Raw genomic sequence first — 68172 nt, 5'->3', positions numbered from 1 at the left:
GACGAGACCCCCGGGACCACGCTGCGTCTGGAATAATCAGAATGTCATGCTACAAGGAGTGACTTTAAAATCATTACGTTTTTGTTGTAGTTGGCCCAATCGTAACAGCATCACATCCCAATACCAATTGTAGCTGTAATTTCAGCAAGATGATCCCTGCTTTTGACAGTTCATGTTAACGTTGCTTGACGTGAATGTGAAAAATGTGAATGTGACTTCCAAGAAATTTTGGCTCTGTTCCGTGTTACGAGCGATACCCTGTTGATACAGACTTACAGCACAAGCCCGGGCGGACATCGTGTGCAGTACAGCAAAGGCAGAACCAATGTCCCGGAACAGTGCCTGATAGCTGTATTACATTGCGAGCCGCATCGCGTCGATTGTTCCGGGCAGCTTGATTTAAACAATTCTCCAGCCTTAGCTGCAATGTTCAACAACTATAGCGTGTCACCGGTTCGCTTTCCTGCCGTTTCGTCTGACGCTTTTATTCACGTCATGTTAAACTGGGAATCCAAAACTAACAGTAGGGTGAAATTAGGTAGGGTTGCTTCATACCAGCATCCACCGACCGGGGTTGTGTCAACGTTATCAAATGATGAGCAAACTAACAGTTCCTTTCAGCGTCCATGTACGAGCGTGAAACATCCAGCCAGTGTCAATTACACTGGCCGTGCCTTGTACCGACCGAAAGGACCTTCGGCTAAATTTGAAAACGGTCCACTGTCAGTCAGCTTCAGCGAACGTTTTGCTGTCAGCACCAACGTGTGCTATTCTTTTGCACGTCATCGCCACTTCCGGTTCGTTCGCTTCGGGATGTGAGGGAATTCACGGTTCTGTTCATTTTGTACCAAAGGCAGGGTGTGACCGAATGTAAAACGACGCACCATCGTAAATGAGGTCAGCGATGGTTGGCGTCACACAACTGCACGAAATCAGGTCAATCACAAAAGAAGGCGTCCGATAGTCGAACATACCATCCATCTTTGAATACTTTACAGTCAACCGTAGCCAAGTTGTATCAGCATCCTGTAACACATTATGTATATGCTTGCTGATCAGGAAAAGCTCCACCCAATCTAATGTCAGAAATTAATTTCACCTATTTTTTGCAGTACAAGAATTAGTAATATTAAACCGCACAGCATGTTAAAAACAATAAAACAAAAGTTAAGCACATACTGCATGTAAGAGTTAGAACAAAACATATTTTGTCAGTGCTTATATTAAAAGTACTTAAGCTTACATTAAATAAGCTTTACATTAAAAGTACATAAGCTTAAATGCTTACATAAAACCGTACGAATAGTTTCATGTATGCGTTATTCTTTGCCTTAAGCGCATAAACCCTGCGGGCCGTAATCATGCTACAACATAGCCATTATGACCACTAAAGAACAAAGCGCAATTATGGCGTTTTGCACACAGCACTCATCTATCTTCTCTTGACATTTGAAAAAAAAACGAGGGAACATACAACGAATATAGTTGTGGTCTTTGCTTACAGGTGGCTCGGTTAACCCATTACATCCCAGGGTTTGAAATTCCATACGCAGAAATAATCTTTCTCGAAAAAACTGTAATTATTAAACTAAAGAGTCCAGTTTGGTTTAAATGATACTAGATAATAATTTGAATGTTCCTTTAGTGTCAGTGATACTTTGTAATTCATTTGTAGTGATTTATATTGTGGTTTGAAGTGTGCAAAGTTCGGATGAAATCGAATAAAAAATTTATTAACTATTTTTGAATTTAAAAAAATTAAAAACAACATTTTTAAAATTTCGATATTGTTTTAAATTGCGCTAAAATGGTAAAAGATAGCCTTAAACGCTTGATTTTGCACATAAATCGACAAAAAAGAATGTCCTAGCCTCCTATTTTGAGTCATTTAAAGATGGATTACAAAGTTTCATACCAATTTGAAGAAAATGACGTATGGGATGTAATGGATTAATACAAATGACTAATTAATCTTAAACTGTCGCTTTAACTTATTCTACATTTGAACAAATGAACAAATTTGACTGAAGGTAATAAATCTGTATAGAATAATCAATTCCTACTCGTAGCATTTTTTAAAAAGAGATTTTTTACTAATCTTTGACAACAGAGTAATCAAATATTTTATGTGCTACAGTGCTTTATAATAAATCTCATATTGTAGCTGGGTTCAGAAGAATGCAAACAAATTAAATGAACTTCGCTTCAAAGCGCTACTCTAGACCATTATTGCATGGTGCTACCTGGAGTCCCGCAACTTCTGTACTAGCGTACATATTTAGTGCGACGGTTATTTTAAAACAAGTCGATTATGAAATAATGGATGCAAAATGTCAACGATATTATGCAACTTAAGTGCTTCCCTTTGCAGCATACAAAGGCACGGCACGCTGCAGGCTGCCGTTCCAACCAGTTTAACGAAGCTGCAAACGAGCCATCGTCAACCGCCGATGCATTCATTGGCACCGGAAACGGAGGAAATTTAATCAACTCCCAACGAAACTTCTACTCCCGGTGCTATTTTTCACTCCCTTATCGTTCATACCGCCGACGGCAAACGTGTCGAGGTGAGACGACCGTTGGCGGCCAGCAGATGAAATTATTCCACTTGCATGCATAAACCCGCTCCCCACCGGCTATCATATTCCATCCCTGTTTGCCGGGCCCCCAGGGTACTTACCGCTGACTTCACGTCCTTCTTGGTAGACAATTTCCGGTGGAATATTTTGGCCGGTTCTGTTTCATTCTCACTCTCCGACGATTCGTCGCCCGTACGCGGACTTCCCTGAACGGCGGCAGCCATACCGGCAGTTTCCGATTTTCCCGGATCCGCCCCGGCGGGTGATGGGTGGAAGGGAGGGAGGTGAGAGGGAGGGGAGCTGTGTTGGAATGTGCTCGGACTAATTTTGTTTACACAGGCTCCGCTCGTCGAAATCGCACCACCGTTTCCAACGTCACCGCGTCTACGATTAAACCCCTTTAATCGCAGCTATGGAACAAAAACAATGATGGCACAGCCATTACACGAACCGACCATTTCACAATAACCACCCACACACACACTCACACGCATATACACACGCACACACACTGCGAGAAAATTTTGGGAACGATCAGGATACACCACTTTTCGACGCCAACTGCGATTACCACCGAATTACTTCATCACTGTCATCGAATGTATCCCAGCAGCGGGAACTGTGAGCACACGGCCACTAAACGGTTTTTCGCTACCGGCTACTCGAATACTTTTGCATGGCACCACAGCACGTCCTGCACATTCGCGCGCTCGATGTTGTGTCCAAAAAGTTCCCGTCCACGTACGATTACTCTAGTGGATCTCTCTCTCTCTCTCTCACTCTCTCTCTCTCTCTCTTTGTTTTGACCTAGTTTTGGCTCTCGGCTCTTTGCCTTCTTAGTGTTACTGTTTTCTTCGTTCTATCGTAACGCGTCTTAGAAACACGCACACCACCAAATCCCTGCTCGTTCTCTGTCTATCTCCATCGCTCTTTGCTTCGCTCTCCTTCTTACACCAACACATTTTCCATACAAATAACTGCTGGCCAATTTTCCGCCGACCGTAGCGAACCGGACGTTTGCGATCGCTTGCAGGGGCGCTGGAAGTCGACTGGTCGCGAACCTTCAGCAATGCTAAGCACATTAAATTTTACTACTCTAACTATTTTGCTCAGCTATGTAAAGGAAATTACTTTTGTTACGAAAAAATGTCCACGCACACGATGTCGGGTAGAGTCCACCAACTTACCGCTGCCATTACTAAGGGGTGGAATTTCGTCGTGATACTTCCGGTTGCACACAGTGCACACTTTTCCCTGTACCAACACTTTGCAGCTCACACGTATATTTTTTTTACACAACTTCAAGAGGCAACAACTCGAGTAAGAGGGAATAAATGGCAGCGAAGTATCGCTAAAGAATCAGCACAATCAGTTTCTACTGCCGAATGATTCACACTTTGCCTGGTAATAGAACTGATGGTACGTTTCATTTCCTTTGTCCGGCACCTTGAAGACCGAAGCCCACCAAGTCCTGCTACAATTGGCAAATCCATTGTTCCATTTTCACAGCCACAAAGAACAGCGGTAACACCTTGCGGTCAGTAAACGCAGGACCTCAGTTTTTTTTCGTTGTATATTTTAATTTCGCTCACTGGTGCATGTCTAACAAGTAAGACGAGTCGTGATAATGCTCTGTTGTGCGCTGTTCAGATGCACGATTAAATATTACTTACAGCGTCGTAAAATATAGTCCGGGTCGCGGATACTACCACGAGTTCTAGCAACTAAGCTATCGCGTAACAAGATGACTCCAGGGATGCCTTAATTTGACTATTTTCGTTGACACTATCGACGTGCCACTTCACTCCCGTTACGCGAAAAAAGCACTCACAAGCGATTATTGACTGACGTTTCTCGCCGATAGAAAATTCGCCTACTGGGTGCAGCAAGGACCGGGTAACATTCCCACGGAATCGTTCAACCTCAACGTGAGCCGTGTTTGTACCGCTGGTGGAAGCGAAATTAGCGACGAATTTATAAAACTACAACCAAAACGGTTCACGAAACGGGCAGACTGGACCGTGGGGCTCCTTTTGGAGAAAGGACACTACACGCTGGCAATGTGTTGCTATCACGGTGCGACAGCGCCTACACTACTGACCCGAACTCACAAGCTTGCCATCGAAACCCGTGGTCTGCTGTCGTTGTTGTTCAGCAGCAGCAGCAGCAGTTTCAGCTAGAGCGGTCTCTGTTCCGACCCATGACCATACCGGGACGGGGACGATTGCTATGCCCGGTGGGGCTCGGTATTGTGACACGCATACCAACTCAAAACCACACACCGTACGACGCTCCGGACAGAAGCAACAGGATCCGTGTTTTACACCTTGTCCTTACCGTCACCAGGTGTGTGCCCGTGAAACCCGTGAACACATTATGGAAAGAAAAAGCACCTCCACGCCCTGCACCACCGTACGACTCTTTCGGTAGGCCCGCCGAAATCCCCCACCGGAACGCTACCAAACTAACACAACTGTACCGGGCTCAACCGATCACCCATCGCACGTCCAGAAAAACAAAAAAAACACACCACCATGTAAACCAAATAATTTCGCCCAAATGTCTCTAACCTAAGCCAAATGGGGTTAGTCGCGTTTGGGCTGCAGCCGCTGCTAATGCTAAAAATTAGGGGCGTCCTGGTTGGCGCTGCTTTGTTCTACCGTTGACTTGAGTGAGAAAGTCAATCGCTCGGTCGGTCGGACGGTGGTTGACAGACAAAATTGTATTCTAACATTTTTCCAAACTCGCACCACTAACTACACTATTCGGAGTGATACTCACTCACCCATACATACACCCAGTAGCATCATCATCCTCTCCTTCGACTTCTTATTTCTCTCTTCATCTCACGCTTTTGTGCATACAGCGTACTTACTCACCTATACACACTCAGCTCCTCTACTGAAGCAACATTTCATTGCCCGACCTGAATTACTACATGCAACGGAGGCTGCGACCATTGGTAGAACCTTTCTTCCATTTGTCACACCTACATACGCAAACATAACGCTCCATGTTGCGAGATAAGTGCTTCGTTCAAACCGCAAACGCTTTGCAGCACCATGCGTCTCCATTCGGCGGCAGGAAGCACACACATTCATTTTATGATGCTTTGTTTCTGCTCTCCGCGGTTTTACGCTCCCCCGGTTGCTCGATACACAGTTCGGCACACACTCTCCACAGCTATGCCGTATGATTTGAGCACGCTCCGAGGTGTGAAAGGGCTCCAACAAACAGGAGCGTAAAATCGAGTCATCCTTCGTCGCGCAACGGTGCCTTTTGTGCAAGTGGTGGTGCGTAAAGCTCGGTAGCGCTTTCCCTGCCAGCCTTACGGAGCTTATGGAGGGCAGAATGAGAGATGGAAATAAAAGTGGAAAAGCGTATCAGCTTTCCCACTAACCGACTGACGGCTGGATGGCAATAAACCGTAGCGTCGGACCGGAATTGTCGCCGGATTGCGTGCGTACTGGTGAAAGCAAAGCACGCTACTTGCTTTGGTTGGATGTGTATGTGTGTGTGTACAGTTCTCACACACTGTAGGGCTGTAGCTGTACTACAAATTTTACGTTTGTTTGGCGTTTCCTCCCACTGTCCGGCTCATTTCCGCCGTTTCGCTTTCTCCCACCCTGGCCGGACTTTCCACAACCATCCTGTAACTGGCAGTTTACGCATAGATGGTTTGTACTGTTTACTATTTTTCTTCTAGGAAAATTGTCCCAAGGTGTAAACAGCAGGTGATATCGATAATTGAACAAAACTGGTGATCGATTTCTTGTGCCTACTGGCTTCTACCGCAAATTGAACAAACGCTTGTAAACAAATTGTAAACTAATCCAAATTTGTTAGACTTACTTTGCCCTTTACTTTTGCCTTTTTACTTTGTCTAAAAAGTTGGTTTGAATCAGTTTTCAAACTTCTCAAACTTAAACTTGAACTTCTGTAAAATGAAATATAAGCTCCGGAATTATCACAAAAAAATTCGAAATTTATGCTACTACACGATGCATCAGCAAGAGCAACAACTGAGACGCAATGTTCAAGAATGAAATTAAGATTATCGTTAGAAGTTTAATATATGAATTCAGTATTGCGATTCTCATCCGTCGTCGGCCAATCCAATATTTCTGACGGACACGTCAACGCCCTCCTCTGTCCATGTGTATAACTTAAAAAGATTTTTCGGGCTGTATCGTCAGGTGTAATTCACATGACGTCACCAACCCACCAGAGCATTCTTTATAGTGGCTCATCATTATCATTGCCTTCATTGTCCTTCCATACATAAGAATCCAAACATTCTTCTTGCATCTTTCTCTCCAAGATCTAAAGAGCATATTTGTTAGAGGATCTTTGATTTAAAAATTCGTCTGACTCTGAGTCATTGAAACTGTAATTGTAGAATTATAGCTAATAATTATTTTATTTCTGTGCGAACGTGAGAATATCTGAGTTGAAACTTTTATACGATTGAAAGAAATATTATTAAAAATTAATCGAATCTATGTAAACATATGTAAAGATTAAACCATTGTCGCTATTTGCAAGAACGAGTCCTTTTAAATGAACCCAAGTACCGATATCCTTCCGGTGCAATAAACCTTTCATTGTGGGCCATTTTTCAAATGGCCATTTTGTCGATATTCCAAAGTGTGGGAATGATACGTGCTACACAATATAGTGCACGATTTGATGATTTTCTTTCTGCACTTCGTGCACACGGTTAGATTGGGTGATAAAAATACTCATCCCGTACAATCGATGCGAAATTGTACCACAGTGACAGAAACGTTTCCCACTCAACACCAACCCCTTTGGACGTATGCCAATGCATTGAATGAAAACAATTATGATGTATAAATGATGTGTTGGTTTGCATTTATGTAGCAATTCGTGTACCGATTGGCGTATACCTTCAGCTACTGTCCCAGGCAAGCTTAAAAGCTTCATGCATATAACAAGCGGTTTTAAAGTCCACATCGGACAAGGTTTTATTGTTGCCGTACGATTGTATTTATTCCATTGTTTGCTGCTACCTTTCTTTTGTAAACTATCACTGTGTCCGTGACAGAATCACATTCTCCTCCACTGGTCCATACCGTTCATGAACCACTGGTATGTTACGTCGTATCTACAAACTAACAAACGCATAATGACTGGTTTGAATGGCATCGAATGTTTTTTTCATAAATAGCTTCATATTTCTAGCCGTTGTCCGGAGCGCACTCGCCAACTCGCAGGACAACGAAACAATACTGATACATTCCATGGTGGCGTCGACGCTGTTGCTGATGCTGACTTATCCTGGCTGTTGTCTTGTTCAATACTTCACTTAAACATCCTCCCCCCCTCCGCTAACGCTTCTGATCGAACAGATTCGATAAACTACTGTGACGATTGCGTGCACTGTTCGCACCTGGTAGCCCGGCCGGTGCTGCCGATTGATCCGAATCGGAACGCATTAGGTTCGGTCTCCACCGGAACTGTCCCGGACCGTTCCCGGAAGCACCCATACCGCCGGAACTTGGCACTGCCGTCGGTACGGTTAAGTGGGATGATTGATTCGTAGCTAACGGGCTCGGTCGAGACGAGAGCCTTCGCTGCAGCGTTGTCGTAGGCAGATTGTGCAACGATTGGGACGAAGAGCTGATGTGCGATGCACCTTGCTGTTCGGCCGTACCCAGAAGCGGCCGAGGGCAGTGACCCGGTGGATAGGCGAGATTCGACGGACGCACGCTGAACCGCCGTCGGATGGGCTTCGGCGATGGGCTGATAACACTGAGCGTCGGACTACCGCCTCCACCGGGCGATCCAGATACCGTCGCCGAGTAGGACGGTGGGTTTGTTGGACGGAACGACGGTCGTCGATTGATCGGTGCAGAATCGGAACTTCCCGTACGTGCGAGCGGTGGTTTCATTGATCCACGCCGCGACCCAACCTCAATCGGTGGTGTGAACAGTGTTAACAGCGACGGTAAATTGCTCTGCCCCACAAACGACGACGGCAGATTGCGGCTTCGGTCAAGGGAATCGTTTTTCTCCGCAAAGCTTCCGCGATGATCCCCGGCCGTTACTGTGTCCGTGTGCATCCGCTCCAGGGCACGCAACAGATCGCCTATGGTAGTCGTTTCGAGCAGATGCTCATCCTGCGGTGGCATCGACAGAATACTACCCCGTCCTCGCGACGTTGCCATCAGGTAGGATGAGGTGGGCAGATTGAACATAGAACTGCGACCCTTGCTGGTAGCCGATAGGTACGAGTCGAGCGGGGGACCAGCTTCGAGGTCCGGAACGGGTGTCTTAGAACGCTTGCGGAATGGATTTAGCCGTTGCAGCATACCACGGTTTACGGCCGAAGCTTTAACTTCCGGACCGGTTGGAGGAACGTTGATCGTTAGGCTGGAGTCAAACGTTGCGTTGTTAGATAAAGCCGCCCGCAAGAGATTATCTTTCTGCTTCACTTTCTGCCGGATCTGCAATATCTGCTGTATCTGGGTGTTGTCTCCACCGCTCCAAGTCCACTCGTTTGCATCCTGGAGAATGAATTGGGTACCATTAGCACTTACGAGAATCGCAGTTACCATCCTCCTTACTCTCACTTACCTGCGATGTAACATGCGGCGGCAGTCCAATATCGGAGGCGGCCCGAGGACGCATCGGAGGTGCCGTCAAGTAGGCGCTCTTGTCCGATCCGCTCATCGACCAGCCGGACCAGGTTCGTTCGCTCGCTAAAATTTGCGAGTCCGAAAAACAGTTCACACCAGCATTGAGTGAGGCCCGCTCGAGGAAGCTCTGATTATCGTCGGGATTGGCCGTTATGTTGCCCAGTGCCGTTACAACACGGGCAAGCAGTTCGGCCGGTTGCACGAGCGCCTGCACACCGAACGTTTTCTCGCGATTGATACGGTGCAGATCGGTATCGGATAGGCGACGCACCAGCGAACCACCATCGATGGGTATCGGTTCCGACAGCACCAGAACACTTTCCGAGTTGGCACGCTTGCGTCGAGTGATGGGCAACTCTGTCGAGCGGTACATCGACAGCTCGGGACAGGAGCTCGATCTGCTTTTCGAGAGACTCAACCACCGGTCCGAAGGTTCCTCATACACGGGCTGAAATCGAGGTGAGATGAAAGATAAACACACACAGTGAACCACTAATGAACTGCAATGCCAAAAGTACACCCGAACGAGGATGTTAACTAATCGCACATGGGATGTCGCTTACCGTGAGTTTGCAATCCACTAACAAGCGATGCATTGGAAGAAAATATTTGTTTGAATTATATCTCCTATTACCGACAGTACGCTAAGTTAACGCTCCCTAGTAAAACGGCAACAAAGCGAACAAACAGTCGCACGTACGATAACATGCATACAAACAAAAAAGCAACTAGGTAGACAACAAAGAAAAACCCCGATCTGACAACAACCTGCCAGGCGGTGTGCGGAGGGCATAAGCGTTGGCTAGTGTCTCTTAAACTCACCTTAAACTTGAGCATGTACACCTCGTTCAGAATCTTGCGCAGGTAACTAATGTCTTTGGTAACTCCGTTCCACACACGATGCTGCGTTTCCTTCAGGTTGGAAGCAACCAGCTTTTCCAGGTCTTGAATCTTTTTGTGCGATATGCCTCTGTAATTATGCGCGACCGGAAGGTAATAAATTAGCTTTATTGCATGCTGCCATCCCCTGCTGCTTCACCTGTTGCGCGAAACCCTTACGGTGACCACCGCTCTGCGACATGCCGGCGGGCCATACTTACTTGGCAATAAACCCCAAAATCATAAAAATGTAACCGATTCCGGCGAAGAACCAAAATATGATGAATATCTTGTAGACGGTGAATAGCGACCCGAACTCGTGCTCCTGCGACGATTGAAACGAAGCCGCATAGTCACCGAATCCGATCGTCGTAAGCGTAACGAACGCATAGTACACCGACACGTCGTACGGCCACTTCTCGAAGTACGTAAATACGCAGGCCGGCGCGAAAATGAACACGATCACGCCGGGTATGAGGTACAGCACAATCTGTCCAATAAAGCTGATCCGACGTGGAGCGTACCGTGCGTTGGCAGATAATTTATACGCCTTGTAGCGTCGGTATAACCGGACAAACTGTACGACAAGGGGAGTGAATTCGCATTAGTGAAAAGGTTGCGTGCGTGCAAACGCAGTTTAAACTTACTCCACGTGCCCAAAACTCGCCAACGTACGCGAAAAAGAACCCGTTGACTGGCAGACCGATCAGTGCGTAAAAGATTAAAAATATTCTTCCGAACGTATTGTGCGGCGAGATGTTTCCGTAGCCTGCAACAAATAAAAGGTTTTCGATATTAATTAAACCAGGTGGTTAACTGAATCACTGCTACCACACTTACCAACCGTTGAACAGATAATGAAGGCAAAGTAGAACGAATGGTAAAAATCCCAAACGTAAGGTGGCTCATATTCGTCTTCGGTATAATTTGTCACCTTGCTTCCACAGTACTCGTCCAAACGGCCAATCAGCTTACGTTGCAATAACACATCTTCCGGTGACAAATATTTTACGAGCATTTCTGTTGAGTGAAAGAGAAAATTAAATGTTTTTATATTTCAAGCTCAATGCTGATCAGCACGGAACAGCGTGCTTACACACGGAAATAGTTTCCGTTTACATCTCCACTTTGTTGCAAATGTAATACACAATACGAGTGTTTCATTAGCACCATTACCATTGCTATGTTTGCTAACAATTGCTATCACAAGTGCGAGAAAACCTATATGGAGCAGTGTGACATTTTACGCCAATCCTGTGATACTTCCATGGGAGGCTGCAGTAACTAAGGAGTTATCGGCAGAGCGATAGGCTGTGGGATGCGTCACGCTAACGGGTGACGTCATTTACTTTGGTGACCTGTTTCGAAACGTGTCATAAATAATGCTAATAAAGAGATATAATGGGATAAGCATCGTACTGCTGCGTTTGCATTTTTTTTTTACCTTCACCAAACAGCACATGGTCAGCGTTTGTGAATGGGATCGTCATAAAACTTGAGCATTCCTGCCACATGCAATAAATGGAAGGGAATAAAAAATCGAACATCACAATCTACCCAATTTAATGGGTTGCAAATTATTCTCCCATTGCATGGGAGATGGGTCACCGGGCCCTATTTTCAAATAGATTGACAAACTGACACCTTTCTCCTAACTTGCATCAATTTTTGGGCACTGGATATTGCCATACTACAATCGCGAATGTATCGCAACACAGATTTCTCCAAACGATGACAACATCAGTTGAGCAGTCGATTTTAGGTGTAAGAAACCAGCATGATAATAATGCAAATCGAACCGAAGTTTAACCACCTTCAGGAAAATATTTTCTTCCTTCCGGCATTTAGAAGGTCTGTCTGGCTGGCGAACAAAAAATGTGAGAACGTAGGTGCTAACTGAATCACAAAATGGGCACCTAATGATCTATTTGCATGTATCATGGACACCCAGGGCGATTCGATTAGTACCGGGGACTGTTGCTCCAGTCATAACACCGGCCATTATTGTTCGGCTAACCGCGGATGGAGCCATCCTGACGGGACTATCGTGAAGATTCACCGGAATGTGCAAATTGGTGTGCCTATATAATGTACAATTATCGATTCCAGCCTCATCTAGATAGGGTACGAGATTTATGGCCAAATACCAAGTACCTACTTAGAAATGAATTTAAATATTCTTTGTTCATTCTTGTTTATCAAGATTTAAAATATCTGTCATGTACAATCTCAATGAAATTCCTGGCGTGCCAATAGTACTTCAAACCAATCTGGTAAGTTATTGCATCGCCTGTCATATACCACATTCCGTCCTGATTTATTGATTCAAATTGATCTACCAACGCAGCTTCGGAACGGTCACGCGCCAAACTAGTCATTAATTAAATGCCTACCAGTGCCAGCGCTGCCAGCAGCGTTAAAGTCTCTCGTTCGTTCGATTCACACTCGTCATGTTACTGGAACACGCCTGATGCAAAATTGTAGCAACTGCCACGCGTCCCTACATTAACAGACAACCGGCAACAAACCGGGCATTGTAATATTCAAATTAAGTAATCGCATGCATCTGGTAATGCGAACTGCTTCAATGAGCTCGATGCTAATCGTTGCACTTGACACGGACGCGAGTAAGCTTCCATGTCGGGTGAAAAGCTGGGCTTGATGATTTGTTTGATTGAAATCACTTCATTGCTGTCAACGCGGATCGTGCTGTAAACGATTCAGCAATGTGATAATGTTGGTCCGAGTTAAACTTTCTGCATCGGATCGTTGATCGTTAGATACATTGTTGATTTATAACCATCTTGTCGTCTTGATGGGACCCGTCGAATGCATTAACTGCTCTTTATGTTGACATTGTCAACTGTTTTTGGTATATTTGTAAACTGTATGTATTTCTAATTTATTGCTGCATCGAAAAAAAGGAGCTTAAATCGATGTTTTAAAAGCCTCAGATATTCATCATCATGTACTGGTTTTATTCTTAACATTTTTTCGACTTTAACGTAATCTCTGCAATGTTTAAACATATTACGAATTTACTCTGGAGAAATAAGACTTCTTCTGCTTGTACTTTTTCTTCTTAAAGTTGAGGAAATTCGTATAGTTGCTTGGATTTGTGTGTATTATCTGAATCCTCCCCATATTGTTGGAAAACTATTTCCTCATTCATCAATCTAATCCAAATCTATAGAATGTAAGTGTGTAATTCGAGGTATATTGTTTTTTTTTCTGAGCAAGAAATCTCTTCTGCAAAAGTCCATTAAAGTCAATAACCAATTCAGAAAGTTTAAAAAAGTCCTAAATTAAATTAAATCAAATTTTGACCGGTACGCTTCATTTTCATCACATTTGTTTTCGTGGTTAAACAATTCTACAGTAGTAGACTTTTACACATTTTTTGGTAAAAATTTAAAAACATTAAAACATGATCCAGTTCTTCGGAATTGTTTATAAAATGATCAAGAATAATAAAAACGCTTAAACAACTCGGTAGTTCTAGTGTAAAATATCAGTGGTCGTTCTCATGACTTTTAAAACATTAACTATTCTTATTAATTTCATCAATTACTTATTATAGAAGTTTCGTCCGTAAAAAGTAGATATTTATTCAACAATAACAAAATTGTTTATTAATTTATAGCATCTATTCGTATTAGAGCTGTGAAAACGTCATGTTCGCTTCAAATATTTGCTGAAATGAATGCAATGCTTTGCTTTAATCGTTACTTATTGATTTGCAACCACTCCAGAGGTATTTGTTTTTTAACCTCCGATAGCAAGCAAACAACTTAACAAACGACACTAAAACACGGTTTTGTCATTATTTTAATAGCTCCTCTGGCAAAGGAGCACACGCTGTGAGTGCGATCGTGAAGACGCACAAGTAGAGCGCATCAATTGCTAGTATGTCCTCATCCGCAGACACCGCGTCGGTCACAACACGTGCATGCAAAGCTGTCCCTTTACTCGTACACAGCTAGCCGGTTGATAAGCGTTGCAGTGGCTGTACGACAAATAATAACAACCAAACACCCACCCGTGGACCGGGCCCAGGCAACCTGATAATTTGCACTACCAACCGTGTGTACCAGCTCGTCACCACCGAAGCGTGGCGCGTCAAGTGCGCAAAGGTACGTGAGCCTCTAGCTCAAGTAGCCGGCCACATTAGGCGCACGGGCGATTCGATTTCATTCACTGGCGGAACGCCGATGGGAAGGTTAAAGGTTCATTAGAATTTAAATTGTACTCGAATAAACGAACCGATAGGCATCGAGCTGATCGTGTCGCGAACCGGCAATTTGATGATTTATGAGCAACAGGAAATTGGTCACCACCGGCCATTCGGCCGAATGGCGAGATGAATGGGTTTAGCCACGGCTGGAGGGTGCGATTGTATTTACATGATCGCGCACCCACAATCACAGCGAACGTGCTTTTGCAATAAGAGATTAGTGCAGCGATCTATGACTGCAAAACCATTCTAGAGGAATAGGAAGGATGTAACGTGCAATTGTTCGCAAGTTCCACGAGCTGCATTATCGAGTGATCTGATCGTGAGTCCTTTCTTTTCACGCTAAGCTTTAGCAGAATAATATAAACATTCTCACGATTTCGTTTACGTTGACTTGTTGGTGATCGATTGGATTGATATTGAATGATCAAAGAAGTCGTGGATGTAATCGAAGTTGAAACTTTGTTCTGTAGATTGTTACAAGTTTGGTTCACCATGCAAATATTTGTTTTCCTTGCTATACTAATGACATAAAAGGGCAATGCAAGTAAATTGAAAAAAAGGAAAACTTATAACGCGAAAGTATATTATTTTTTTAATTTAGTTAATGCAATGTTTATGCCGAAATAACGTCTAAGATTAATTAAAATTACGTTCAACATAGTAAACATACAACAAATAACTCATAATGGGATGCTTAACGAACGAATTATGCTTTTATGTTGATCAATGTTGATTGTGATTTGGCAAACGACGTTTGTCTTTATATAGTTTATATCAATTATCAACAAACTAGTTAATGCAAACAGAAAAATAGCAAATAGCAGATCTACTTTGTGACTTGGACCGCTGCCCTTTGCCAAATGGAGTTTGTACTATTGTTGCAGGTCGTGTTATTTCAATATTTCATCTGCGTTATGAAGACTCATTTAAAGCAAGAAAAAATATAAATTCACCAAACAATCTAAAGAATAGAACCGAAAATTTTATACATTTATCTACATTAGACTATGGCGGCTGTTCACCGTATAGTCGAAAATTGTATAGATCTGTTGCACATTATTTTGTAATAGAGCATGATTAGGTAAACTTCTAACCACGAACACCAGCAGCAGGACCATGAGCAATAAATTAAGTCATTAAAACTATACATACCATTAATTTCGATCCGTTCTGCTAGCTCTTCAGCCCGGCGCTCCGTCTCCAGGTCGTTTTCGACATGATAGAACACGCTGGCGCCCATGAACAGGTACGCGGCATAAAACAGGAGCAAAGCGAACCACTCTTTGGGCGTCATGGCTGTACATTGGTGCGTCTACTTTACCCCCAAAAGCTGCGATTAGTTAAACGAGTTTCCCTACACTACACTTATTCACCTTTGTCGAATCGAGTGCTACACTTACGAACTACGTCAGTTACGATGCACTTAAAACGAAGTTTCGGTTCACGCGCACTATTTTACTTCCAGCAAATTGTTTAAATGACACTGTACACTTGTTGGTGCATCACACCAACCTCACCTATCACAAAATCAGCACCGGCAATCGTGTGAAACACTCTGCACCTTGCACAGCAAAACATTGGCGCGTAGGAATCGAATACGATCGCATAAGCTACTACCACATCACTCCACCTGCACCGACGATGGAATAAACTTTGCGGAGGTCCACCGTGCGGGATCAACCTCCAGGCGGGACTAGAATTCCATCCTCCTGCCTGCGCGGCATTCATTCACATTCGCGTACTGGTTTTCTTTCCGATTCGCTCGTTTCAGTCACTACCGGCCGTAACTGCGTAAAGCTGGGCAAAAACTTCTCACCTTACGCCAGCAGCGAGATTCACTGAGATCTGCCCTTTTATCTCCTATGCCTGCGTACGCCACACACATCCTCCACTTGCGGGATCGGGATCGCAACACTCACTCGGACATACCTGTGTAAAACAGGTACGCATCAGTCGTACCAGTGCGGTGGCATACGATAAACTTTTCCACCCAGCCAAAGCCCGATCTATGCCTGATCGCACGCGTACGCCCCTGCACGATCAGATAGTTGACCAAAGGAACCACCTTCTCGTTGCACACCTCCTTTGCAAACACCGCACTCGTCCCGATCGTTACACACACACACACACACTTTAGCTTAATGCTTCGCAGCTTACAGCCGAAGATAATGTTTTTATACCCGCAATTATCACTTTGCAAAATTTTATGAATTCGGTGCGTGTTTGATTGACGATCTCGCGCCGCTTCCGACGAGCTATCGGTCGGCCCAATCCGATTGGGCAGCAGATTAGGTAGTGGCTGAGAAATTTTTCACCGGGCCAAACACTGTACGCAAACAATTGAACTACGCTAGTTTAGCTAATCGATGATAGGTCGCAGTTCATGGACGAGTTTTTATATATTTTTTTTGTTGCTTTGCTATTTCGGCGGAAATTGCTGTCATTCAACGGTGGGCAGCCTGCGATAGTGACTAGCCCTTTCCGGTAGATCCAATCGCAACAGCAGCAACAACAGTAAGCGCACGTAACACGGAACAGGGACGGAGTTGATCAAATTCTCAAAGTATGCCATAGTACATCTTCCACGTGTGCCACACGTCACAGGTCCGGCTGCCCTTTACATGTTCGGAACTGTACAGTGTGCCGCACGGTTTCGAGGCCACTGGGAGAGATTGTCTGAAATAGATCAAGAGGAAGACTCAATTGATTCAATGGGCAGCTAACTAACGATTTGTTTAATTGTATGCAAATGCAGCCATAATCTCTTCCACTGTGCATCCTGAAGTTATTATTCTAGTTGCTTCCAGGTAAGTGACTGAACTGAAAGTAGACGCTGCTAACAACTGCACCATTAGTATTGTGGCATCACGCGAGGCGTTAAACAGTGTATGATTTGTAAATCAAAAATTTAAATTTGTTCCATACTTGTTCGCTATTTACTTTCGGAAAATCTCGTTGATATTCATCAATGAATCGTTCATCTATGTAAATTTTCTAGCAATTTATTTCAAACGTTCACAAGTAAAATTAGCTCTTCTACTTCTACCGCATGATAGGTTTTGTTTGCACAAAGGAAGCCACAACGAATATTTCTCCTCCAAAAACTGTTCCACTATTCGCATGTGATCGCATTATTCAAAACCACGTTGCCATCTGCCACGTACGTGAGCAAAAGCGAGGTATTTAACGCCTACGGGCATCTCATAAAACAAATCGCTTCACTGAATAAATCTGCCGGCGAAGAGATTTGCAATCGGCAAAGGAAGAGTGCCGCACAATATAACACCAGTAAGGCTCCTCGACCTCTAAGCTGGGGCGGAACTGTGGACGAGGGTGAATTTCGATACGGTGAACAAACCACCTTGGTCAACTGGTAGCGCGGGTCCGCCCGCGGGATGATCATATGCTGATAATTTATGTCCGATTTCTATGCAAAATAGAAATTCGATCCTTTCACATGTGCGTTACTCCGCAGCCCGAGAATCGTTTTCGGACGACTTCATTTATGGGAGCCATTTAATCAAAATAGTTGTTAATTTATTTGGTTTTTGTAGTCCACACCATGCTGCAGGCATTGACACTAGAAATGTTTGTAGAACAATCTTCAGACGGGGTTAATCTCTCTGAGCACGTGTCTAACAATTCTCGTCCATCTCAACTTCATACAGACGCGCATCGTGAGGGATCGTTGGTGAACAACGGCGATCAGGCATGGTACAAATATATTACCAAAAAAAAAACACACACACACTCTATCGAAGGTTTCACAGCTTCCATCGAACAAAAAAGCTTTTGTTCCTCCCTCTACAGCCCACTTATGGATGCATCATTAGTTTCCTTTCGGCGTACGAAGAGTGTATCGTACAGCCATTAACGTATTTTATGGCCGGTACTGTAGCTCGGATCATTTTAATTGGGCTACAATTTGAGAAGACGATGTATCATTTGCTGCTCTCTCTCTTTCTCATTGCCATCCGCACATGTATCATTTTCTCTCTCTCTCTTTTTATAACGCACAATTCGTTGGTGAACAGAAAATAATTCCCATACTGACAAAAGACACCAACTCATCCACCGGGGCCGAATCAGCCGGAAGTCACCGGCACAAAGTAACGAATAAACCACCATAAATTACTTCGTAAAACTCGTCTAATTGCTATTATTTTAAATCTGACCCACGATTAAGGTGCTTCAGCAATGTGGTTTTCGGCAAGAAGCTAAAAAAAATCCCCCGACAAAGCACGTGTTTACATCCATTTCGCGATGTACGCGCGGAATAGTCGGCCGGCATTGGGAAACTATAATTTTGGGTGCGTTTTACCATCCGTCCAAAGCACATACCATCCATCCGGGGTTTGGGACGGGTGGATTAATTTATTGTTTAATGGTCCAGTGTGAATACATGTAAGGGTTGGCTTCGTGCCGACCAGTCAGTTCATGTTCTTTCGCGCAACCGAAAGGATCCGAATCGGATGTTCGATGAGGTTTGATCGCGTTAGGAAAGCAATCCTACATGGTGGGAAGTGTAGTGTGCACTTGCGATGTACTCTAAGCCGGTTGACGCACGGCAACGTGAGTGCATAGACTCGAAAGCGCCGTCTATGGCGCTATCCTGCCAGTTGTCCATAATCTCCAAATCCCATCAACCATTCGCCACTTGCGCATGGTACGGCACTCAGGAAGTTCTGGTGGCTTCAGACAGGGTAGAGTTATAGCTTTATTACCACGATTGCTACCATTCCATTGCCATCGGTTGATTGATTGACATTCAACGCTTTGCGGTGGAATTCACTACGAATGAAGTAGTCTTATCAGTTACCGATGCAGTGCTACGGTTGACGGTGTCAGTGAAGTACAGCGACCATTTCGCCTATTGCATCTGCTTGCAAAAATCCCACCGACAGCACAGTCAGCTGTCAGCTTGTCAGACTTTATGATCCTAATCGGCACTAACGTATTACACTCGCAGTAGGCCAGGATTATCGTACCGTTCCTTTTTACTGCGGTATCTTAATCTTATTGATTTGGTTTAGATTGCGACAATTTAATCGACAAATGTCAAGCGGTGTTATCAAGAGGCAAGGCTTGAAGATCTAGATAATGGTCATCGTTCATTGAAGAGGCTCTCTTAACCCAATAACTAGCTGACTTCTTACAACTACCTCTTTCACATCTACAAACTTATTTTCCTCTTTAAGTGATCAAATATTCCACCTCGTACGTTCATCGCTGGGGTTATTGAATCATAGCGTGGTTCCTTTTTTCTGTAAGCTTAGCTGCATCCCATTGCCGAACAGAGCCACCGAATCGCTCAAAAAGCGTAAAATGGTCAGTCATCCGTGAACAGTTGTTTGGAGCCGAGCTGGCACCTCCACCAGTAGATCCGCACGTAAGCGAAGGCAACAGCGATGGTCGTTGCTGACCACCAATAAGCTTCGCGCCGGTACCGAAAACTAATCGTGAAGTGGCATTCGGCACAAGGCTTCCACGAGGAGCCGTACCACTAGCAGCAAATGCGCGATTGTTGCCTCGCCAGAACTACATACGATTATCCGTCCAGTTTGCGTTCCGGTTCGGGATCGACGGCCGTTTGCCACTGGCACACGGCGACATTGAGGAACGAACGAACAAACAAACCGAGGCTTTCTTTCCGATTGTACAACTCGGTGTCTGATTTCGTGCTTGTAATGTAGGCCAAGGTCGTGATTCAAATGTGCCACCAGTAAGAAAAAAAAGGGTAATGTAGTGAACATTAATTGCAGAGCCTCTACCGGCCACTGCCAGAGCGCTGTCCGTATTATTGCCATACCTGCAAAAATCATCAACAGCACTCAGAATAAGAAAAAACAGTTGCCCCGTTTTTTTTTTGTCTTATTTGGTCTCGCGAGCAGCTTCCTAGCCACTGACATTGAACGTGAACTTTCTTAACCTGCCGATGAAATGGAATCGTCGAGCAGTTCTCTTCATCTCCGCTGCATCCGAAAAACCGCGCTCGTGAGCTGCGCCGCTGCTGCGTGAACCAATCAACTTAGTTCCCCCAGCCCGACCCACCACAAACGCCTACAGCCACAATGCGCACAAAAGAACTCGTAGCAAAGAGAGCAAAGCAAGGGGACGCTAAAAGTGATGCAAAAAATAGTAAGACATCACAACAAAACTTGAACTTGCCCACCAGCTGTGCGTACAAAGATTATGCCACGGCAAGTGCATTCGCTCGCCAACCAACGGTTTGTCCAAACGGTCATGCGAACGCTGTTGTATTGTTGCGAACGAACTTGCAGCGATGACGAGATGCGTGATGCCACGGCAAAGATGATGCGAATCGATGTAACGATAGCGTTGTGATGAGTACGATCGCGATCGCTCGCTGGTCGTTACACTCTCACCACTTCTGGCGTCGATGCAGTTTCGTGCCTGTGCCGTGACCCACGAATTATAGGTCCGCGGCACAGGGCATCGTTAATGTGCCCCCGTTTAGCAGCGCGAAAGAAACGATGTGCCCCTTCTTAGCACAACACGATCACTTGTGTGGGGCTCGTTAGTAGCGCTTCGCGCTTGGGAAGAGATGCTGCTAACCACACAAAAACGCCTCTGAAACGCTGCTAAATATGCTAATCGAAACTAGACCAAACGCGGGCAACCGGCAGCCAGCGATGGGGATTGAAGTTGCCTTTCAATCTTTCGATATTTGCAAAGATATCGATAAGCTCTCGTGGCACTTATTTACACTTGTGCTGCCGTGCTTTGGCTCGTTTGCCCCAAGTGTGTTTGCTGCGCGTTTTAGCAGCGGTTAACAGATGGACCTGTGCGCGAATGACAGTTTTACTTGCCTATTTCCGTTTAGGATTGTTCATAACAATGCAAACAATCCGAATAGCTGAAAAAAAATGGCTGCGGTGAGTTAAAATCATAAGACCACTATGAAACGCGATCGAATGCACACGGAAAAATGCGCCATAAAACAAGACGAAGCTAAAGCTATTGTTAGTCATTTTGCAGCTAAAAATGGGTGATTAGAACAACGTATTTTTTTTTCAAACAACACTACAACACTATCGCGGGCGCCAGTATGGAGCGATTAAAAGTTGATGATAGCGCCAAAACAAACTTGCTTGCCATTTTGTTACCAGAACGGCTCCCTAGCAAAACCGTCTAATTAAACCCGATCGAAAAAATGGTCCTTATCTTGCTAATTGCACAAAACCGTTTGTCCTTAGCGAATGTTGAGTGTTATGGCATTGCGTGAACGTCATTGCCCGCATCTTTACCGCGCACCGTAGAATTGACACCGAAATTCGGCTCAACCAGGGTCATGGCATTATCGGGCCGGCTGTAACGCACTGTAACTGCCAAAGACGGTAAAGGCTGTTATTAGTTATTAATCAGCTCACTGACGCAATCGTAAACGATCTCGGGGCGGACCAAACCCGTGAGCCATCACACCCAACGAGCCATTGCCGAAAAGTGTGATATTTTGTCGTGAAACGAGTTTCGACGAAATGTTGGAAACCTTTTGAGGGAAGTCCCGAACCGTCCCGAGCTGTCGTCATCGGAAGCACTTGGGCGAAATTTTATCGTTGGTTAGTTTTTAATCAAGCGATGCCTCGGTTAAGTTTGTTTGCACGACTGTTTTAACTTCGCTCACTCGGAACACCACTTGCGAGCGGTTAGTGAGCATTTCTTCACCGCCACTGAAAGTGTTCCGCAGCAAAGGAATCCAAACCAGGAAGATGGTGATTGACGTTAGAAAACCGACCGGAAAGAAACCGTGGCACCTTACAGATGGACATACATTTTTTTTGTAGTAATGCTTTAGGAAAGGCTCCCAGCAGCATCGCAATAATGTGTTTCAATAGTTTTACTCATTTATTGCTGGTCAGCAAAAAGGAACATTCCAACGCTTCATGCACACATGCGGCCACTAGATGCCGATAAGCGGCGACGGTTTACACGCGCCTCCGCTTTATTATCAGCGCCAAGGGTTAGCACACTAGCACACACGATCGCACCACAAGTTACAATAAGAATATTCACCGCGTTAACTTTCATCAGCGACTGCAAACGATTCTTCACACATTGTCACAGGAATGGTCAAATTCGTATCATTTTACCACTTTTTTATTTTACCTACCCACTATTGCATTAATAATTCACGGCAAACAAACTGCACGGTAAAGGCTCGGCCACGGAACGCGTACGGCAGCGTATAGTGCGGACTCGGCAACGTACCCGTGCGACCGGTACCGACTGATGGACAGCGACTGTTACACGGAATCCGATCGCAAGTTCGAGCTGAACGATCGCCCGTCGAAATCGTCAATGAGCGGTGCGCGGTCGAGCGCGACGAGACTTCTACGCGCGAAAAGCAATGAGCAGACCGGGCGAAGGTGCAAACCCGCTCGGCGAACAATTCGACAAGTGTGCGTGCGAAGGAACTGTCGCGCGTACCACAGTGCACGAGTGAATCGGTTTGTCAGCAGAAAACACTATCGACCAAGTGTATGGCGCTGGTTTTATTTTTCTCCCTTTTCTTCCAATGTGTCGCCTACAACTGCAACCCATGCCACACCATACCGAACCCTTCTAATTCCGCGAACGAACTGCAGACTGTCCTGTGACAGAGTGCATTGGACACGTCGCGGACGCTGCAGTGCCGGGCACGAGCCAGACTCGCTGCTGTTCGCCGTAGTTTCCCTTATCAATCAATGCTTGTTCGAAACGGAGGCGTTGTGGCATGGCATTATGCTACGGCAGATGCCTCGGTGTCTACGGTACACACACGACCGATTACCAGCTCAACGATCCGTCCGATAATGTCCGACGACCCATCGGGCCAAACGGCTTATCGGGCACCATTGGTGCAGTCACGAGCGGAGACGCATATGTGTCACAGCGCAGCATCGATACGCTCAACAGATTGCTGAACATTGCAATCAGCCACGGTTATTGATGTCTACGGTGCGGTTAAGAAGCCGCGGAACAAAGGCAAACGCGTCCATGCGCACCCTTTCCTGCTCACCGTCCAATCTTCCGGCAGATAACGGATGGATCACCAAGCTGAGCTGCTCGCGCGGTTCGTTTTATGCGTAATCTAAACAGAATCTTACCGATCGCGATCACAAAGGATGCGCACGATTTGTGAATAACCGATAGTAATTACGGATGACACTGAGTCCCTCTTGCCCCAATGCACTAAACGTTGGATGTTGCAATGATGTTGTCTTTCGCGACAAAGGATATTACAATGTAAACTTCCCGACGGTCTGAACGATGTGCAAGTGATTGACAATGCAAAACGCACAAACACGCTTGAACGGCGCCGGTCAACACGTGAGCCTACCGGCCAATGCTTTCGATTAGTTTACACAAAGAAACAATTACAATCGCCCGATGCACTTGTTTGCGCACTGTTTATTTGGCAGCATGTTACGATAAGCACTTTCTTACGCTGTGTCATCAACGTGAGAAGCCGTACTTGAATTAGTTTACAGAATCAATTTCCTTTTTACTGGGGAAGAGTTGGAATAATTCACCGGTGTAAATGTTAAACATATAGCAAAGGGAAGATGGCACAGTTGACATCATTATTACTAACTTATTCACGAAAAGTAATGCTTTATTACTATTACTAGATATTATTACCACTATTGCCATTAGGATTTATATTTTAATAGACTATGAATCGCTCAATTCAACTACATTTTTCTTGCTGATCTCAATGCCGTTTATGACTTACCTAACATATTTTAGTACTTAGTTTGATAATCAGTCTTGTTATTGAAGTGCGGTTCGGATGGGATTCGATACCGGTCCTATCGTGTGAATCGCCTGTGAATATTTCTAGTCCGGCATATGGTGGGTATAAACCAACCAAGATTTTAAAATCTCACAAGCAGTTGTATTGGTGAGGCTTGCATTACAGATTCTACTATTTTACCAACCATTAGTTGTATTGTTCTAGCGGTTTGGATTATAAATAAATTAATGCATGGGCAATGGTCATCTGCCTTCATATGCTCTCGATTGGCTTATCAAAACGACTTCTGCTATTGATATATCTAATGTTGCTACACACACGATTAACTAAAACCTCCATTCTTCGCCTAACTCGACAGCTATGCTTCTAGTGCACACTGCTCCCCTCGACACTGCCATCGTATGGTTCTATTGTAATTGCTTCAACCACCTCAACACACAAATATGATGGATCCGGATCCGGTATATACGTTTCCGATCAGTGAACCACCAAAGCACGCGATTGAATGTCAATGCTTCAGTAGATTCAAGTTTACCAGCTGAGAACACAATGGGTAACAAATGGTTCTTTTTTTTTCTCATTCGAGAAAAACGGCCAAACTATATTGTTAACAGGTAGTTTTGATGCACGTTCAATATTTTGCATGACCTTGACAAACCATTCAATATACGCCCGGGGTCTGTTGCTGATCGCTATTTTTTTTTGGCAGTATGCTCTTGCCGGTAGATGTTTGTACTATTTTGTTCACATTTAAACAATGCATCCAAATAAATGTTTGTTCCAAAATAAACGAGTTAAAAGTATTGGTAATAAAGGCTTAGCATTAAATTAAATTTTCTGGAAAGTGTGCCTCCTGTTTTGGAATTACTTGATTGTTACTTACAAAAGTGATAAATATGGTGTACTATTGTGACTTTCGAAAACAACTATTTAACCGAATTATATACTGAATCAATGTAATGCGAGTAATGTAGTCTTCTATAAACTCTCCCACCAAAAACATAACGCGTGACTTTATCCTATCTTTTTCGTGCATATTATCTCAAAAAAATATATTGAGTTTTTGGTGTGTTTTATATAACATTTTATTAAAAAAAAACTCCCGTGTATCGTATTGCCTTTGTATCATATAACTCTCCCACCGATAAAACTAAGAATCTCTTTATCTAACAGCGGTATCTCTCCAAAGCACACGAAGTATTTGAAATTTCATTTGGTGAATCGTCTAGTAAAGCACTTTACTCAAACAATTCAAACTGATTCAAAAGTAAACACATTAGGGACGTTTTCTATTGATGTTAGTAAATTGTCATAATTAGTTTACAAAATTGCGTAATATGCAACAAATTAAAATTATTCTCGAAATTCATTTTAACTTGCTCTAATCTGGTGCACCTATTGCGTACAATTTCATGGCATGGCATGATTGTAGCGGCGCCGGTCTTCACATGAACAGACCGGACCAAAATCCTATCTGGACCAATAATCCCCCGTACGTAGGACTAACTATCCGGCTACGTGGTTAAAATAAGTCGATACGGCCTGGCCGGGCTTAAGTTGAGTTAAGAAAACCAAAAAAAATTGTGTACAATTTTTCAAACGGCATGAGCAACGTTGCGTACAAGTTTTTTGAATGCGTGAAATTTTACCGCCTAATTTTAAAGAAAAGCTGCTGCTACAATTCGCAAAACTCCAAACAAGTATCATGTGGTAACTAAATTGGAATAACAAACAACGAATATGGGTCTAAATTTTGTTTACTCCGATGATATTGTCCATGTATAAAAAAAAAACGGGGATTTCTGTATTGGGTACACGTGTCCGTTTGTTTTCTTCCTGAACTATGGGCAAGCGGATGGCCAGAATTGGACGTTTGTCAAAACGAACATATCAATGGCGACTGTCAGCTGATGTGATACGTAAACATTGTGGTGTGTAAAAAATGGACGGGGAAAGCCAGCAGCTGATTGCGGATTGCTTTTTAAGAACAATTGTCGATCCAAGATCCACGTAAGCAGTCATAATTCAGCTAATAAAATGTATGCCTAAAACGTTATGCTATTTGCAGCAATGCTCCCCTTGAACCGCCAGCCACCAAGCAACCAGTCAAAGTGGAGCTGCAAGTTCTACGGCTTAAGGATGAATCACAAACGCTTATCATGGAAACGCTTAGGGCAATTCATGGGGAGTCCTTTCAACTGGGTGATATTTCGAAATACGAGGACAAAGGTGGTCGAATGAAGAAAGGGTTCTGGCAGGATCGGGGCAATCTGGTCATACAGGGTGGTGTTGATTTCTCCAACATTCCACGTACTGGAAATAGCAACGAGGATAAGTTTCGAATGTATGCAATAATGAAGCTGCACAGTTACGCCTTCCATCGTTCGCATTGTGAGGAAGCGCTCGATCACCACAACGGGGATGTTGACAATGCTTTGGCGTTACTGTTTTCCAAGTATTTTCCTCCACCAAACGATCTGTTATCGCCGACGGAGGATCACAACGAAGATGAGCTGTGTACTTTGCGTGCGGACGAACGGGAAGTGTTGGAATCGATTTACGATAAGTTGTTTGTGGAAAAGGAACATAATCGCGTGTGGCAGCTGAAATTTAAGATTGATCATCTGCTTACGCACAGCCCTTCAGAGATGAGAAAACAGGCGGAACGAGAAGCACAACAGGCAGAGGAAGAGAAGCGACGTATGCTGGAAGCGCTGGCAAAGAAGAAAAAGGCTAAGCGTGAAAAATGCTGGAATTTTGCGAAAGGCAAATGCCGCTACGGGAATCGTTGCCATTACTCACACGAGCCAGATGAATCGGATAGTGAGGAAAAGAAGGGCAGTAAAAAGACGGATAAATCCCCCGACGAGGATCCGAATTGGTTCTTTTTGGAAATTCGGTTTCCACCCGGGAATCGATATCCATTCGAACGGCCAATACTGCTGCTGAAAACCACCTGTTCGGATATCCCGGAACAGTTGTGCCTTAGAGTGAACCGTCGATTGGTTCAAGAGTGCATTGAGCTCACCAACGACGGTATGCCTTGCATCTATGCCGTTGCCGATTTGCTCCAGAATGACGCTGAAATAGCTCGATTTATTGAACAAGATCGATATCAATTTCCGGATAGTAGGAGATCTCTCTTCTACGAGCCGGAACAGGACGCAGTGGAAGGTGGCCTTGGAGATAATTTACCTACGCACCATCAGCGTGGCGTCACTGGACGACAAACCGGATCTAAGGTAAACCCAGAACAGCTGATGAAAGAGGATCGTAACATTGTGCGAAAGTTTATGGACAAACAAACGAACGAAGCCTACAAGGAGATGCTGAGGAACCGCCGGAAACTTCCAGCATGGACGAAGATGGCGGAAATCATCAATCTTATGGAAGCGCATCAAATTCTCGTCATCAGTGGAGAAACGGGTTGCGGAAAGTCAACACAAGTACCTCAATTCCTGCTCGACGATTGGCTATTACAATCATCCAAAATGCAATCGAAGGAACCACTTCGGCATGTAGAAATTATTTGCACCCAGCCACGGCGTCTGTCAGCCATAGGCGTTGCAGAACGTGTTGCTGAAGAGCGCAATGAAAAGATAGGCAATACGGTCGGTTATCAGATCAGATTGGAGAACAAGATTTCTTCCTCCACCCGGCTAACATTCTGCACCACTGGCATCCTTTTGCGAAGGTTACAATCCGATCCGACCCTCACGACCGTGACGCACATCATCGTCGACGAGGTGCACGAACGCAGCGAAGAGTCTGATTTTTTGCTGATGATACTGAAAGAGCTGCTGTCCAAGCGTTCAGATCTGAAGGTGATCCTCATGTCGGCAACGCTGAATTCTAACCTGTTTTCCAGCTACTTTGGCGATATTCCTGTGCTGGAGATACCGGGACGGACGTTTCCCGTGGAACAGTTGTTCCTGGAGGACATACTGGAGCGCACCGAATTTGTGCTAGAGCCCGATTCTCAGTTTTGCCGCAAGCTGCGCAAGGGAGAGTATGAACTATTGACGCAGGAACTGGAATATTCGGATGTGAAGGCAGCCAATGTGGCACCGGCAAAAACGATTCGGGATGAAAATTTAAAAATGGCCGACATATTTGCGCGATACGCAGGTAAGCAAAGATTTGCATCAACTACATGCAATTGGTGCGATTTAACGTGCGTTTATTACCTTTCCATTCACAGACTATTCGAAACAAACTTGCAAAGCACTGTATCTTATGGATCCTCTTCGTATCAATCCGGAACTTATCGAACATGTGCTAACGTACATTGTTGACGATGCTTCGCACAGTTGGCCTAGAGAAGGTTCAATATTGATCTTCCTGCCTGGTCTAGCCGAAATACAAACCGTTCATGAATCGCTTGCCGAAAGCAAACTGTTTGGTGCCCGGGGTGATCGGTTCGTGCTGATTCCGCTACACTCAATGCTCACGAACGAGGAACAAGCTCTCGTTTTTCGTAAACCTCCCAAAGGGAAGCGGAAAATAGTGCTCAGTACGAACATTGCCGAAACATCCGTTACCATCGATGACTGTGTGTTTGTGATTGACTGTGGCCAGATGAAGGAGAAGCGTTTTGACTCCAACCGTAACATGGAATCGCTCGAGATGGTATGGGTATCGCGTGCAAATGCTCTCCAGCGTAAAGGCCGTGCCGGTCGTGTAATGCCCGGTGTTTGCATCCATTTGTACACACGGCCACGATTTACACACCACATTCTTGGCCAACCCGTCCCAGAAATCCATCGTATACCGCTCGAACCGTTACTGCTGCGTGTCAAAACGCTTTTCACGTTCCAGGAACGCTCACTGAATGAGGTGCTTGGCGCACTTATTGAACCACCTAGCGTGGAAACCATTCAAGCGGCCAAGAAGCGTCTCATCGATGTCGGTGCATTGGATTTGGACGAACAGCTGACACCGCTAGGTCACCATTTGTCCGCGCTCCCGGTGGACGTGCGGATAGGGAAGTTGATGCTGTTCGGTGCGATCTTCCAGTGTCTGGACAGTGTGCTTACGATGGCCGCAATGCTCAGCTACAAGAGTCCCTTCGTATCTCCGTTCGGCAAGCGCGATGAAGCCGACAATCGGAAACGGCAGCTTGCGATCGCCAACAGCGACCATCTAACGATGCTCAATGCCTACCGCCGTTGGATGGAAGCAGCACAAAAAAGTCGCTACGCAGGGCAGTGCTTCGCGGAACAAAACTATCTTTCCGGCAAAACATTGGCCACGATCGGGGAAATGAAGTATCAGTTTCTAGAGCTGCTCGTTTCGATCGGATTCGTGCCGATCGATCTATCCGGTCGATCCCGTACCAAAAGGCAACAGCTGGACGATGTTCAAAAACTTACCGGAGCCGAAATCAATGTGAACGGGTCGAATAATCGTCTGCTTGCAGCCATCCTGTGTGCTGCGCTCTATCCAAACGTGGTGAAAATTCTTACACCGGAAAAAAGCTTCGTCACCGGTGCAGTAGGGGCCGTGCCGCGACTACCGCAGGCTTCCGATTTGCGCTTCAAAACCCAAGAGGATGGTTACGTCGCTTTACATCCATCGTCGGTAAACGCTACCGTAGGACACTTCGGCTCTCCGTTTCTAGTGTACCAGGAAAAGATGAAAACTTCTCGGATTTACATTCGCGAAACGACCATGGTACCGCTACTGCCGATGGTACTCTTCTCGGGTAGCGATCTGCAAATCGAGCTGCATGGTGGAGATTTTGTAATTTTGCTGGAGGGTGGCTGGTTGATGCTGCAGGCGGCCACGCATCAGATTGCGGAAATGATGAAGTTCCTGCGCCTGGAGCTGGCCAAAATGTTGGAGCTGAAAATTAGCGATCCACTGTTGAACTTGATGAACCATGAGCACGGCAAACGCGTCATCGATACGATCGTACACCTTATTAGCAAGGAGTAGTGTGGCGAGATCATTATACTATCAGAACTTGCAGTATAGGAAGTGTTTTATATATATACCTTTTTGTATTGTATAGCCCCAGTTACTCCATGTAAAAACAGGTTCCTTTTTGGATTTAACGGTGCTTATAAGTTATAGTAAATTCAATTTATGTGAACTAAATTTTCACACTGTCTGCAGTACACTTACGATTGTGAAAGTAACTATCCATTATTGTCATCTTGTAAATCAGCCGAAAATTGCTTCAAGTTTCACATGCTGCCCTATTGGTTCAGTATATTCGGCACAACTTTATTCGCTTCAACTCCGCTAAACTAAGTCGAACTGCTCGCATAATCCAATCGTCAGCAGCCCCGCGCTGTACAAACCGCTGTACGTGCAGGACACGGAAAAAACGATTCTACGAAATCAAATAATCAAGCGCTTTATGCTTATTGTTGCCAAACTTCAGAAGTGCATCTGAGATTTTCTCTCCCTCGAAGCCAAGATCTAGCAGCTCACTCAGCGGTATAAGATGTTCGATGATCTGTAATGTTTGCGAAGGAAAATTAGTACCTTCCCCTAACGTATCGATCGTAAACAGCTGTTTCGTTAGTGGATTACCTTTTTGTCATCGTTTCCAATGCGCTTCAAAACCCAAACCACCCGTTCCAGTGGGAATCCCATAGAACTGATCCGTTTCACAATGTTTTGATCCGACTGTGTTAGTTGATTGTAAATAGTGTAGTCGACAGTACTCCTTTCGGCGACGTTATTAGATACTGCAAAGATTTTACGAAACAAAAAGTAATGAATTATCCACCTAGCTCGTTCATACTACACCTAACATCTTGGAAGATGGTTACACGATGGTCTTTCCATCATTAAAATCTTACCAGCAGATTGATTACTTTCCGCCTGACGATCGGCAATGGTTTGACTATTGTTTCGTGTACGCCGAGTCGCGGAATCTTGCACCTCATCGTCCAACTGTCGCATAATATCCGGAACGCTTCTAGACTTTGATCGCAGTCCCGTTTGTGTGTCCGTCGTTCCCGCTTCTGGCGTCCCGGTCGCGGTGGTATAGATGGAAGGATATGCTGCTACATCACTCGACGAGGAAACGGACTGGTAGTTGGTATAGTATCCACCAGCATCCTTGTGAGCCGTTATGGAGTTGCTGTTGTAACCGTAATTCGGAGCATAGGTAGAGGTCCCGGTACCGCTCGCCATTGAACTGGACGGTGCAGTAACGTATGACTGCTGTTGCTGATATCCGTAAGCGTAGTTTGTGACGACCGGTGCGTAGGAGTTCCGGTGATTTTGGGTAACCGGCGGAACGTGATACGTTGAGCTGGCATAATTCGTTAAGGAATAGCGACTATCAACAGCATTAGCAGGCGAATAGCAAGAAGCAGCTAACGACGTGGTTTCGTACTGGGTGCCATAATTGTTGTACGGTTGGTACGCGTTGTAGGGTGACGGAAGATACTCATTTACACCGGACGAAGCAATCGTTGTTTGAGTAGGTTGCTGGTACTGCGCCGGATACATTGAATACTGCTGATTCGCGCCGTATGCTGTGCTGCTGTAAGGGTTAGTTGTTATAGGAGCAGGATTATGAAGCGCCTGCAGTTGTGGCTGCTCCTGTTGTTGCCGCTGTTCAGAGGTATGTACAGCCGAAGATACCGACACCGGTTGTGTCTGTTTCATTGTTTCGTTCGATTCCTGCGGTTCTGGCTTTTCGACCTCATTCACCGGGCTAGTGAGAGTAGTGTTTTGCTGCAACACTTGAGCTAAAATATCCAAATCATTGATCGTACGCAACTCCATGTTATCGAACGGACTCGACGTATCGTTTTCGAAGTCCGAGTAATTGATTTTATTATAATTATTGTTATTATTATTGTTGATGCTCCCAAATGTAGCGTTCGGCGGCATCGCCATATCGGACTTGGCCGTCTTTGGAATGATAGTTGCTTTAACGAGCACATTTGGGTAAGAAGCTGGTGCGTCCACAGCACTGGGTACTGTGTCCCGTATCACAGTCGGTACCAGTATCGAGCTCAGCTGGCTCATATGATCGAACGCTTTCGCATTGGTGCGCTCGTCCGACGAACCGGACGGGGCAGACTCATCATTCTCTTCCTCGTAATCATCCTCGGACCCGTTTATCGTCCGTGCCGTTGTGTGACCCTCACCATCGGGATCATTATCGTCGCTAGCGCTGGACAGCTCGTCCGTGTTAGGGTATGATATTTGATTTAGCTTGCGCTTCTGTTCCTGCTCGATCACTCGCATCCGTTCGTGTTCCTTGGCCTGTAAACGAGCCTTCCGTTCGTAGCGATCACGTTCTTTCACCGCTTTCCATTCCGTTATTCGTTTAAGTACCGTGTCTTCCAGTTCGCCATCGTAACATGAGTCATGCATTACCTGTCCCACATCGTATTGGTTCAATCGGTTCACAACCCCCTGCGGCAGCACAATCTTTGGCGGAGGTTTAAATCGCTCGGATATTTTCACCGGAACACCGTCCATGTAGTTGAGCGGACTGTGCGACATGTCGTGGACACACCAACAAGCAATGCACGTGTGGAAAAACACGAACTATTCTACCGTGCTTCCATCCAACAAATTAAATTATCACACCACATCCTTTGTCGACCGTCGACCATCGCTCGTGGCCTTCATCTTTGTGAAACGACTATATATTTGAGGCCACACAGATTTAATTCACTAACTTTTCTTTCTATCCAACGGAACGTTTTGGGGAACTAAATTAAGAAAAAGAAAGCCGTAAATCCTAACAAAAACCTGCAGAAACGGGTCTAAACTTTCACAAAAACTCAACACACAAATTTTACGTTGGAATGAAAATATTTTCTTTTCCTTTTTGCTGTTCCCAAAAAAAAACATCCAAATGTCACTCTATCCGACGTTTCATCCCAAGGTGCATAGAAGTGCGGTCTACTGTTGACATGAAAATAAAAAAAAATAGAATGACATTTGGAACAACGAGAGCCGGCCGTACACATGTGCGACGGAAGTTGTTTTGTAGCGGATTGGGATACTTTCGCATCTAAACTGCACAAGTGTTACGATGGAAGTGGACGATAATGAACCAACAACCCAAACGGTGCAAGCCCGGTTCGTGTCGGATGTGGGTGAGGAAGCGGGCCCACCATTAGCTCTGCCGATAAATGTGACCAAGGAACAGCTGGAACTGATTTGCAATGCGCTACTGAAGAACGTAAATATGCTTTCCTCGAAGAATGATTACTGCTTACTCCTTTGGACCTCATCGTTTATCTGATGCTTTTTCCTCCAGGACAAACCAACGCCGTATCTGTTTTTCGTAAACGATGAGGAGATTAAGCAATCGATCGACCAAACCGTTGACCAGAAGCGATTGAATGCGGAAGATGTACTGGATATCATATACCAACCGCAGGCCGTATTCCGAGTTCGGCCAGTATCCCGCTGTACCAGCACCATGCCAGGTCATGCCGAAGCCGTCGTATCGCTCGCTTTCAGCCCAAATAGCATTCATCTGGCGAGTGGATCGGGTGACAAAACATTACGGCTGTGGGATCTGAACACAGAGACACCGCACTACACGTGCACTGGCCATCGGCAATGGGTGATGTGTGTGGCCTGGGCACCCGATTCACTCAAAGTAGCGTCTGCGTGTAAAGCAGGTGAAATCCGCATTTGGTCCCCAGATACGGGCAAACAGCTTGGTCGACCACTGGTTGGGCACAAAAAGTGGATCAGCTGTCTGTCCTGGGAACCTTACCATCGGAATGCAGAATGTCGTTTTCTGGCAAGTGCAGGAAATGATAACGATGCACGCATATGGGATGTGGTGTTGGGAACGTGCGTAAAAGTGATCGCTGGTCATACGGCATCGGTTACAGCGGTACGCTGGGGTGGTGCCGGACTGCTGTACACTTCATCTCGCGATCGAACGATCAAGATGTGGCGTGCGGAGGACGGTGTCCTATGCAAAACGTTCACGGGGCATGCACACTGGGTGAACAATTTGGCACTCAACACAGATTACGTATTGCGTACGGGACCGTTTCATCCGGTGATGGACAAAAGCGTAATGCACGGAGATGGTACCAACAAGGACGAACTGAAGCGGATGGCATTAGAGCGTTACGAGAAAGTGTGCCCGGACGGAGTTGAATCGTTTGTATCGTGTTCAGATGACTTCACGCTGTACCTATGGAATTCAAACCAGAAACAATTCGTCACTCGTATGACGGGTCACCAGAACGTGGTAAACGATGTTAAATATTCGCCGGATGTGAAGTTCATTGCATCCGCATCGTTCGACAAATCGATCCGATTGTGGCGAGCTGGAGATGGTGCTTTTATTTGTGCGCTACGTGGGCACGTGCAAGCCGTTTATACGGTGGGTTGGTCGGCCGATTCACGATTAATACTAAGCGGCAGCAAAGATTCCACTCTGAAGGTATGGAGTGTGAAAGAGCGTAAGTTGGTACAGGATCTGCCAGGCCATGCGGACGAAGTGTACGGCGTAGACTGGGCTCCAGATGGTTCCCGAGTTGCTTCGGGTGGCAAGGATAAGGTGTTAAAGCTGTAAGTGTTTTGCTGCTGGGCCAACAACCTCCAGAATCGTTGTTCTTTATTCTAAACATTTTTTTTATTCTTTCAGCTGGGCATATTAAGGCACATCCATTCTACTGCTTCGCGGTGAAATTAAATAAGATCAAAATTAAACATTTTATTCCCACATTTGAACCATAGCTGCTTCACTTGTTGACTAATGTCACAGTATTCTTCCTCGTACACTCGCTCAAACACGGTGGTAATCGCAGGTAATTCCTTTCGCACTTCCGCTTCTCGATCGCCCAAGCACCATAGGATGCTCACGTGAAATGACCGATCCGTGTAGAACAGTGGCAGTTTGTACTCGGCCAAACACTCATCCACGCTGGTGACGAGTTCATTAATTGGACTGTAAGATTCCTTAGCCACACGTACTCCCACAAATGTTCGCGTGCGTTCCTCATTGACGTACACCTCCAAGCCGGAAAATTCAAGTCTGAATCGTCGATGACCGGCTAGCTGCTCTCGCAGGTTTTCCACAAACGGTGCAATGTTGTGGTGCCGAATGGTAAAGGTTTTCGTAAGACTCAAATGCATCTGTTCAATTGGGACGAAGTCGCGAGTAGCAGTAGTGTCCAGGAAGGTTTTGCATTCGTTCTGCAGTTCAATCCAACCATCAGCATCACTATCTGAAATACAGGAACCATGAAACTTAAGTTGCCCTTTACAGTTTCTGGTAAAACATGAACAAAGAAACTTTGGAATCCGACTTTGTGCGTACATGCGTACGTCGAGTTTACTCACAATCTATGAATACATAACTGGCCCAGATGCCGCGTTCATGTGCAAATGAACGCGTTCTCCCTTGGTGTTTACTAGTGTCCTCCATGTGTGTGGCCGTATTGTTTGCATTGTCGTGGAACTGTAGTACCGGAGACGGTAACATTACTGCCTTCGTCCCTTGATTGTTTTTATTATCCGTAGTTGGAGTATTCATGCTTTGTGCACTGGAAACTGTTGGGAAACACTTTGCTGAAACTGTTGTGGTCGTTGAACAACCGGCATCGTTAGTTGAATTATCAGCTGAGCCAGCCCCGTTGTAGACATCTGTCAAAATATTACTTCTTGTGCTGCGGCTGTCATGTTTTTCATGAAATTTAGAGAATAAGTAGTTATTATCTAGTAGTGAACACTAGCGTAATCCATTGCTTTTAAAACGAATATCTTTGTATCACCGGGTCGATGATACTTGCAACACAATCCTAATTTGCATCAAAATATAACAACGAACATGTTATTTTCAGTGTAATTTTTGTCCTTTTCAGTGGTTGTCCATAGTGCTTTTCATTTACGAAAATATTTCTAACAACCTTGTGGCCCACGAAGCAGTTTCGAAGTTGGCACCAAGCGAAAGATGATTTTGAGCCACATAACAGGCCGGATAGCAAGATTATCCGGCCCATCGAGGTGGTGTGAAAAGAACGAGGCAGAGGCCGTGCGGATGCCTGGCTCTCATTAATTTTTTTCAACATTTTTTTTATATTATTCATGCACATTTTCTAGTGAAATTGAGATTTTATTCCATGTATGATCCATGTATAAGAACACAATTGACATTGATTAGCGCATACACACACACTTTTCACGGCATTTTTTTCACTACTCCTCTAAGCGGCTGCTTGGATGCCAAACGCGAATGTATATTGCGATCCTCCTATGGCCACTCGTATAATTTCTACTCCTTGCTCTGGATCTTAATTAAGACGATGTCCTGGTAGTAGCTACATTTAACAACACTTTCCTATTTTAATAAAACAAACCACTATGCAAATCCTTACAACACTTCACTTCATGCACTCACACACATACACATCCAGCTCCGTTGCAGTCAAAGCACGCCGGTAGTATGCGGCTGCGATGAGTTTACTGCGAACTTTTGAATAGACAGTATAAATAAACGTTTCTCGATCGATTATATTTGGTTTACTTACCATTTTAAACAAATATCCTAAGTTAATCTAGAATAATCCTAGAATAACCCACACGCGCACTTCTCTTCGACGCCGGCTTTAACAATTGCGAACGTGTTCATTACAGCGAAAAAAAACAATCTCAGAAGAGCGAGAAGGTACAATAAGCAGCACAATGTACGAAAGGGATAGTTATAATATCTTACCAAGAGCCGCTCAGTATGTGGAGTCAGCCGGCATGTAACGCAGTGAAACGGATAGTTGCGGGGTAAAATTTGTTCCTTGGGAAGTTCAGTTCTTAACACGCCGACGCCATTTTCAATAAAAACGTAAAAAGTCGGAGACACTGTTCGGCCGTATGTAGAAGTTAATTTGCACCAAATTACACTTGCATTGGTGTATTAACGTTAAACAAAGGTAAGTGGTGTAGTGTAAAGTAAAACACGCGTGTGTAAAGCAACGTTACGCTGGGAGAAGTCTCACAAAACTGTGTCATAGCAAAGCAAGTCTCTACGGTGCAGATTCCGTGCACGGAAGATGCGATCCAACAGCATCATTATTGTCTTAATGAAATGCATAATAAGGCACTCCTAGTGGTGTGTCAGATGGAATGTTACTCAAAGTTTGCCACTGTTTGCCAGTTATTCGTAGTCGCGTAGTTCGCCATAAGTTTAGTGGTCAAGCTAAGTTAAGCTAACAAATTCTTCCCATCATCCATCCTAGGGCTCAATTTTAGATCAGCGAAGAGGAGCCCCAAACAGTGCACGGGCCGTAGAGAAAGAGAAAAACGCGCGTGTGCTAGAGTGAGGTGGATAGTGTTGGATAGAAGAGGAAAGAGCACAACGTCGAACGACGGGCGTTGTACTTCACCGTCGTCATCGTCATCATTGCCAATCATCAGCGCCATCATCAACGAGCAACCTGATCGCAGCCATCCTGCCTGGCCTGGCGGCTGGCAAAATAAAGGAAGAAAGAATAAAGGTTGGAAAATAATAACAACAATCTTCTGCATACTCATCCGCGAACAAACAGACGGCAACAGAAAGTGTGTGAGCATCGGATCGTTGCGTTGGTAGGGTGTGTGTACACGGTGCGAAAAAGTGCGAACCAACAGTGACGTGAGCCATTGAGTGCGCAGAGAAAATAAGGCAAGCAGGAATTTTACAAGTGTGTCATTAAGGTTAGTGATAAATACGGCAAACGTGAGAAAAATCGACCAGATCCTTTTCAGAAAGGATACCCAGTCACGTCAATACCAACGCTCGTCGAAAGCGACTGCGTTTTTGCCGAAATTCGAGTGTAGAACGAACGAACGAAGAAGCTATCCATCATCTGTTGCCTGCCGTAGCTGGGTGGGGATTACAGCGGCCGTATTTGTGCTTTGTTAAGAAAGAATTGCTGCCCCCTGTCTGCACCGCACCCGCCCGTTGAAAATCGAAATTGCATCCCAGTTCAGGCGGTACGATGACGGAGTATAAACTAGTAGTAGTAGGCGCTGGGGGTGTCGGCAAGTCGGCGCTTACCATACAACTTATTCAGAACCATTTCGTGGATGAGTACGATCCAACAATTGAAGATTCCTACCGGAAGCAAGTAGTTATAGGTAAGTTTGATTGTTATTTTTAGCGAATTATTTACATCATTCCGAAGGGGACAAAAAACTCTCCTCCGTGCGGTAGAGCCGTATTGCATCGTTGTACGAGAAAAAGGATGAAATTTTAACTGGTGTGAAGGGAGATCATTATGAGCCAGGAGATTATTGGCCAAACATGTTCACGATTCACTTATAGTTATTATGAACGGAAAATGGTTCAATTGATAAGGTTAACGTTTCACTTTTAAACAATTACGCTTAAAATTTACATCGATTTTAAATTTTGATTTGTTGAAGTATGTTAATTGTGCTTCTATTTATTTGTGTATATTTCCATTTCTCTCTCTACAAAATGCATCACAAATGTGCAAATTGAGTAGCTTGCACGAAAATGCGCTGAGATGTGAATCAGCAAATGAAGCGTCTGGCTTAGATGGAGTTTCTCACAATAATTGAATTCAATTAATGCATCCACATGAATGTTTGCTGCAAGATGTTCCTACTCATCGTTGCTCCTACGCGTCGGTTTACTGGCGAGTTGCAAAATGGTTACACGATCACTGCGCCAAGGTTGTGTATCTACGAGCTACTACTATCTAATCTTATCGCTAATCATATTCTAATTACTTTCTACCACCGTATCATTGCTGCTCGTACGTATCCAATAATTTGCTCGGTTTTTTATTCTCCCGCAGATGGTGAAACGTGTTTGCTCGATATTCTGGATACAGCCGGACAGGAGGAGTACTCGGCGATGCGTGATCAGTATATGCGAACGGGTGAAGGATTTCTTTTAGTATTTGCTGTTAACAGTGCCAAAAGTTTCGAAGATATAGGTATGTGCAGCATATGGGGTCCTTAGTATATGTACTGATGTGATTCTCTTCATCTCCCTACCATACAGGAACCTACCGAGAACAGATTAAGCGTGTTAAAGACGCAGAAGAAGTGCCAATGGTGTTAGTTGGCAACAAGTGCGATCTGCAAGCATGGGCAGTTGATATGAACCAGGCCAGAGACGTAAGTATCTGCATCCCCGATTTCGGTGATGGCCTGGGCACAGCTTTTGCATACGGCATTTCAGTATATGTAACAGGAATCTAATCCGGTTCCGTATGAAATTTATCAAGTTCTTTAGTGAAGATCACCCCGAAATACTCACCTGATACATTAAGCTCTTGTTTGTGGTTATTATTTTTATATTTAACATCTTTGTGAGTCCAGCATCTTTTCATTTTTTCTTGCATCACGGAATGGTTTTCTTAGTTCAGAACAATTTTGCACACATGTCCAAATTCAAATGATATGACAGATAGCAATGCAATTGGTGATACGTGAAAATTAAAATTAACATAAAATCGGCACTGCTTGCATGAATGGCAAATTCTATAGTAAAGCCTGCGGGAGATCTGTGACCTGGTCCTGACATCGACACAATAAATGCGTTTACTAATCGTTCTACCACACGTTCTGTACATTTCCTGTTCCCTAGGTGGCGAAACAGTACGGTGTTCCTTTTGTAGAAACTTCGGCCAAAACACGGATGGGCGTGGACGATGCATTCTATACGCTAGTGCGTGAAATTCGCAAAGACAAAGAGAGGGGGAAGAAGAACCGAAAGCACCACAAACTGGTGTCTAGCAGACGATTCAAGTGCCAGTTGCTATAAGGCTGCAATGGATTAAAAAGGGATCATCGCACGTTACCACCCTCTCTCCTATATGAACAGCCGCAGCAGCAATAGTAACACACAGTATGTCCGCGCCTCGTTTTCTAATATTCGACTTATTGACCTACACGTGGGGGAAAACAATGGGCTACAGCGGAAGCGTTCACTACCATGTACCATATGCAGCAGTAAAGCGGTTGAACGGCGAGCCATACCCTCAATGTGTCCAACTTTCCGTGTGCTGGCCGCTGGTATATACACACTCGCACACTCACACACACACACTCCCCGTTGTCTCCCGGAAAGACAACGGAATTTTTAATATTCAGCTCATGGAGGAGATTTCCTTTCTGCGCAAATTTTGAAGTTTTACACGCACATCTTCTAAATGCCAATCATTGCGTTCGCAGTAGCTAGATAACACGCTAAATCGTGGTAATATTGAGCAATTAGCGAGAGATTAGTTCGTTTCGCAAAACTAGTGGTTCCGGGTGAAACAATTCAGTTTGACAGTAAATCGCACAAAGCAAATCCATTAAACTGTTCTACTGGCCAATAGGTTGCAGAATAGCGTTTGCTGTGGAAGAAAGGTTAGCTTTTAACCAAATGGTAAAGGAATGGGTAGTGAAATCCGTTTAAGACGACCGGAACAGATCGCTTGACATCTTGCAAGGTACATACTATTGAACACTGTCCTTCCCGGAATTACTTGGTGAATAGTACCGATAACGCTATAAAACACAACGCGAAAACAGATAAGACGAGAAAACAAAACAGAAAAGAATAGAGGTTTGAGCGCGAATGTATAGGCAATGTTTGTATCTAATCTTTGTACCCAGAAAACGGGAACTAACGTTCTTCACTTGTCTGCCTGTAAAGACCTTACATAAAGGGTTAAATATTAATTACGAACCATTAGGTAATTTAGATATCTCTTTTGCTCTTAAATTCACATGTCTACTATCCATACGATGAGGGGCAGACAGAGCCGGCACTCGTGTGTATCGTGGTAGGTGTAATCAATCAAAGCAAATGTGTGGAAAAAACGCAGAAACGATTAATGATATGCTTTCCTCCCTTCTGGAAGATGGTTGTTTCATAAACGGTCGTCCGAATGGTGGTAGTATAGGCAAACGAAAACGGTGTGTGGTGTGCTACTTTAGCGGCAGAAATAATTTTACGCGCCAGCCTGATAAAACACCTTGACTAGTGGGCAAAGATTGAAGACATTCACACCCAAACACGCATATATATATATATAGATACATATAAGTAACTTTCATCGGGATGCTAAAACATTCACCGTTTGCGTACGGAATGCGGAAGAAATGTGAAAACGTTACGTTGATAGATTTGGTAAGATTTCTAAAAGAAAATCCAAAAGTGTAGGAGCAGCGATAGGTAATGAAAATTGATCTACGGCCGAAAAGAACCACTGGCGAAACAATCCATAAATAATCCGATATTTTAGTTTTACGAATTAATCGAAACAAGATAGAGAGAGAAAACAAGAAAGTAAACAAAAAACTGACATTAATTTACGTCGTATTTTTTTAATGTTCGTTGCAAACAATCAATATCGACATGTTTGAGGGTTTGAAAACATTGCGACAAAACCGATCAGAACCCGACAGGGCCGTTCGGTTACCGATGGATATACTCCACACGGATATAATAGCTTTACCTTACCTATATCACGTAATGAAGGCGGTCAGTTACACTACTCCATGTGGGCTCTGCTCCAAAAATTGTATAGTGTATGCTTCATGTCTATGGGTGAATGCTTGTATATTGGTTATTTGACCTTGCCCGTTGTTCCGAAAGGAATATATCGATTCGTTTTCTAACACACTGTGTTCAGCCACCCGCGCATGTCCTTTGAAAGGGCATGGTTTTGAGTTCATTCTAAATGTGATTACGCTCGTTAATAGTACCATTTTGAGCTGTTGCCTTTTTTAGAGATATTTAGCTATTGTGTCAATTTCATGCAAAACAATCTGATTGATTACATCTGTATTACTGATTACTGTACTTGGTAGACTGAGCCTTTTGATATGATTGAATTTGGTCTCTTTGTATGCTCGGTACTTGTGCGCACACGTGTAGCTCTGCACGTGTGATCGGTTTTATTAGATTGCCTTGTTGCACCAAAACGAAACACAAAGCGAAGAGAGGAACCAATTTTTGTTTACATACTACACGATGATGTGCAAAGCGAGAATAGTAGGGAAATGATCTACAAACTAAGTGCAGCAAAAAAAAAAAACACTCAGGTTCACCACCACCTATAACAAAGCAGAAACTAATGATCCACAATGTGCGAATGTTCAATTCCTACACCATGGGAACGGATGATGTATTATTTGATGTGGAACATAATTTCTGCAGATAGCGGGGAAATCGTGGGTGCATTCAATAATAAGCCTATTCAGAGCTCGTGCAGGGTTATAATAATATTGAGATATTAAATATGTGAACGTTTTGCTATCTTCTGAAAATGTGTATCTAAATAATACGACGTCTTAGAACCGAATGGAAACGCAAACATTATATAGACATACTAGAAAACGATAGACAGCGGATACGAATTGCTGGAAAAAGGAACTTGCGAATGTAATAAGCTTACACACATTCGGAGTAATTACCAGACGCATTAGAGAAGAGAATGCAAACAGCCGATGCTTTACCGCAGTAAATACGCTTCTAGTGGAGTTGTATGAAACGCAAGAACGCTGTAAAAAAAAATCTTAAAAGAAAAAGAATAACAACCGCGATTCCAAGCTGCAGCGGCCTATCCCTTTCGAATGTCTACTGATAAACGCAGACCGGCGATGATGAAGCGAAATTCTCCTAACATTTACTGTTACACATTTCAAGCCATACCCTATAGTCCAACGTACAGACAAGAAGAAAGAACTGCCCATGGAACGGGGAAATGTAGGCGCGGAAATATGGTGGCATGGTGACAATTGGCTAGCGTTATTGCAAATGTCCATTGCGATTTATACGCACAATCCTTTCCACAACGCTCCGATGGCAATGGATGATAAATAATGATTGGCCACGCAGAATGATATCGTCCGTGTGGGAATGAAAGTTTTGCGAACTTAAAAGGATCTCTCTAAATGGCCTTCAAAGGATACGCGTGTGTTTGATGGTACATGCTAACAAACGCACGAAACACGCGCGGAAGTGTGGGCTGAGAGCGCAGCAGTCAAACTGAGCGTCATAAATCGCACATATTTGATAAATATAAATAAAACAGTACGTATGTGCGCCACAAAAATGATCAGTAATGTGAGCAGCATACCAGTAATAGGAACCGTGTGCAGGAAGAAGGTAACAAATAAAAACGAAATTGTATTCAAAATTCGAGTGCCGTTTGTATTTAAGCGCTGTTCCGAATGCATTTTATTCATAACTATTCGTGTGCAAGACACAGCTCTTTACGAACTAATTCTAGCGAATTTTATCCAACTTGTACAGCTTCTCCACGTTCACCGAAGGAAACCGTTGGGCCAGCGTTTCCCGATCGATGTTGGGGAATCGGCGCAAAAGATGGACCACCTCGTTGCGTTCCCGGTTGCGTAGTTTTCGCTTTTCGTTGTACAACCGTTCGCGATACAGGAGCAAAAATTTCCTCACTGCATGTCCACCATAGGTAAACTTGTGGCGTTTGTTCCACTTGGAGTTAGCGTTCTTGGGAATCACATGCTCAAATGCACGATAGTAGAAATTTATGCCGAGCTCGTTTGGGACGACCATTCCCGGCCGTTCACCCGTCTGTCCGGTTTCTAGTTCGTGGTATGCACGATTTCGCTCTCGAACCACCTCTTCCAGATTATCCATCGATTCTTTGACCTGAAATTGAGAAAATAAACGTAACCTCTTACAGTACTATTACAGTAAGCGCACGAACAACGCCTCTCGCTACCTTATCTAACCGTTCCGGACTGGGAAATAGTTCCATTTTTTCCTTGCATTCATGTTCCATCGTTAATAGCATGTTGCGTTCCTTCAGCAGTACAAACCACAGCTGGTGCAGATCGCTGTTCGACTTGATCCGCAGATCATCCTTCGTCCATCCACGGCCATGTTTTACTTCCTGTTCCCCCCAGTGCTTTTTGTCGTCGAAAAATTCCATCAATTCAGCCCGCGGAACCGTCGTGGAAATCGCTCTTACCGAAGGCGACATTTTCCTGCAACGAACAAAACAAACCGTGTGAGCGATTAATCCACAGTGCCGGCTTTTATGTAACTTTGAATCTTGTTTTCCCAGCGCTGGTCGTACCTTTGGAGAAGAGCAATTGTTTGCTGTGTGCTGACTGTTGATACACATTTCGATAAATGTAGTGAAACGGGGAGAATTCGCCTTAAAATATTCATTTTCGTCTACGTGCTACGAAAATGCGGCCCTCGAGTGATTGTGTTTTGGAAGAATTTTGGCATGTTTACGTTCAACAACCAGCTGTCACGTTCATCAGACGATTGGGAGCGACGACGAAACGTCTTACGTCTAAGAGCGTGTCAGGGTTGCAGTTAGATGTCGCGTTTTTCAAAGTTCAACCCCATGCGGTTGAACGGTTAATTTAGCTAAACATGGAGACGCCAGGTCTTTTAAAAATTATTAAATCGTTTGAGCATTTTAGGATATTGTATCTATTCGATTGCGTACTCTGATTATGTGTCAAACAACTTTATAGCATTTGCTGTACATGATAGTACAGTAGTAACATATGTTTATTTGAAAAATAAATTATTTGTACCGTTGTGCATCTGTTTTCAGAAAAATCTCTGCAATACAAACTAGTCACATGTTTACTTTAACTTTGCTGCTTCTTCTCTTTTACCACAGTCGGCCGGTACGATTTGCTCAGATCTTGTCGCGCGATTGCGCTAGCCATTGCTGCCTTCGGATGGATGTGTTGTGTCAAACGGAACCGCTTGCCAGCAATATCAATGTGATAAACTGTATCCTTGTCCATGAGGAACTCCGTGGTAATGGTACGCACAGCGTTACCTTCCGGGCGACTGATATACCCCAAGCACACTAGCTTTTCCGACGCAAATCCATAGCTTGAACGTGATAGAAAAATAAGGAACCATCCCGTAGTTTAATGTAGTCTATCTTGAAACACTCACCCGGCCGAAGTAACCGTACCGCAAAATTCGTTGTTTCTGTACAGTGGTTCACCACCCCACGGCCACACATCCTTATCGATGTCGATGTCCTCGACGTGAAACAGCACGAGCCGCTTCTTCAAACCGTCACGCTTCTGGCGCTCTAGCGCTTGCCGGCCGATGAAATTTTCCTTTTTCTTCAATTGTGAAATCTGTAAACCAACCAGTACTCAGAACACACGGAACATGCACACACTGTACTTACATCCAATCGTACCGAGTAAAACACCCCAGCCTCGAACGGTGTCGTCATGCTGGTCAGCTCATCGCCCCAGAATGGAATGAACTTGTCGATGCGCAGGAACCGTTGCGTTAGCGTACCGACATCGCGCGCCCCATAATCGCGCCCGCGGGTAATCAATCGATCGTACACGTGCAGTGCATATTCCGACGGGACGTACAGACAGTAGCCGGGCATACCGGTGTGCGTGAAGGACATGATCATTACATCGCTGGCGTAGCCGATGTTGAGCTTCCGGTAGCTGAACGGTGCCAACCGTACGTCCGAGTTCGACAGCTCGCTCATTAGCAGGGTGGACTTTGGGCCAACGACGTTTATCACGGTGTACATGGAGGTAACGTCGTTGAGCTGCACGGACGCGTCGGTGGGCAAATTCCGGGACATCCACTCATAGATGCGCGTCTGTTGCGAGGACGGGGAGATCATAAAATAGCTATCCTCCGACTGGCGTATCAGCATGCAATCGTTCTCGTAGCCACCACGCTCGTTCAGCATGCCGGTATGTACGATATGCCCGACAGTAATGTTCACATCGTTCGCACACATATACTGAAGGTAGTTCAGTACGGGATTGTCGCCGGAAACCATATCCGACTGGATGCCCGGTTTGATTTCGATCTTCGAAAAGGACGATATGTCAATGATGCCGACGTGTTGCGCACAGGCCTGATACTCTTTCTCCATGAATTGAAAGAATTTCGGCTTATAGAAGCTTCCTTCCGGGAGCGTTGGCAATGGATCACCACCTGAAATGTGTTTGAAAAGACGAGTGTAAGTGGGTGGCAAGCAGCACCGTAGCCCGAATACTTACGGCGAAAATCCGCATCGAAGTACAGCGCCCGTTCGTAGCCCATTTTCGTACCGAACACGGCACCACGCGCCTCCAGCACACTGTACAATGGGGAGCAGCGTAGCTTGCGCGAAAACTTGTACTCGCTCTGGTTCGGATAGAGGATCGCATACTGACGTCCAACGACCTCGCGGATACGCTGCTGCAAATACTGGCGATTGTTGTGCAGATCCAGGAAGCGTTGCACATTGAACGGCAGCATATCGATCGTCGGCGTACCGGTGACGATCCATTCCGCTAACGCCTTACCGACACCGCCCGATCCTTGCAACGGGTTCCCGTTCATACCGCAGGCAACGAAGTAGTTCTTTACCTCAGCCGATTCGCCGAATATGAGGCGCCCGTCCGGTGTGAAGTTGTCCGGACTGTTGCGCACCGCCGGCATGTTGAGATCGCGCAGTACCGGCAACCGATCGACAGCTTTCTCCCACAGACCGGCACAATGGCTGTGGTCGTCCTGCAGATGATCCTGCCACGCCTTCGGGATGTCCTTCGTGTCTTCGAACGCTGGTTTGGCATCCTTCTCGAACCAACCGACCAGCAGCGACTGGTCGTACTGGCGTGCGTACAGGTTGGAATCGTAATCCCTAATGCAAGGGAGCAAATTATCGTCGTCCGTCGGTAGATTGAGGCTGGGCGTGAGGGCGTAATAGTGCTGTGCTGGGTAGGCGGGTACGCGTACCGGTGGTTTCGACTTTAGCCCAAGCTCTCGGGCCCACATACCGCTACAGTTGACGAAGTACTCACAGGTAATCGTGCCGACATCCGTTTCGACTGAGTGTACTCGCTCGTTTTTGGTATTGATCTAGAAAATGATAGATCAACAACGTTAGTAAGTAGCACCAGAACAGGTTGAGATAACTTTGGAGAAATGTGAGAAACAAAAACGATGCAATTTTTAAATTACACTGACACGTATATCCTACCACTTCAACGTGGTGAACAACCGATCCCCACTTACGTATTTCACTTGGCATCCCTCGAAGTATTTAACGCCCTTGCGCTTCGCCTCACTCGCTAGCACCTGCACGACGGCCGCTGGATCGGCGATGCAGTCATCCGGCACGTAAACCGCCCCTTGCAGATCGTCGGTGTTCAGAAACGGGTGCAGCTTTCTCGCCGTGTCCGAATCCACCAGCTCGCACTGCATCCCGGTCGGCAGAATGTACGCCGCGCGGCGCTGTAACGCTATCACGCGATCGTGCGTTTGCGCTAAATTAAGACTGCCACATCGTCGCAGTCCAATGTCGTGGCCCTGCCGGTGCAGCTTCTGGTACAGCTTCAGGCTTTCCACCACAATGTTGCGCTCGGGCGTTGGTTTAAACAGCCCAATCGTACCCGACCCGAAATGGGACGTACCGCTGCCAACCTTGCTCTGGTCAAGCACCAGCACATTGCTCCAACCGTTGTCCGCCAAATGGTACGCGACCGAATTACCCAGCAGCCCTGCACCAGCCACTACCACACGCGCCTGGCTGGGGTTCGGTTCACTTATCACACTACGTGTGTTTGGGCGCGCACCGGGTACGGTTCTCAGTATCTTAAACATTTCGATTCACCCCGGGCACACCGATGCCACTGTATCACTGTTTTCTGATTCGGTTTCGGAACCTGTGCTTCCACCAAAATCGTACCACTGTATTTCGGGGGAGCTTACATAATTCAATTTAAATCGTTCACCCGTCGACGGAGCAGCGCTACCGATCGCATGCTGTCGCGCGTATCGACTCATTAATAGGAACAGTGTGCCCAGGGGTGCGACATCGCCTGCACGGTTTTGCAAATGTACTCACGGGGCGTTGAAAAACATGCTCGTTTCCCTGTCTAGATCACCGTGACAGTGATCGATATCCAATATTATTGTCAGTCAACTGTCGGAGAAAATCTGGTTCTGCCTCCGCGGCGGGCACATGCGCAGATCGCGCGAACGTTTGCGTTGCTCCTCTTTTGAGTGCTAAATATCATGTTACCGCGTGGAATTCAAGGGCGTTGCGTGTATGTGTGAAACAGCTGTTTGTAAACAAATGCATGCGGAGCTTTGTTTATACAACCTCGGTGCGTTTTGACCTCCACCCGAACTCCTCCCTTTCCGCCCGTTCAGTTAGCCTTCCTCTCAGTGCCGAACTTTATGACTGTTGGTTTAATAACCGGATTTTCCCAATACGTAAACGGCTTCAATCTTACAAAGACTCTTTACATTTCACCATCAAATAAATAACCAATTGAAATTTCAGCGATAATGTTATATTAATATTGAAGTTACGGTTTTAAAAACCTTGATTACATCATGTTTAATTTCTCATCCACTCAACGTTTACCTGTGCCACTCTTTACGAAGAGATTTTTGACAATGTTTTTTACCGCAAGTTACTGTTTTCTAACCTCCGAAGGTTTCAATTCTAGCCTTCCTTGCTGAGTTCGGACCGATTTGCATCACCGTCGGGGACCGGATCCGGCGTTCGTTGCACATTTGCTAATGGATCGCGCTGCAAAAGCAGTTTTTCCAGCTCAAACAGATGATCGTCCTGTTCTCCCGGGTAAAGTTGACGCATAGCTTCCGCGAGTTTGTACACGTACTCCGGATTTCGACCACTCTGGCCTACGGACGTGAGTATCTGTGCCGCAATCTCATCTAATGTGTCGCTCTGTCCCGCAAAGGATGGATTATCTTGGGTCGCTACATACAGCAGAATCGATTGCGGATCATTCAACTGGTCCGTACTCCAAGGGTAGGGATAAAACTTCACGCTATGTCGTTCGTACCCATTCTTCTCCCGATGGTCGAGATGTTGCAATACTTGTAGCTTATCTTTGGCACCGATACGATAGCCCATGCCCCAAACCTTCGATTCAGAATTTTCCGAGTGAATTAAAGTAACCACACGTCCAGGCTGCAATATAAAGAGTACAGGTTGTGTTTCGTTAATATTTTCGTCCGTCTCAATGGAAAGCAGCTTAATTACTGACCCGCTCTACTGTGCCACGGTGATCAATACTGTTCTGGAAGAAGCGTCGCAGGAATCCTTCAATGTAGCCCGTTCGTTTCTCTTCAAACGGAAAATCTGCCTTCCATACTAGTGATCCGTACCCGAAAATCCATATATCTTTCTGATTGTCTTTATCACTATCTGATCCAAGGAGCTCTGATGATACGGTGGAATGTACTGCTTCACTCATCGTTCGGAGATGTTTCACAGATTTTAAAGCACGGATGAAATTTAGCGCCAACGTGGTAGACGAAGCGAGCGAGCCTTTTTATTTCGGATTTGTAAAGACGGAGTTGAAGGTGCCCACAACAACACAAATCAGCTGTTTGTAATGATTCACATGCACTGCGTTACATGCATGGCCAACTTGGTGACAGTTTTCGATTTGAAATCTCTTCAAACCTTTTCGAATATTGCTATCAATTTATATTCCTTCAAACAATATAGAAATAATGACCGGTTAGACAAAATTACACGAGACCGAAAGCCAAACACGGTGTGACCATCGTATCAAATGCAAAAGTTTACTAGTGTTTAAACGGTCACGCGTTGCATTGAGTGATAACATTCCCAGTTAAAATTTCTAATGTGTACTATACCCATCAGTTACTACATAATTTGAAGTTACAATAAATAATACAGAAACAAATCAACCCATAGTTTAATTGAGGATCGATCACAGTGCAAAACAGAGGCACCCTGTGTACCAAAGAGTTGAAGTTCCAAATGTGGGACCATAAACACACCGCACTACAGCAAATCTGCCAAAATCAATGTTTTGAGAAAAAACAATAGTCGAAAAAGTTGCTAAATTTCTCATGTATTCAGTAAAAGTGCGTTATTTGAAATGCATTGCTGCCTGTCCATAGCTAGCACAGGTTCAGATCATCATTACACGTCTGCAAAACAGTGCGATTGAGTGCAGAAAGCGCAACTGCCGAAATTGCATCGTGTCACAACTCACAAAGCGCTTGGAAGAAGTCGAAATCGGGAAGAAGTGTTCTGCACGCAGTTTTTCCTCTGCTGCGTGCAAAAGTGTGGCTTAAATCAGCTGAGATACGTGTGAATTATGTTGAAATAGCGAAAAATAGTAAGTGTATTTCGATAGTTGTAGTCTATTCGATATTTCCGATGTGCGTCAAATGCGGTAAAGAAGGAAAACATGTGCAGTGTGGTGCGGTTTCTTCACTATCTTTAGCTGGTGACCCATTTCCTGATGATATCATTTCGTGTGTGTGTTTTTTTCTACTGCCTTCTCGGTTCAGATTGACCATTCCGGACACCTAGAGCGATCAAAATGTGTGGGCAGAACAAAGTGACCGAATCGGCCGAATGATGAAAAAATGTAGCCCTCTACTGGGTGATTGTTTCGTTTTTTGATACGATTTGGTATGTTGGCATTGTCACGACTACTACGATTGATTCAATATGGGGCCATGCGTTGTGTTACCGTGACGATATGACGATTGCTCATGAATTCAGTTAGTTCGATGCGTGTCCATGAGCTACGATGCGCCTGTTTGAAAAATGTGTGTGGCGAAATTAAATCGCCATTGCCACCGTCGGTCGCGGATCGCTGGACAGTGACTGAACAAGGGAATGGATCGATGGGTGAACGTGTTTAATTGAAACTGAAAAGCTTGCAGTAATCGAATCAAGTGTAGGTGGAAAATAATTAAATGTGCAAAGTAATGCGGAAGAGCATTTATTGGGTGGGATCGAGGAAAGGTTGAATTCCTGAAAGGAAACATGTGGTAAAATATTCGCCGCGATCAATTGAATTGCGCAACTATTTAAAATACTGCCGCACTAAATAATTTCAGCTGGAAATGTTAAATAGTTTCTGTCACATTTTATACAGTTTTCACACCTTTATTCATTCATGTTTCTTGCAGCGGAATGGAATATAATCCAACCCGAAACATATATCACCGTGCAACACAAAGCATGAACAGTCTCGACCAGAAAGATGGCAAACTTTGTCAGGAACAGCTTTAAACCACATTTGTGCGCATAAATTAAGCAGTGCTTCACGAGTCGGTAAATTATCAGTTTGTAACCGTTGCCAAAAAGTTTACCCGCCCGGCCATCAGTCACCCTCGATATCCACACCAAAATGCGCCGTCGATGCCCCGACGGTTTGCCAAAAAAGGTTTCACTTTTATGGGTCGCTGTATGTTCCGTCGGTGGCCATACAACCGACACGCACCGATCTCGACCGGCGTCAGTCGTCTTTTATGGGCAGTTTGGCAGACAGACAAAAGAGCGACCACGGAAAGATAATCATGAAAACTACGCTCTCTCCGATATTGCAGCCAATGTCTATCTGCTTAGTTCGGCTATCCGTTTTGCCGGTAATGGGATGCTGTAGCGCTGATCGAAGGAGTCCCTAGAGGCATTTGGTAGTTGGCGTGTTTACCGAAGGTTAACCTCCATTCGGTGGCGTTCGGGACAAAATGGACTGTTCGTGTTCGGTTGGCGTTACTGTGGGTGATTAGTTTGAAATATGCTTATCGTTTTGCTTAATTCGATGTTTGTACTTGTAGCAGCACCTGTACGAACATTCAAGGACGTTTGTTTAATTGTTTTGTTAACTAATCTAGCTTAAGATAGCGGGATTGTAACCCACTGTACTGTATGTACTCGTAGCAAAATACACATCATTTCATTGTAAGCTTTGAGCTGAGTTTATGGAACGCAGAAGATGTGAGCAAAGAAAAGGTACTTTTTTTTATTCAATAAGGACGGCCAGGGCGTATTGCTTAAGAAGAGAAAGTACTTTAATTTGATACAACTCGCCTAAACACTCATTTTGGGAAATGCGTATGCGAAGAACCTAATTTACTTCAAAGATGTTTTTAAAATGTTTCAAAAATAAATAAATAACGATAAATGCCCAATCAAGTAACCGGCTATGAACTTCTCATAATTAATGACACGAACCCCGTACGGGCGTGAACTGGTTGTTACACAATAAAATGAGCGATGATTATGATAAGTTTCCTACGCTTCACGCAGCACAGGCAGAACAAACCATCGTAATGCTCCTCCCGACCTCGCATTTGGAGGGCCGAAGGTGAAGCTGGTTACTGCGAAAGAAGAAGGAAAGCAAAAAAGATGGACCAAACATTGGACGGCGCCCCACAAAGTACAACACCGCGGGAGAAGCGCAGATCAATGAAAGTGAGAATAAGAGAGCAATAGCCCAGCAGAGAGTGAAAAAAAGCCCTTGTAAAAAAAGCCTTTTATTGGGTCGATGGCTCGGGCCGAAACGGGATGCTACACTTGCACGAGCCTTTTTAACCGCGAGCGCTGAGCGGTTGCTAAGATGCATAAAAAAGCATAGCCCAACATACCGCTGGTGCGCTGCGATTCCTTTACGTGGATTGCTCGCTCTCCGCTCTCCGGTATCCTAGTTTAAGGCGAACAGACAAAAAGGCTTCACGAATGCCATGTTCCGAAGTGGTGTAAGCGACGGAACCGGTAATAAATGCATCGTGGTCAATTTTCCGCTGCTGCCGGTTCGCTCAACATTAACCACTTTGCTTTTAGTTTGCCCCGGAACGGTGTCGCGTGACGAACGGTCGACGAATTCTTTCTGTGCGTTCCACACCGTTTTGTCCTTCGCGTTTCTTCGTGTGTGTGTTTCTTCTTTAAAGCTTAACTTGAAACGGCCAAATCTGAACTGGCGCGGTTCGAATCACGCGTATATATTATACACAAAAGGCGCATCGAAGCGTAGGATCAATAGTTTGGAATGTTTCCCCGTGCCTAAGGAAGTGCCTTGGAAAGCTTTGCCTATTTGTTTGACGAGCGTTACGATTCCTTCCAAAGCCAGTTTCTCTATGTGACCTGTCAGTAAGATCCAACACGGACGCCCCGGCTGTTACAGTGATAGAAGCTGGTGCTGTGTGCAAAAGCTAAAATAAAACCCGTTACCGCTAAATATGCTCAGCAAGTGTTTAAAAGTGTAATACCAACCAAAAAATAATCCCCACTCCCCGCTCATCTTACAGAGCATTCCGGACGCTGTAAACAAAATCATCTTGTGTGCCATTTTATTACGATCGGTCGATCGTGTAGCACGTGGCGCTCCATGTGTTCTGGTTTACGCAACATATTTAAAACTCATTTTATCGTTTGTGCCATGCCATTGCCAGAGAAGGATTGATGAGAAACCATTGCTAACGGCGGTAAAACCATTTAACCGCGTCCTGTAAATGTAATAATACGTTTGATTGTGCTTAGTCGCGCAAACTTTTGCACAGTTAAGTGATTTACCGGCAGCAAATTTTGCAACCACACACCAACCACCACCGAGTTGTTTCCAAGTGTTGCTATTTTGGCAAAGTGTGGACAGTATGGGACACATCGAAAATCTATCACTATTTCGGTAAATAACACAACGCAAGTGTATGACACATAATTTTCTCATGTTATTGTTAGCTCAGGTTTGGTTAAGGAGAACGCAAGTAAAACATGTCACCGGTACGGCAATGAAAGTAAAGCACACTATGCCAATAAATCAACCAATATGTATTTGTTGTATGAATTATGCTGTACGGGGCATGAGTTTTGAATGAGATTAATCGGCTTCTGTTGACGGTCAACTGATATTCGTTACCTTTTAGACGTGTAAGGTATTGGGAACTGCGATTTGAAAATATTCTAATTTATTGTTTAGGTTATAGAATAGTTTTAAAAAGAAAATTATTCCTTTTATTTAACAATTCAAGATTATTAAAATATAAAAAACAAACGCTCTTCCGGCACGCAACTCTTACTTCTATTTTTTACCGTTTCGATACGCAAGAACGTTACTCCAGCTTCTTTTCATGTTTCGACTTTTGTGATGAGATCATGCGTAGAGAAGAAGTGATTCCATCATGTTGCTGCTTTAGGTCGGCACATGCCGTAAAGTCCAGCTCAATGGACACATGGCGGGCAATATAAGGAAAGTTGCTCGACATTAAACTCCTTGTATGGCTTCAGTCAAGATCGCTGAACCGACCGTTCCAATCGGTGTAAAATGAAACAAAACACACACACAAACACACGCCCAATAAAAACTATGTTCGATAGAATTTCTATCAGTATCTAACAAATAAGTTATCTAAGCCAAGAGTTGTCAAGAATTTTAGTGATGTTATTTTTCTGCTTTCATAACTATTTGTACCATTTTGCATGATTGTAATAACAACAACCTTCCCAACAAATTGATTGTTTCTTTCTGTTTGCTTGCAGATATATTCGCGACGCAGCGACATTATCGTTAAAACACTTTCCGCAGCTTCATCCGGTCGGGCAGAATTCTTGCGACGGTGCGACAGAGGACGAAGAAGCGGAAGCGGAACTGAGCGCAAGAATGGAGCTCTCGCACAGCCTAACGCTGAACGAGGCCGCCCTCAACCAGCTGCCGGAACAGAAGCGTCCCGTATTTATCTTTGAATGGTTGCGCTTCCTCGACAAGGTGTTAGTGGCGGCCCAAAAGTCCGACATCAAGGGCTGCCAGAAGAAGCTGGTCGAGCAGCTAACGCAACACATTCAGGGTGCACCGGGGCCACCAACGCGCAAGCTTATCGCCCGCTGTCTGGCCACACTGTTCTCCGTCGGTGATACGTTTCTGCTGTTCGAAACGGTCAACAAGTGCAATGACATACTGAAGAACAAGGACGATTCGCCCAGCTATCTACCGACCCGGTTGGCCGCTATCTGTGTGGTGGGCTGCATGTACGAAAAGCTGGGCCGCATGATGGGCCGCTCGTACGAAGAGACGGTACAGATTTTGCTGAAATCGCTCAAGAATGCCGAATCGCAGTCACGCATAGAAATCATGATGACGCTGGAGAAGGTGTGCGCCGGCATGGGATCGGCCATCTCGAACGTGCACAAGGACATCTACAAGGCGGTTCGCTACTGCTTGACCGATCGCGTGATGGCGGTCCGAGTGGCCGCTTCTAACTGTTTGCTGGAGATGACCAAACATGCCCCCTTTCTGTACACGTCCGAGCTGGAAAGTTTGGCATCGTTGTGCTTCCGTGCGTTCGACAGCTGCAACTACGAGGTCAGGTGTGCGGTGGCCAAGTTGCTCGGTACGCTCATAGCTTGTACGCAGAATGGCAGTTTGCGCAACTTTAGCAGCATGACCGCGTCATCGTCGAGCACGAAATCGTTGCGACCGGTGTCGCTGGACGAAGCGCTCGGCGTGCTAATGTCCGGCTTTTTGCGCGGCGGTGTATCGTTCTTGAAGGGCACGGGCGAAATTATAAAGGGCAGTTCGGGCGTCAATCGAGAAGTACGGGTCGGTGTCACCCATGCGTACGTGGTGTTTGTGCAAACGATGGGAGGGCTTTGGTTGGAGCGCAACATGCAATCGTTTCTTGTGCACGTGCTGGATCTGGTGGCGAATCCCAAGGCAGCCTCCTCACATGTAGATGCGGTGTACTCAAGAAAATGCATCAACTTCATTCTGCGGTCCGTCATCGGGAAGATGCTGGGCGAAAAGGCGCAATCGTCGGCCTGCAAAGAGTTGATACACCTGATCGCAAAGCAGATGAATTCGATCGACTTCAATCCGGAAAATGCAAAAGATTCCAACCAAGAGACACTATTCAGTCAGCATCTGCTCGTCTGTGCGCTACAGGAACTCGGTAGTCTGGTGCTGCTGCTTGGCACTACCGCACAAAACCTGCTCGCCGACCAGTCGCTAAACTTTATCGATGCAATCTGTGCCGTGTTGATTCATCCCTGCATGGCAGCGCGGCTCGCTGCAGCTTGGTGTTTGCGTTGCGTTTGTGTCGCCGTACCGAGCCAAATCACACCGCTCATTGATCGGTTTATTGATGCAATTGAAAAGATGCGCACCTCGCCGGATGCAATTTCGGGGTACAGTGGAGCGCTGGCGGCAGTGCTCGGTGGTGTACGCTATTCGCCCCTGGGTATACCACACACGCGCGGCAAAATAATATTCAACACCGCCGAAGAACTGTTGCGTACGGCTAGTCAGAATAGTCGCTTGTCGCTAAACCGCACGCAGGCCGGTTGGCTACTGATTGGCGCCATCATGACGCTGGGTGTGCCAGTAGTGAAGGGGCTGCTGCCACGCATGTTACTGCTGTGGCGAAACGCTTTTCCACGCTCAACGAAGGAACTCGAATCGGAAAAGGCACGTGGTGATGCATTCACCTGGCAGGTGACATTGGAGGGTCGTGCCGGGGCCCTGTCGGTGATGCATAGCTTCTTGCTGCACTGCCCAGAACTCGTTACGGACGATATCACACGCCGGCTGCTGACACCGATCGAAAGTGCACTAGCTATGTTGATCAAGTAAGTGTTGATCTTGGTGTTTTTGTTTTGTCTTAGAAAAAGTGTAAACAATTTCCGTTTGTCACATTGTAGCATAACGTCAGTGCTGAAAAACTATGGCCAACACTTGAAAGCACCGACCGCGATGGTACGATTGCGATTGTACGAAACTCTATCCCTTTTACCGGCAAACGCACTGGAATCATCGTACACGCATCTGCTCCGAATGCTTGTATCGGAATTTACGCTCACGGAAAATCCGGCAAATACTACGACCTCCTTCCTGCGGCAGATGTGCCATGGTGATGATTCGATTATACTAGGAACCTGGTTACAGGACACAGATCATCGCACGATCGAAGATCAGGTAAGCGATCCAAAGATTCTAACCTTACACCTTTCCAGGAACTCGAAACGGGTGTTTGCGCTGCGCTGTAGAACGTGAAATTGTAAAAAATAACACAAATGATTCCATTATAACCATACATTTTGTTGTCTACGAAAGTTGTTCACTTTGAGTCCGTCGGGTCGTTACCACATAGCATTCCCATACACCGCTACGTGGACTCTGGTCCATATCACGCGTTGTTGAAGCGTGATATTATTCACGCGAATTCGCCAGAATGTACTGAATTCAATGATAATGATAGTTTTATCAACTTTTTTTTTATTTTTTGTGTTAATTTTGACAATTACAAGTTCTATATAAAGTCATAAACATCCTATAAATGGATAATGGTATCGTTTAAACGAATGGAACGTATATATATGAGTGTGTGTGTGTGTGTATGAGGAAGAATAGCACAACATTTTAAGAGACTACCATGTTAACAAAGTTATACAATTGAATATTTTCTTCCTTCTATCTTACTACACACCACCACCTACCACGGGGGTCCCTTCTGTTGTAATACATTTTTTTGTAATACGATGATGATAATGAAACAAAAAACACTCAATACTATACACCACAATATTAGATGGAACCGAACCGTAAGGCTGACGGTGATTATGTAAGTGAGACCATTTCTAGTGCCCTTCTTGTCCTGTGACTTGCTTGCCATATCTCTGCCGTCTTTTATGAGTACCTTTTTTTTACAAAGTGCACATTTCCGGTAGCCACGAACATGACTCGCTAGGCTCATTTTGTTCTGACGTGTACTTCGCTTTTCATCCACCTCCATATCCCATTGATTGCAATTGCCAACCAAGCTATTAGAAATTGGCTAAGCAAATTTCGTTAATTATGATTGGTTTGAAGCTTACTTTTTTATATTTTAATCTGCTGTTCTACACTGCAAACATACGTACGGAAATGAGTTTGAGCAATGTTTTTTTTTTATACATTCTTTCTGTGTGTTTTGATTCATCAATTTCGTCGACTGCAATCGTTTCAGTTAATTTTTTCCTGTTTTGTTTTTTTTTTTAATAATGTAAGCTATATTCAATGCATCGTAAACCCAACCAGCACCACTACGAGCGCCAACATACAGCATCATTTTGAACAGTATGCATTCACGTACGCAAAGTTGCTTTCTTCATACGTATCACAAATTTTCCACTTATGCTTGTTTCAAATGTCAAGCTTTTGTTTTTTTTGTTATGTAGCGTGTGCGTAGCATAATTAGCAACAGCAAACAAAAGGCAAACCAAAGTGCTTCACTTACATGCCTGACAAGGGAAGCTTTATGTCGTGGATCGCAAAGATCGAATGATTAATGTTGTTTTGTGTTTTATCGTTTTAGCTGCAACCGAACAGTGCAGCCGGTTCCGGTGCACTAGAGCATGATGCCTGCTGTCTGTTCCGGGGAATCGCGGCTGGTGAGCAGTGTCCGGGCCCCCTGCCACTCGGTGTTGCCGTGATCGATATGTCCGTGATACTGTTCGGGTTAATCTTTCCGAAGGTAGCCAACAAACACCGGCTGCAGATGTTGGAACACTTTGGCGAGTGTATAAAGCATGCCAAAAGTTCCCGCCAGGAGGCGGTACAGATGAACATTTTTACCGCTCTGCTCAGTGGGCTCAAGGGATTGACCGAAACAAAGTCAGCGATCGGACAGGACGATGTGCGCAAGAGTGCTACGAATTTGATCATTAGCGCACTGACTAGCGCGAACCCGATACTGCGTTGTGCGGCCGGTGAAGCACTCGGGCGCATCGCCCAGGTGGTGGGTGATTCGCGTGTGACCGCTGAACTAGCACAGACCAGCTTTGATCGGTTGAAATCTGCTCGGGACGTTGTGACGCGTACGGGACATTCGCTAGCGCTCGGCTGTTTGCATCGGTACGTCGGTGGCATGGGTTCATCGCAGCATTTGAACACGAGCGTGTCGATTTTGTTGGCTCTCGCGCAGGATGGAAGTTCGCCTGTGGTGCAGGTGTGGTCACTTTACGCACTGTCGCTGATAGCCGACTCGGGCGGTCCCATGTTCCGTGGGTACGTTGAACCAACACTTTCACTCGCACTAAAGCTTCTGCTGACGGTTCCCCAGTCCCATGTCGACGTGCATCAGTGCATTGGGCGCGTGCTAAGCGCTCTGATTACGACGATCGGTCCCGAACTGCAGGGCGACTCCAATTCGGTTGCCACCGCACGATCGTCCTTCCTGTGCGCTGCGGCCATTATGCAAGCGCATTCGGATCCGTTAGTACAGGCTGAAGCGACGGGATGTTTACAGCAGTTGCATCTCTTCGCACCGCGCAACGTCAATTTATCATCCTTAGTTCCTAACCTGTGTCAGAATCTGAGCAGTAACTATTTAATGCTACGAAAAGCGGCCGTCTCCTGCCTGCGGCAACTGACTACGCGCGAAGCAAAAGAAGTGTGCGAGCATGCGGCAAATCTGGTGAGTGATGAGGATCGGTATGCGTTGTCCGACTACGGTTTGCCGGGTGTACTGTTCGGAATGCTTGACACCGAGAGCGATAGTCAGATGGTGCGAAACATACACGATACCATCACCTCGATGCTGCAGATTCTGGCCGCCGAGAATCTGTCTCAGTGGTTAAGCATGTGCAAGAATGTGCTTACCGTTGCGTCGGATTCATCCGTTGGAGCGGAAGGAACGGTTGCTGGAGCAACCGGCGGGGGTGCAACTGGCGGTGGTGTCGGAGGTGCTGGTGCCGGAGCTGGTAATAGTGGAGCCACCGCCGGTAAAGATGGCGGTGGGGATGATGGCGATGGAGATGATGCAGATGATGATGATGACGATGACAACATGGAGTTCCATGCGGAGGATCATCAGGCAACGCACCCCGCGGTGCAACCCCGATGGCCAACACGCGTATTTGCAGCCGAATGCGTCCGGAAGGTTATCGCTACGTGTGAAAATGCTAGCTCGAATCACTTTGACTTACTGGCGGCCAAAGAGATGCAGATGACAAAATCTCGCGGCGATTTCCTGGTGCTGCATCTTTCCGATTTGATCCGGATGGCGTTCATGGCCGCGACGAGTGATTCCGATCAGCTGCGGTTGGAAGGTTTGAAAACGTTGCAGGAAATCATCGACAAGTTTGCGCACGTGCCCGAACCGGAATTTCCGGGCCATTTGCTGCTGGAACAGTTCCAGGCTCAGGTTGGCGCTGCCCTTAGACCCGCATTTTCCCAAGACACTCCGTCGCACGTGACGGCGGCGGCGTGTGAAGTGTGCAGTGCGTGGATCGGGTCCGGCGTAGCGCGGGATTTAAACGATTTGCGCCGTGTCCATCAGTTGCTCGTGTCGAACCTGAGCAAATTGAACAGCCGCACGAACAGTACACAGCTGTACAACGAAAGTATGGCCACGCTCGAGAAGCTAAGCATCCTGAAAGCGTGGGGTCAAGTTTACATCATGGCGATGGTTGGACATGGGGCCGCTCCGGCTAGCCAGATGCTGAAAACGCTCAGCACCGTCGCAGGCAATCATTCCCATCTGGCCGTTCCATCTGCGGCACAGCCGAAGGAATTCAGCAGATTGGCATTCGACGATGAGTTTGGTGATTTTGAAAGCCGCGGCGAAAGCTTACTCTCGTTGGTTCAACCGGAGCTGGAGAATCTCTCCAAACATTGGTTGGCGGCACTGAAAGATTATGCCCTGCTGTCTTTGCCGGCAGAGTATGCAAGTCAATTACCGCACGATGGTGGAGCATTCTACACGAACGACACGATGAACCTGTCGAAACCGCACTACCTTATCTCGTGGCCACCAATTCTGTATGCGGCGGCCCTGTGGCTAAACGCCGAAGGGTTCGAGAAGAACGACCAGCAACAGCTGTCCCGCGAACAGGAAGAAGATAAGGCGAATGCGAACGATGCGCCAAACGCCATGGTTCCGGCCACTAAAGCACAAACTGCCGGCACGCTAGCATCAAGCGCAGCGACGATATCGCACGGCAGTCTTAGTGCGGATCGTTTCCATCTCATCTTTGGCATCTGCATGGAAGCGCTCTGCAGTACACGAACGAACGAAAAGCTGGACAGCGTAATCGCTTGTTTGCAGTCCCTCTACACCGTGTTCGATTCGGCGTGGTCGCGCGAAATGTTGATGCGCAACAAAACACTTCCGGTCGAGCTGTGTAACGTGCTGCACAGGTTGATACTGACGCGGGACAGCGTGGAGGTGCAGTATCTGTGCATTTCGATACTGAAACAAACGATAATGGCCGCCAACGAGTGTTTGGAGCGGGAAAAGGAGGAGGAACGCCGCAACAAGGCAAATGCTTCCGGCGACGAAGATATAGGAACGGGAGAAAATGGTAACGACGAGACGGAACCACCTACACTAGACGTGGACTACCTCGGGGAAGGTGCCGAAGAGGGTGAAATACTTCCAGGAAAGTCACTAGTTTATGCCGTGTTGGAAGTGGTGCTTTGTCTTCTTGCACGACAAATCCCGGGCATGAACCCGTCCCAGAGTACCCGTGTGGCGAACGAACAGTTGCAGCGTCAGTTGGCTCAGGCACAGAACGGAATTATAAAGCTGGGCGATGATAATTGCTTGCTGGTAGCGAGCGCAATCCAAAGCTTGAACGATTTACCAACCCTATGCTCACCGCTCGGTGCCCTTTCCATCCTGCCGACGATTCTGTATCTCACAACGGGCGTAATAAAGGAAGTGGCAACAAAGTCCGTGCACGATGAGTCCATGATTGCAAGCACGAACGTTGTGGTGCAAGCGGCCGTTCAGCTGTTGAAAATGCTCGCCACCCATCGGTACGGCCAGCAGGACGCACTGTCCGGCGAGGAATGGCGCAAGCTGCTCCAGAGTGCGCTCGGTCGCATAATCGATCTCACCAAGACGGGCTGCGAGGAAACGAAGATGGACGAGGTGACGGTGATGTTGGCGATCGCCGTCTTTCTGCTGCATTCGCCAGCCGGGGTGGTTTCGGTGCCGAATCTACAGTATCCGTGCATAAATCACTTTCGGCAGTGCTTCCAAAGCACTTCGTTGCCGGTACAGTTGAAGTGCGTACAGACGATGCGCTCCATCTTTGCGAATGGCGAGCTGAAAGTGTCCACACCGTACATACACGCACTGGCACCGCGGCTGATCGAACATCTGTACTCGGAGCAGGCGCGCAATCCAACCAATGAGCACGAGCTGGCACTGGTGTTGGAAGGTATTACGACGGTTGAAGCACTGATCGCACTAGCGGAACCTCAGAATCGTAAGTAATTGCCTACCTTTATGACTTTTGGTTTGAAGAAAAACATTTCTTAGCTAATGAAATCATCCAAAGGGACGATTTTAAAACGTATTTCTTCAAATTAAATATCATTTGATAATGTTGTTCTAACGAATACAAACAATATTCATTGCGTTGATTTCATGCACACATTAGACGAATTGATGCAAGGTAATGATAAAGATTGTTGCTGTTGCGTTGTGAAAAAGCAATGGTTGCTTTGCCTAAACATCATAAAACTGTTGCTATGTTTCAATCACTAATGCGCCTTCTTTGGTTCTTATTTTCAATGCAGGCATCCAAATGCTAACCTTGCTGGTACCTATTCTTATCAACTACCTGGACGATCCGGAACAGCAGCAGCAACAGCAACGAACTACCAAATCGAAGTACGTGGTAGCACTGAACGATCACGCCATACAGTGGCTAATGAAGATTGGCCTAAAGTATCCACAAGAGTTTAAAACGTTCATGGCGCAGGCACCGGAGCTTCGGCGCAAGCTGGAAGCTGCAATCAAGCGCAACCAGATGAATGCCACGCTGCAGAAGAGTAAAAGCGAAGCAGCGAACGCTGCCGCTCGGAACAGTGCCGCCCAGCAGCAGAAACCAACCATACAGCTGAAGACGGATTTCAGTAACTTTAGCTTTGCATAGAACGCACGTTTCTGCTAACCTTGGGGAACTACATAGACTTTTGGGCTTTGGGCTGTTTGCGGCCACGCCGCTACAATTAATCGATCAAATTCGTGCAGATGCGAAGGTATGGTGGGCGCTTTCCCTAACCTTGCTAATATTATCGTTATCCAATAGTACATTACATAATATCATATTATTTATGCAATTGTAAACGAATGTCCCCGTTGCGTGTAAACTCTATCTAGATGTACCAGCCCGTTCGGTGGGTATGCTTCCTACAGAGTAGCAATCATCGTAGCAACCTGACGTGTCCCTTTACACATATGTCCTCCTCCAACTAGACGAACGAACAATTTTGTTAATAAATTGGAATTATAGGCAATAAAGTATTGAAACCGGTATGTAGAATCGCTAGTGGCGTTTATTTCATTTGAAGTTGAATTCAAAATATTACTCACGTTTGTAAAATTACATTCAGAGGTCATGGCTCTAGTCTTGTTTACTTTCTTGCTGTGCAACCAATTCCCGGTAATGCTCTACGGAACCGAGTTCTATGTTCGGAGGCAATTCCCCAACAACCGTTTCGCCCATCTTCGGCGATGGCTGCGAAACATCTGGACTATCCACTAGCGGTTCTTGTTGCTGCTGCTGCTGCTGTTGCTCAGCTGCAAGCTGTATTTGTTTCTTTTTCTTCAACTTTTCGCGAACTTTATTGCCTAGACGGGATGCGGCCATTACCTTGGCCACGCGGCTACTCTTCAACCAGCGCGTATTCCAGGACTTTGCTTCCTCCTCTGGAGGTTTATCCTCCAGTAGCAAATTTTCATCACCAGAATCGTGTATCTCCACTATGTCCTCATCGTCGTGAGCAGAGTTGTCTAACTTGGTTGGTTCACCTTTGGCCTCTTCATCGTCAGCCTCCGTGGAGCTATCGGACGAACTTCCACTGCCAGACCCATCGGACTCATCGCTGCTCGAGGATAACGTTTGTATTTCTGTCTCTTGTGCATCTTTGTCCTTTTCCACCGTTTCAGCTTGTAACACATTTCCTTCAGATTGTTCCTTTTCCTTTTGACCATCTTCAATGGTCTCGGCATGTACCGTATCCGGTCGCGTTGTTTCTTCTGGCTCTTCGGTTTGTCCAGTCGGATCACTCACCTGTTCAGTAATCGGTTCTACCAGTGCTGGTTCTTGTTCCTCCTCCGAAATTTCACCTTCCTCCGGTTCCGTATCTTCAGCTGGCTTTTCCGGTTCTGGTGTTGGCACTTTCTTTGCCTGACGGTCCAGTTCCTCGATGTTGGGGACGAAAATCGATGCACGTTCCTTGGCCAGCCGCTCTTCTTCGGAGTCCGACGAGATGCACAAAGTTTCCGGGCTAGCTTCCACAGGTATAACTTCCGGCGAGCTTTCACGTTTTTCGTCTTCATCCGGACGGAGGCTACCAGAATCCGGAACATTCTCCTTTTCAATTGTATCACTAGCGTCCTGTACGTTTACCGACTGTGTACCGACGTTTGCTTCATCTGCAGTACTTTCCGTTTCTTGTTCTATCGGGGAACTTTCTTTTTCCGAAGATTTTTCAGCTTCTTTTAATGTTACCGTTTCGATAGATTTTTCTTCCTCTTGTGTGTTTTCCGGAGCAACTGCTTCTGGTTCAGCATCCTCAACCGCTTGTTCGGTGGATTTTTCCCGACCATTATCGGGCGGATTGCTTGACACCTCTTGCTCATCATCATCTTCATCGCCTACCTTCCGGATGCGGAAGTTTCGTTTCAATCGCACTCGTTTTGTTTGTTGTTGGGCATTGTTTTCATTCTTTATATCATTGCCATTTTTCGTCGATTCTGATGTTTTTGAAGTGGTGCGCATCCTCGTTGGCTGCTTCGACTCGTCATCGGTGTCGACGTCACCATGGCGACCGTCCTCTCCTTCATGCTCGGATTCGATTTCTATTTTGGTTACCGGCTCCAAGGCCAGCTGCGAACGAATTGCACGAGCACGAGCTTGCAGTTCCAGTAGCTCCAATACGGTCATCTCCTTTTCCGCTGTAGTAAGCAATGTAGTAATAAATACATCAGTACTCATCATCTACGTCGAAGTGAGTGTTTTCATTTGATCTAAACTTACATTTTGGTTCACCATTCTTTTCATCGGCTTGTTTGCTGTTATCAACTAAAAGGAGGAAAAAATTTAATTAGAAAATGGAACGTATTATTATCGCACCAAATGCCCTGCTTTGGCAAAAGCTGGCAGTGAAAGTGCATAGAGATATTACTGCGGACGAGCTTCAGACAGCCCTGCGAAATGGCGCTACCTTTATACACATCCAGTGCGGTTTAAACACATTCCAGGAAACCATGGTTCTGATAGATCGTTGTAACGAAATCATCAAACGGAATGCCGAAGAATGCCGGCCGTGGACAGTGCCCACTGATATTATTTGTGAGCTGAGCGGTCCTTATCCACGTGTGCAGTTTTTCTCCAGCGGAATTTCACAAGTCCAACTTGTCGAAAACCAACGAATAACGCTCACGTCCGACATAAGATATGAACATCAGTGTTTTGATGAGGTTAAGTATGTAACGAATTTCGACCATTTACATCGATCCAGTGTTGGAAATGTCTTATCGATTGATACAGTGAAACTCACGGTGGAAAGAATTGTCCCCGGGTTTGTTACGTGCACAGTAACGCAAGCCGGATCTATTGGCCGTTTCAGCGTTATCACAGCGGGCTGTGAGGGTATCACAAAAGACGAGCAATTGGGATTGGACATGTCATCGACACTGGAGGAACTGGAACGTGTTGTAAACAAAGGATGTAAATTTATAATCGTGCCAAAAGTAGATACTAAATCATTGCAGACATTCTTCGAATCAATTCAGTGTAAAAAAGAAATTACTCGAAGCATTCAAATGATAGTGCACATAGATTTTTCTCCTTCGTTCAGCGCGGATAATGATATGGACCAGCGCATTGATGCCTTCGTAACGAAAACTGTCGATGAATTGAAACAAAGGCAGTCCTTGGGTAAAGCGTTTTTGTACGATTTGGATACCGAAGGAATGGTACCGGAAAGAGTTGAAGAGGCTGATGTGATCATAACAAGTGTTAATGATCTCATAAAAGTACAAACCCACTTGAAACACGTTAATCAAATTCAGCTTGCAATGCACCAGCAACCAAACAGAACGTTAGCCTCAGACGAAAAAGCATTGGTTACGTGTTTACGTTTCTCCGCTATTGAAGCGAATGCCAGCGCAATCATTTTGCCTTTGGAGAACGATGGCCTAAAACTAGCAATAGATATCTCTTTGACCGACCCGCTTTGCATCGTTTTACTTCTCAAACCATCCGCTGAAGAAGTTCAACGTATTTTGCTACGAAAATATCTGGTGCCTGTTATCGTACCAGCGGTACCAAATGTCTCACAACAAAAGCTCATTCGACATGCGATTGCTTACGGAAGGCGCTTCGGGTATCTGCACGGTGGAAATTGTATTGTATCAGGATGCACAGTCAATTCTGACACAGATGTACTCGGATTGGAAATGCGTTATGTACCGCTGGTGGCTCATCGACCGGAACCATAATCGTTTACGCTTACCTTTCTTGCTCCGCTTGGAAACACGCTTTGAGTCAACATCGGAATCGGAAGAAATTTCATCCAACGAAATGTGTTCTACAAAGAGAAGGGTGAGATAATAAATTGGCTGCGAATGGGCGCGTATTTACCATACCTTCAATCTTCTCCACATCTGACCCCTCGGATGACGATTCCGTGTCCGTAGGACATTTGGTATTGTTGATAATTGAGTGTAGCCGCTTGGTCGAGATGCCGAGCAGTTCGTCCAAGCAACGTTCCTTTATAACGTCGTTCGATTTACCCTCCAGAAAGTCCGGCAGAAGATACTTGATCTCTTTCGGTTTTACGCAGGAAAACACTTGCCGTATAAGCTCCAGCCGGTCGTCGACGTACGCGCTGAGTGGTTTCAACTCTTCCGGCTCTTGTTTGATGTCGGCGGTTGATTTAGCCTCACTGGTTTCGTTCGCTTTTTTCTTCTTTTGGGTAGGCATTCTCTGCGATGCGTTTCTTTGATAAATAATTTACGAATACGAATACGAATATTGTTGTATCATACTTTTTAAACACGGTTCAGGATGCTTGCAGGTAGATCATGCAAACTGGGCTGCGTACAATTGCTGGAATATCTTCAGTTTAAAACATAATATTTATTCGATAAAACCTCATACAGGGAAGTAATCTGCTGATTATAAATCACTTTAATTAGTTATTTGAGTAAAATAGATCCCGACTCGCGTTGCAAAGTTTATGCCGAATTTTGTAAACAAACTTTGACGTCAGAAGTGTCAGAAAGAAAACGATAAAAGACTGGTCCAAAAAAGGAATGACGTGCAGACTGGCCGTTGTTGTGCAGCCATTTGTAAATTCAATTTGACCAGTAGGGAAAAACATCAACGTGCGTATTATCGTAAAACGCAGGTCAATAAATAAACGAAACACGTGTGGAATGTTAGTAATGAAGGGGTTTAGATTTTATGTCCCCTCATATAACAAACAGCTTGCTCACACAGAATTATACTCTCTTGAATGGCCAACTTGAGTAAATTCGTGGTTGTGAACAATAAGGTTAAAACGATAAAAAAGTAAATTGATAATGCATTCGTTCAAATATTTCTATCGACAATGGAAAACAATACTAAACATCTAGGGATTGAACAAAAAATCGTATTAATAAAAATTTTCTTCCTCACAATCAGTACTTGACACCAATTTTTCGCTTTTCCATTGTGCAAGTGTCCAATCTTATCGTTTCCCAAGCTCCTACAGTGCGGCACACATTTTATGCACTCTTTGCTAGAAAGCATATTCTCTTTTGATGCACATACGACTCGTCATCATATGGTGTTCTTACACACACACATCCATGCATTTGCATACATCGCATTACCTTTTTTTGAAGAATATCAACTAGAAACACTTTTACTGACGCGAAAACACTCGATAGGCTTTTTAACACTAGAACTACCGGATCAGTCATTTTGGCTGGAACGCTGCAGTTTGATTACATTAATTTAAGGGGTAAAACCATTCTACCATGGCTAATGCATGACTTTTATAGATCTTTTCTGTAGTATGAACTCAAAAACGTTTTAAAACTCAATCCAGGAAAGCGAAAAAGGTTTATAAAGTGACCATCAATGTAAAAAAAACGCTTAAAACGCTTGGTAATTTTAGAGTTGTTTAAGGAGAGCGATAAAATAGAGAGAGTTTATCAGGACAACAATAAATTTGCTAAGTATTTGGAGCAGCGCTAACCAGAATTTTGCTAAGTATTTGGAGCAGCGCTAACCAGAATTTTGCTAAGTCTCAGATGAGTGCGACAGATACAACGGGTGTTTGACAGAGATGCATTGAAATTGTTGAGCGAAAAATTTGAAGAGA

General features: G+C 45.2%; 12 protein-coding genes across 12 annotated transcripts; 5 read left to right on the top strand and 7 right to left on the bottom strand.

Moving 5' to 3' along the window:
- Nucleotides 1–7930: 7930 nt before the first annotated feature.
- Nucleotides 7931–15651, bottom strand: LOC128706898 (open rectifier potassium channel protein 1). Its single transcript, XM_053801841.1, has 7 exons — nt 15510–15651; nt 10961–11140; nt 10768–10889; nt 10342–10697; nt 10064–10211; nt 9180–9689; nt 7931–9109 (listed from the first exon to the last, which is right to left on the bottom strand). Exons 1-7 carry the CDS (start codon nt 15649–15651, stop codon nt 7931–7933), a joined length of 2637 nt encoding a protein of 878 aa, XP_053657816.1.
- A 10405-nt stretch (nt 15652–26056) lies between these two features.
- On the top strand, nt 26057–30051 carry LOC128710297 (putative ATP-dependent RNA helicase DHX57). Its single transcript, XM_053805346.1, has 3 exons — nt 26057–26124; nt 26183–28242; nt 28316–30051. The coding sequence occupies exons 1-3, from the start codon at nt 26057–26059 to the stop codon at nt 30049–30051; spliced, it is 3864 nt and encodes a 1287-aa protein (XP_053661321.1).
- Nucleotides 30052–30451: 400 nt separating this feature from the next.
- LOC128710298 (homeobox protein 5) lies at nt 30452–32592 on the bottom strand. The gene is made up of 3 exons (XM_053805347.1): nt 30927–32592; nt 30655–30812; nt 30452–30577 (listed from the first exon to the last, which is right to left on the bottom strand). Exons 1-3 carry the CDS (start codon nt 32590–32592, stop codon nt 30452–30454), a joined length of 1950 nt encoding a protein of 649 aa, XP_053661322.1.
- Nucleotides 32593–33130: 538 nt separating this feature from the next.
- On the top strand, nt 33131–34727 carry LOC128718044 (protein Notchless). Its single transcript, XM_053811718.1, has 3 exons — nt 33131–33280; nt 33359–34638; nt 34715–34727. Exons 1-3 carry the CDS (start codon nt 33131–33133, stop codon nt 34725–34727), a joined length of 1443 nt encoding a protein of 480 aa, XP_053667693.1.
- Nucleotides 34728–34758: 31 nt separating this feature from the next.
- LOC128718043 (U6 snRNA phosphodiesterase 1) lies at nt 34759–35605 on the bottom strand. Its single transcript, XM_053811716.1, has 2 exons — nt 35413–35605; nt 34759–35297 (listed from the first exon to the last, which is right to left on the bottom strand). Exons 1-2 carry the CDS (start codon nt 35603–35605, stop codon nt 34759–34761), a joined length of 732 nt encoding a protein of 243 aa, XP_053667691.1.
- Nucleotides 35606–38042: 2437 nt separating this feature from the next.
- LOC128709723 (GTPase HRas) lies at nt 38043–39841 on the top strand. Its single transcript, XM_053804732.1, has 4 exons — nt 38043–38181; nt 38868–39008; nt 39077–39192; nt 39665–39841. Exons 1-4 carry the CDS (start codon nt 38043–38045, stop codon nt 39839–39841), a joined length of 573 nt encoding a protein of 190 aa, XP_053660707.1.
- Nucleotides 39842–43300: 3459 nt separating this feature from the next.
- LOC128706938 (39S ribosomal protein L47, mitochondrial) lies at nt 43301–44227 on the bottom strand. Its single transcript, XM_053801882.1, has 3 exons — nt 44133–44227; nt 43776–44040; nt 43301–43702 (listed from the first exon to the last, which is right to left on the bottom strand). The coding sequence occupies exons 1-3, from the start codon at nt 44225–44227 to the stop codon at nt 43301–43303; spliced, it is 762 nt and encodes a 253-aa protein (XP_053657857.1).
- Nucleotides 44228–44664: 437 nt separating this feature from the next.
- Nucleotides 44665–47662, bottom strand: LOC128718042 (pyruvate dehydrogenase phosphatase regulatory subunit, mitochondrial-like). Its single transcript, XM_053811715.1, has 5 exons — nt 47075–47662; nt 46075–46918; nt 45228–46009; nt 44984–45174; nt 44665–44917 (listed from the first exon to the last, which is right to left on the bottom strand). The coding sequence occupies exons 1-5, from the start codon at nt 47660–47662 to the stop codon at nt 44665–44667; spliced, it is 2658 nt and encodes an 885-aa protein (XP_053667690.1).
- Nucleotides 47663–48512: 850 nt separating this feature from the next.
- LOC128708748 (putative glutathione-specific gamma-glutamylcyclotransferase 2) lies at nt 48513–49290 on the bottom strand. The gene is made up of 2 exons (XM_053803729.1): nt 49081–49290; nt 48513–49004 (listed from the first exon to the last, which is right to left on the bottom strand). Exons 1-2 carry the CDS (start codon nt 49288–49290, stop codon nt 48513–48515), a joined length of 702 nt encoding a protein of 233 aa, XP_053659704.1.
- Nucleotides 49291–54450: 5160 nt separating this feature from the next.
- On the top strand, nt 54451–62723 carry LOC128710087 (HEAT repeat-containing protein 5B). Its single transcript, XM_053805126.1, has 6 exons — nt 54451–56426; nt 56499–56772; nt 57386–57418; nt 58151–62051; nt 62226–62240; nt 62365–62723. The coding sequence occupies exons 1-6, from the start codon at nt 54466–54468 to the stop codon at nt 62721–62723; spliced, it is 6543 nt and encodes a 2180-aa protein (XP_053661101.1). The 5' UTR covers nt 54451–54465.
- Nucleotides 62724–63194: 471 nt separating this feature from the next.
- On the bottom strand, nt 63195–66782 carry LOC128706761 (neurofilament medium polypeptide). The gene is made up of 4 exons (XM_053801703.1): nt 66446–66782; nt 66313–66387; nt 64833–64877; nt 63195–64750 (listed from the first exon to the last, which is right to left on the bottom strand). The coding sequence occupies exons 1-4, from the start codon at nt 66780–66782 to the stop codon at nt 63195–63197; spliced, it is 2013 nt and encodes a 670-aa protein (XP_053657678.1).
- On the top strand, nt 64907–66298 carry LOC128706762 (uncharacterized). The gene has a single exon (XM_053801704.1). It carries the CDS (start codon nt 64907–64909, stop codon nt 66296–66298), a length of 1392 nt encoding a protein of 463 aa, XP_053657679.1.
- Nucleotides 66783–68172: the final 1390 nt, after the last annotated feature.

Source organism: Anopheles marshallii, chromosome 2, assembly GCF_943734725.1.
Source record: "Anopheles marshallii chromosome 2, idAnoMarsDA_429_01, whole genome shotgun sequence".
Taxonomy (NCBI): domain Eukaryota; kingdom Metazoa; phylum Arthropoda; class Insecta; order Diptera; family Culicidae; genus Anopheles; species Anopheles marshallii.
The sequence above is the reverse complement of the archived record's forward strand: the minus strand, read 5'-3'. Positions and strand labels throughout refer to the sequence as shown.

Excerpts from the sequence above, each read along its gene's own strand:
- LOC128706898 (XM_053801841.1), bottom strand. The coding sequence starts at position 15,651 with ATGACGCCCAAAGAGTGGTTCGCTTTGCTCCTGTTTTATGCCGCGTAC. Across the intron at positions 10,890-10,960 it reads CATTATCTGTTCAACGGTTG|GCTACGGAAACATCTCGCCG; the intron begins GTAAGTGTGGTA and ends TATTTGTTGCAG. Across the intron at positions 9,690-10,063 it reads TGTACATGCTCAAGTTTAAG|CCCGTGTATGAGGAACCTTC; the intron begins GTGAGTTTAAGA and ends CCTCGATTTCAG.
- LOC128710297 (XM_053805346.1), top strand. The coding sequence starts at position 26,057 with ATGGACGGGGAAAGCCAGCAGCTGATTGCGGATTGCTTTTTAAGAACA. Across the intron at positions 26,125-26,182 it reads ATTGTCGATCCAAGATCCAC|CAATGCTCCCCTTGAACCGC; the intron begins GTAAGCAGTCAT and ends TGCTATTTGCAG. Across the intron at positions 28,243-28,315 it reads CATATTTGCGCGATACGCAG|ACTATTCGAAACAAACTTGC; the intron begins GTAAGCAAAGAT and ends TTCCATTCACAG.
- LOC128710298 (XM_053805347.1), bottom strand. The coding sequence starts at position 32,592 with ATGTCGCACAGTCCGCTCAACTACATGGACGGTGTTCCGGTGAAAATA. Across the intron at positions 30,813-30,926 it reads GGAAAGTAATCAATCTGCTG|TATCTAATAACGTCGCCGAA; the intron begins GTAAGATTTTAA and ends AAATCTTTGCAG. Across the intron at positions 30,578-30,654 it reads TTGGAAACGATGACAAAAAG|ATCATCGAACATCTTATACC; the intron begins GTAATCCACTAA and ends CAAACATTACAG.
- LOC128718044 (XM_053811718.1), top strand. The coding sequence starts at position 33,131 with ATGGAAGTGGACGATAATGAACCAACAACCCAAACGGTGCAAGCCCGG. Across the intron at positions 33,281-33,358 it reads GCAATGCGCTACTGAAGAAC|GACAAACCAACGCCGTATCT; the intron begins GTAAATATGCTT and ends TTTTTCCTCCAG.
- LOC128718043 (XM_053811716.1), bottom strand. The coding sequence starts at position 35,605 with ATGAATACTCCAACTACGGATAATAAAAACAATCAAGGGACGAAGGCA. Across the intron at positions 35,298-35,412 it reads CAGTTATGTATTCATAGATT|ATAGTGATGCTGATGGTTGG; the intron begins GTGAGTAAACTC and ends CCTGTATTTCAG.
- LOC128709723 (XM_053804732.1), top strand. The coding sequence starts at position 38,043 with ATGACGGAGTATAAACTAGTAGTAGTAGGCGCTGGGGGTGTCGGCAAG. Across the intron at positions 38,182-38,867 it reads CCGGAAGCAAGTAGTTATAG|ATGGTGAAACGTGTTTGCTC; the intron begins GTAAGTTTGATT and ends ATTCTCCCGCAG. Across the intron at positions 39,193-39,664 it reads ATATGAACCAGGCCAGAGAC|GTGGCGAAACAGTACGGTGT; the intron begins GTAAGTATCTGC and ends CCTGTTCCCTAG.
- LOC128706938 (XM_053801882.1), bottom strand. The coding sequence starts at position 44,227 with ATGAATATTTTAAGGCGAATTCTCCCCGTTTCACTACATTTATCGAAA. Across the intron at positions 44,041-44,132 it reads ACAATTGCTCTTCTCCAAAG|GAAAATGTCGCCTTCGGTAA; the intron begins GTACGACCAGCG and ends TGTTCGTTGCAG. Across the intron at positions 43,703-43,775 it reads GTCCGGAACGGTTAGATAAG|GTCAAAGAATCGATGGATAA; the intron begins GTAGCGAGAGGC and ends TCTCAATTTCAG.
- LOC128718042 (XM_053811715.1), bottom strand. The coding sequence starts at position 47,662 with ATGTTTAAGATACTGAGAACCGTACCCGGTGCGCGCCCAAACACACGT. Across the intron at positions 46,919-47,074 it reads AGGGATGCCAAGTGAAATAC|ATCAATACCAAAAACGAGCG; the intron begins GTAAGTGGGGAT and ends ATCATTTTCTAG. Across the intron at positions 46,010-46,074 it reads CTTCGATGCGGATTTTCGCC|GTGGTGATCCATTGCCAACG; the intron begins GTAAGTATTCGG and ends AACACATTTCAG.
- LOC128708748 (XM_053803729.1), bottom strand. The coding sequence starts at position 49,290 with ATGAGTGAAGCAGTACATTCCACCGTATCATCAGAGCTCCTTGGATCA. Across the intron at positions 49,005-49,080 it reads ACCGTGGCACAGTAGAGCGG|CCTGGACGTGTGGTTACTTT; the intron begins GTCAGTAATTAA and ends TTTATATTGCAG.
- LOC128710087 (XM_053805126.1), top strand. The coding sequence starts at position 54,466 with ATGGAGCTCTCGCACAGCCTAACGCTGAACGAGGCCGCCCTCAACCAG. Across the intron at positions 56,427-56,498 it reads GCACTAGCTATGTTGATCAA|CATAACGTCAGTGCTGAAAA; the intron begins GTAAGTGTTGAT and ends GTCACATTGTAG. Across the intron at positions 56,773-57,385 it reads ATCGCACGATCGAAGATCAG|ATGGAACCGAACCGTAAGGC; the intron begins GTAAGCGATCCA and ends CCACAATATTAG.
- LOC128706762 (XM_053801704.1), top strand. The coding sequence starts at position 64,907 with ATGGAACGTATTATTATCGCACCAAATGCCCTGCTTTGGCAAAAGCTG.
- LOC128706761 (XM_053801703.1), bottom strand. The coding sequence starts at position 66,782 with ATGCCTACCCAAAAGAAGAAAAAAGCGAACGAAACCAGTGAGGCTAAA. Across the intron at positions 66,388-66,445 it reads AGATGTGGAGAAGATTGAAG|AACACATTTCGTTGGATGAA; the intron begins GTATGGTAAATA and ends TTCTCTTTGTAG. Across the intron at positions 64,878-66,312 it reads TTCCAAGCGGAGCAAGAAAG|TTGATAACAGCAAACAAGCC; the intron begins GTAAGCGTAAAC and ends TCCTCCTTTTAG.